General features: G+C 35.6%; 1 protein-coding gene and 1 pseudogene across 1 annotated transcript; one reads left to right on the top strand and one right to left on the bottom strand.

The window, feature by feature from the left end:
- Window positions 1-40071: 40071 nt before the first annotated feature.
- On the bottom strand, window positions 40072-52215 carry LOC133856571 (protein TONSOKU). The gene is made up of 20 exons (XM_062291629.1): window positions 51812-52215; window positions 50278-51078; window positions 49400-49576; window positions 49030-49121; window positions 47623-47721; window positions 46810-47291; window positions 46680-46723; window positions 46323-46589; window positions 46081-46225; window positions 45290-45406; window positions 44360-44466; window positions 44099-44222; window positions 43898-44007; window positions 43109-43220; window positions 42761-42865; window positions 42602-42668; window positions 42367-42487; window positions 42098-42265; window positions 40983-41100; window positions 40072-40899 (listed from the first exon to the last, which is right to left on the bottom strand). The coding sequence occupies exons 1-20, from the start codon at window positions 52082-52084 to the stop codon at window positions 40358-40360; spliced, it is 4071 nt and encodes a 1356-aa protein (XP_062147613.1). The 5' UTR covers window positions 52085-52215; the 3' UTR covers window positions 40072-40357.
- A 3124-nt stretch (window positions 52216-55339) lies between these two features.
- Window positions 55340-57773, top strand: LOC133856749 (G-type lectin S-receptor-like serine/threonine-protein kinase LECRK3; annotated as a pseudogene).
- The last annotated feature ends 14316 nt before the right edge of the window (window positions 57774-72089 follow it).

Raw genomic sequence — 72089 nt, 5'->3', positions numbered from 1 at the left:
GGAATTCATTGATCAAAGCCCAGATTTACTCCAAGTAAACTGTAAATTCAGGAAGCATTGATTTATTGCTGCTTGAAACAAATTAAGAGAAAAGTTAGTGAAGAAGTAGTGATCGATGGGATCCAAAGCAATTTGGAAAGTTATAGTGTGATAGAGTACTCCATGGATTTTTTTTTTATAATAGTAATATTGGTAGTTAATTACTAGCAATTGAAAAAGTTAATTACTGTATATTTTGATTAGTTACTAACAATTTAGACAAATAATTACCGTAACTCTTTAAAGTACTGAAAAATTGTATGAAAATGTTAGAGAGCTAGCGCTTCTAACAAGAGTGTCAGAGAGACTCTTTATAACCTTTTGTAGCAAGCTAGGATTCAAGCTCCACAAAGGTGGAAGATGCCCGAACTCGTTACATTTGGAATTTGGGAGTGAAATTGACCAAAAAAAAAAATAAAAAAAAAGGGGGGTCAAAACTAAAAAATTTAAAAAAATTAAGAATAAAATTTTATTTTTTTTTTAAGAATTTTTTTCTTTTTTAATATTTTTTTAGGAAAACCTAAGGCTTTGGGCTAGCTCCGCTCCTGCCCGTAATTGAACTAGCATGCAGCCACAAGGACCGGCAGAATATGGAATAGCTAGAAGCCCCCTTCAAGTGTCTTGATAAAATGATGATTTCAAAAATTATATCAATTTTAAAAAGACAAAAAAAAAAAAACATAAATTACTAAAAAAATATAAAAATAAAAATAAAAATAAAATCTCTTTATATCAATATCATTACTCGTTTAGACAGTTAAATGTCAAAGTACGTAAATTTGCATGAAAAAGACGAGAGGCCTTTAGGGAGCGCGTGCTTCTCACCTTGTGACTGCAAGAAATTTTCAAAGACGAAGACGTATACAGGCAATAGACCCACCTAACACTTGCAGCTTTTCCATCCTAATTCTGCCAAAAGTCCAATTTGGTGTGTATATATCATCAACTCCATACGCCAATGCTTTCCTTTTCAAAGTCAAACTTGGAAAATTTCAACCTTTAAACACTTCCAAAAATTTTGACCCGTCAGGCCATGTTTATTTTTTTTATTTTTTTTTTGTTTTTTACTAAAAATATTTTAGACAAACGAGGTTAATCAGAAGAAAAATGGGAGTCAAAATTGTCGGTGGGTGAAGAAAAATAGTCTTCAAGGGCGTCATTAAAATATATAGTCAACTTCTCCCATGCCCAATTAGTCAACTTTTAAGCTTTGAAATTTGCTGAGCTAGCTATTAATGGTGGGATAAATATCCAGAGAAAATATGGTCCGAATTTTTTTTCCAATATTTAGAATAATTTTATTACAAGGATAAGAAAAAGGATAGGAATGCAAGTAGTGTGAGTTTGAACGGAGAAAAGCATATCAAAATGTGTTTGTCGTGTTTGACCCACCAATTTTCACAAATATTGTCTTTAGTCCAATAAGATATATGGTACGCATCATTTTGTTGTTTTTACGTTCAATGGCTGAAAAGAAATCTTCAAAACCGTTAGCTACACCTTATGGTATGAGTTTGAATTCTACAATGATAGAGAATCTTCATACATGACTAGTGTAGATCAACTTGGTTCTCATTAATGCTCTATTGCGATCGGATCAGTGGTAGTTCAGTCTGACTTCAAGGAGCGTTTGCAATTCTAACCGTCTATGTCAATTATACGTAAATGTACAACAAATATACAAGATCGAGAATGATTTGTATGACTTTTCTTAGAATAATGTTTAAAACGGCCGTCATCATTTCAATTTCAAATAAAAGTTTTGGTTGTGAAAAGGGTGTTTATTAAAGGAGGTAGAGACCTTTGCTTACACGGTTCCCAGTTGTAGTTAAAAGGAATTTGAGAAGATCGAATATAATTGTAGCTTGCGAGTCACTCAGAAGAACATCAGTGAGTGCGTGCATGGCGCCACTAAATAATGCTGGGCGTTGATAATCGTTTTGGATTAATCATTTGTGTTTGAGATACAGCACAGTTCACACATGTAAAGCAATATTAAAAGGAACGATCTAGATTGGGGCAATTGCTGTCACCTCCTAGCTACTCGATCGTGTACAAATGCATCAATGTAAAATTTCAATACTATCAACATGCAAGGCAAGAATCTCAAAGCTGCTTTGAATAAAGTTAACCAAGAGTTGTTCAAAAAAACAAAAGAAAAAGGGTAAAGAAAGCAAGGAAGAAGTTGTTAGCTCGACAATCAAGGCAAATTTGACTTCATAAATTGAATAATTTCAGATTATGTTGCTCAAGTTCTTCACTTTTTTTTTTAAAAAAAAATCATCAATTTCAACAAAGTTGGTTTAGCAGTGGACCACTCAATTAGAAGTAAATTAGAGATTTTTTTTTTTTTTAGTAATATATATAACAAGATCACCAAGCTCTTATCTCAACTAAGGGTGACAATTTGTGTTCGAGTATCGGGTTTGGGTTATGTTGTGGTATGTGTGTAATACTATATAAATCAACCCTAATTCGACCTATTTAATTAAATTAGTCAGACTCTCTCAATCTTAATTCGTTAATTTCATATTGGGTTTGTGTTGGCTTTGTTAGCCGTGTAAAACATTGCCAGTCCTTAATTTTGCGTTTCAGATTCAGGTTGTGTCGAAGCATAAGTATATAAGACTATACATATCAACCTTAATTTGACCCATTTAATTAAAAGCGTCAGATCCTTCAATCCTATTCGATTAATTTCGTGTTAAATTTATTACAAATTTACGAGTCGTGTAAAAAATTAATAGCCTTTAACTTCAACTAATACAAGTTACAAATTCCCCTAACTGCTGTACCACGACAAGAAAAGAGCCAACTTGTAATTATGGAGACAAAAATAAATAAATAGTAATATCTTAAACATGTCCTATATATTAGAGGAAACAATACTTTTCTTTATAAGAAAGATAATATAGAAAATCGAATAAACAAAAATCTTTTATTTAAACCCTACTATTGTGAGTAATATTATTGATCTTGTTATAAGAGTTTTAGAAATTAAAACCCTAATAATTAAATCCATTAAAAAAAAAAAGGGGGTGTTCCCATATGGGCCAATATATTGAGTGCAACGAGGGTGGGGTGGACCAGCGGCAGAGAACATAATTGGCGTACAATGTTCCGCTGCAGCAGAGAGTACAATAAAAGGCTGAAACACTGTGTGGAGGCTCCATCCATGACCCCCTGACTCATACAAAAGTGAATCTGTGGCCAGACGACGACCCGATAATAATTGGACATGATAACGATGGGTCCTGCTTGTCTTCCTATTTTTACGCCTGGCAACGTGTGATGGACGGTCCATCACTTTTCCCACTCTCTGTTTCTTTCCGATTACTGTCGTACTGGAGTCTGTCACCAAATTGTATAGTCTTCCGAATAATGATAGTTGTACACCAAGTGTACAATAAATGTACAACACCCCTTCACAAGGGGTGACCCCCACACACTGTAGGGCCCACCCCTTGTGAAGGGGTGTGGTGCATTTGTTGTACACTTGGTGTACAACTATCACTCCCCATAGTCTTCCACAGCCAACTGTACATTACTCTCACCAAATTGAGAAGATACGATTTTTTATTTTTTTATTTTAACTTCGTTGAGCTTTCATAGCCCTTTCAATGGCCTCTAAAAATTTAAAACTCTCATATTTAACAATTATAAAAAAATAAAAAAATATAAAAAAAAAAAACAAAAAATTTCAATTTTTTTTAAAGAATTTTTAATTATTTAAAAATTAAATAATCTTTAAATACAAGGGTATAAAGGACATTTTAGTTATACTTAGTTCGATTTAACACCAAAACCTAAGGGCTAAGGGTGACATTGTAATTTCTTCCAACCCAGTTTCTAAAACAGTCATGTATGATCTCCCGGTATATGAAAAACATTTTTTTTTTAAAATAGCATTAATAAAATCATATACTCCTTACATGTTCAACAACACAAAAATTTCCCACTTTATTTTTATATTTTCCAATAACAATCAAATTAAAACATTCTAACTTTTTTCACTTTTTATATCACATCAATAATTTTTTATTACTATTCAAATAAAAAAATTAACTACAATACAAAATTTTTCAACCTTTTTATACAATTTTTTATTTTTACTTTATATCACATTTATCATTTTTTACTAACTCCAAAATTAACAACTCCCTATCCTATTCTGCATAGTACTTTACCAAGGCCATAGAGATTAGGTTAAATAATTTCCTCCAACCCGTTGAGAAGAAATTTATATAACCTTTTTAGTTTTGGATGAGGCGGCCTCCAACATATTTCTTTTCTTTTCAAAAGCTAATCAAGCACAGATCTTAGGTCCAAATCATTCCTTTGATCTTATTCAATCTCTCTCAAACATGTGGAACACTTTAAGGAGCGTTATGATTATGATTGAGTTAAATCATTTCACTATTTTTCACAAATGCTTGTTTTACTTTTTCTCTCTTTAACGTAATTACAATAAAAAAACTTGCTTCAACTTTTAGCACACAGCATCGGACCATGCATACATGAGGGGAAAACAAAAAAGGAACAGAACTACAGAAGAGAACAGATGCACGCAGATGTTAGATCCAATCTCATCGTACTATCAAATCAGAGGGACATTCTATCAAATATATATATATGAAAAGTTCAATTCCTCTCTGTCAAGGGACTGTTAAAAAAAACATCTAGGGTTGTTTGGTTTAGTACAACATTAATAGCCTATCTCTTTTCATAAACAGTGTTATTGCATGCACAGCAAGGCAGACTTCGGAAGGGGGCAAACAGACAAAATAGTGAGAGAGGTTTATTGGAGGTCCGGCAGAACGTCTCTAATTTGTCAAGTTAGAATGGATAGGAAGGAGAGAGAGTAAAAGTGTAAAAATTGACTGCGTACTTGATGAACTGTCTTACCATTCTTATAATTGATCGTTAGGGTTAGGTAATTAAGCATTGATCTTTCGATCTCATCAACGATCAATCGATTTTTTGCAGAAATTTACGAAAGTCCAAAAATTCAACTTTCTCCCACTTATAATCTTCTGACCATTATTGTGTGTGATGTGAGCCTCTTGTTTTTTGTTTTTTGTTTTTTGTTTTTTTTTTTTTTTTAATTTTTTTTTTCTCTAACTTGTGTTTACTAGAAAATGGCTTGTTTATAAAATGTTATAGCCGTTTTTCAAATCATGTAAATTAGAGAGATGTTTATATATAATAATAAAACCAAACTTATTTTCCTTTTATATTTTCTTTATTACGTATATAACTTCATATCCTATAATATGATGTGAGTAAAACAATTTATATCATATAATGTAAAGTACTATTTTAAACCTCAATCAATACATACCATATCTCATGCATATTTCATATAAATACATAAACTAACATATTTATTTATCATGCAAAATAATAATGTATGACTCCTATGTGTGTGTGTTCAATAGTGCAAAAAAAAAAAAAAAAAATTAAATGCGGAATTTAGAGAAGACAAATATTTTGTTGACGAAATGGAAACTCTTTACCAACAAAAAGAAAAACTACTCCGAGACAGTCAAACCCAAGAAATTTACTATTCTGAATGCAAAGCTAGTTACAAGGCAGTAGTGCTCACATAACCCGATGCAGTAGTCGTATCTCTCTAACTCTAACACGTACCTATACGTGAACGCTTTCCAACCAGACCTCATGTCTGAAGGGGTCTTCAATGGACTCATTTAGCTTAGGGCTCTTCCCTAAACTAGATTTCAATGGGTTGATCAAATCACACAAATAAAAACTCTAAGAGAGCTAGCTGATCTCACACCCTCTCTTAGCAATGGAGTTTATATGATACTCCTTACAAAACAATAGCCTAGAAGCCCATTTAAATAGACTTCAAAAACCCTAAATCAACATTGATACGGATTTCGCTAGACGGCTTCCGGACTAGGACAGAAGACGTTCAGACGTTAAGTAGCAACCGACTTCAAATAACACGCTTTTCTTCAGAAGTCTTCAGTAGCGCGTTCAGACAACGTAGCCCTAGCGTCCGGACGGTTGCATGTTGTCTTCATTGTTCCCAGTCACTAGTTTACTGCTCGGACACCTGTGCAAACAGGTGCTCTCGGGAGTTGGTGTTCGCTGGGTTGCTCGGACATCTGTGCGAACATGTGCTCTCTGTGATTGGTGTCTACTGAGGTGTTCGGACACTTCTTCGAACACTGGTGGCCGTCTAGACGGTCACAATAGAAACCGCCTTTGCTGAGCTGTAAGCGCGTCAGAATTTTCCTTGACTTCTGGAAATTGGCTTTTTTCTGATACTAAACTTGTCATATTAGGCCCTTTTCATATTAGAGAATATCTCTGGAAAATTCTCTGAATAATGATGTTCCTGTTTCAGCAGTATCCTAATATGGTAGTGACTTTGTCAACAAAATGTAGTTAATAAACTAACATCACATTCGCAAAATTTCACGTATGCTAAGTATATACTCTCACTTAACCCCCAAAGTGCGCTAAGTGTATAATGCCATGTAACTGCCGGGTGCACATTTATTATTTTCACAACTTTTCACAAAATCACACTTTCCACAAGCCACATTTTATTCCAAACCTCAATCCCTTTTCAAAAACCATTTTCTTTCAAACTCGTTTTTTCATTGAACATATCTAAACCATAGTTGTAATATATTACAGTGCATACGTGAACATATTTCAAATAGCAGGGCTCGATATCACAGTAAAAGTCATATATAATCCGTTTACAAAATATTTAAGTCCGAGGTTAGTAAGTTTAAACTCACAACTTTTGGTATAACTCCCGAACTATAGGTATCTCTTGGTTTGAAACCGTACCTCCTCAACATTCACACTTTGTCTATTGATTAGGTTCTAATCCTTAGTAAATTCTTAGGACTTCTAATGTGTAGTGACTCAGACTTTAAGACATAAAATATAACGTTTTAAATTAGAATTTAAGACTTAATAATAATAATAAAAATATAAGGATTATATGAATATTTATAGAATTAAATATTTACTAGTATTTGAAGTAGTAATTTATAAGATTAAATAATCACTAGTATTTGAAGTTGTAAACTTCGTTTACGATATGTTTAGAGATATATTTTATGCGTGAAAAACACGAGGTTAAAACTTAGAATTATTTGAGACTCGTTTATGATTATAAATCGATTAGAAAAGCTTATTGGACCTTAAACTTTATAATACAACATTAAAAATAACTAATCTAAAGGAGGGCAATCGATCCCCAAAGAACTGTAGAGGATAAACTTCACCGAACAGCTGTCCTCCGATTTTTATAAAAAATTATCATTGCCTATTGATGATTTTTAGTTTATGCATGAACCGATTTTGTCAGTATCTAACTCCTAAATGTTATGAAGGCTAAAGCAAACTAAATTAGTTAAACCACTTAACTTAGTTAGGAGAAAACTTTTGGTTAAATTGAAATTTAACTGATAGTTAATTCATTAGAGATAGGAGATTTTTGTTATTGCAATGACTCACCACATAGCTCATCGACACCTAGCTTGCTGCCCACGAGTAGGATCCTCAGCCATTAATCAGGTATGACTCAAACTAATCTAAGCCATCCATAGCACTATATATAGAAGTACAACCCCTCACGTTCAGCACACTTCTTCTTCTTTCTCTATTATTTTTTGCAGACACTCTCCTCTTTTCTTTCTCTGTTTGCAAAAAAAAGCAAGCTCTCATTCTCTCTATTTTACACGGCCTATACCCCTTTAACAGAAAATAGGAGACAATTCTCTCAAACTCTCTCCTTCCTCTGTTTCTTTCCACGGCCGACCCAAAAGAAAAACCAGAAAAGCCTCTAACTCTCTTTGCTTTCATCCTCTCGACCAGCACAAAGGAAGGGAAAAATTCTCTCTCTTTCTCTATTTGTCTCGGCCCAATAGTATAGAAACAATAGTGAGTTGCTTGAGTTAGTAGTTTCAGCACTCTTCTTTTTAAAACAGAGAAACAACAAACACACGACTGCTCTCTCTTCTCTTGCTTTCTCTGTTGTTTCTCTCTTTTAGCAAGCTCTCAAGACCTCTTTCCCCATTTGGCTAGAAGCTCAAAAATAGCATAAAGAGCTCTTAAACCCACTCAGCTACAACCAACTCTTAAACAGAAAAATAGGGAGCAAGCTCTCTTACTTTCTCCTTCCCTGTCCTTGCTTGCAATAGACAAAGAAAATAGAAAAAGTTCTCTCTCAAACTCTTAGTTTGTCTTGGCCAGCCTTGTTTTAGTGCTTGGAGTCTTCTTAAAAATATCTCAATATAATTTGGAGATATTTTGGGTAAGCTTCTAAAATCTATAGTTTTAGTTTTCGTGATTTTAAAGTTATTAAGTTGTTTCTTGTCTAATATTATGCTTAAAAGGATATTTTTCAAAGTAATGTATTTATTTTATAAATATGCTGTTATAATGCCCAAATAAAATTAAATATTTTATAAAAATGTTGTGACGCTGCCCAAAATTATAAAAAATATTTTTTAAGCATTAGTCATACTAATGCCATTGTTCTGCCAAATTTTATAAAAGGATAAAATAGAAATTATTTATATTTATACCGTTATGCCGCCCTTGTGTTTTAAAAATATTATACTAGTTATTTATGGGATTGATATGTCTATTTTCAAAAAAAAAGAATATTACACTATTAGCAAACTAATGCTATTATAATGTTTGCTACTTTATAGGTATTTTAGACATTAACTAATAAATACCATAATAATGCCCACATGAAAATATGTGATCATGCAATCGACCTAATTTTATATGTCGTTATAATGTCCAAACGACATTGAGAAGCTATGTTAGGTTATTTAGAAGTTAGATGTGACAAAAGTATTAAAATAGGTTTTTAGCGATTTGAACTAATTCACTATCACATGTATAAAACTGTATTGTAGTGAATACTTGTGTAAATATTTTTTGAACCAGGAAAGAACTATAAGTATACATTACTTACTGAGGGTGATACTGATTTCCATAATATGATAATTGCGGATTTGTTTAATTGTATGCGTGTGAATGAATATTTTATATTGTGATTAATGAACTTATTAATAACAAAGCTGGTGCCTTAGGCTATCAGTGGGACCTTAGGCTTCCATGAAAGATTTAATAATAAGACTGGAACCTTGGACTTTCAATTGGTTGGGACCGTAGGCTTTTAGCAACAAACAAGTAAGCCTTATTAAAAGAACGGGGGTTAAATCCCATGGCAAATGGTAAGGAGAGCTACGGCTCCTAAAAAACCATTAACCGAGCACAGGCTATAATGAGAGGAGTGCAAGAAGAAAATAAATAAGACTGTGCATATAAAACAGTTATCATATCATTGCATTATGTGCTTCTAATTAAATCAGTAAACATTATATTATCGAAACAGTTGACTCACACAATTACAGTATGTGATTGTGGTGATAACCAAAATCACATAAATGATTATGCAAGATAGGAAGAAGGTCAGGACTGTCATGATCATTATGCCGATCCGGATATTTATGAATAAGGCTATCTATTACCTCTTTTGTGTGATAGACTAACTCGCTTAGTCTATCTTTTGTATATATGCCAGACTTATCATTTAGATATATATATTTTTTTAATATGTAATATTTTACATTATGGTTTGTATTAGGTTAAAATAATGGTTACGTAGTACCAGCACCACATATGGCACATGTGTTACCGCTTTAGTGTGTATTTATTCTGTAAGAGCATGTTGTTCATATTTATTTATATTAAGGTATTTTAGACAAGTCTTGATGTGTTATAAAAAAAAACCAAAAAAAAAAAAAAAACAAAAGATATACATATTTTCCGCTGCGAGATTTATCGTCTCTAATGTAGTTATGTCCACTACAAAAAAAAAAAAAAAAAAGCAAATTCTGGACGGTTTAAAACCGTCCAGAAATGCAAAAAAAACCGTCTGGAATTTTTGTGGACGGTTTAAAACTGTCTAGAATATGGTGTCGCTAAATTAATTTCTGGACAGTTTGGACAAAACCGTCCGAAATTTCAGACAGTTTTGTCCAAACCGTCCATAACTAATTATAGACGGTTTAGGACAAAACCGTCCAAAAAATTCTAGACAGTTTTGTCCCAAACCGTCCAGATTTGCTCTTTTATTTTTTTTGTTTTTGTTTTTGTTTTTTTTTTTTTTTGTTTTTTTCCTGCTTTCAGTTCCCTTTTTCTTTATATTAATATAATTAATTAAATAATTATGTAATGAAAAAGTAAACAGGGCGTCAACAACGGATCAGCAGGAGATGTAATACGGCGTGTTTTATCCGGCAATTTCACGTCGATCGAACGGCCACAGCGGCTCGAATCCGACGCCTCGGGCTTGCTTGGGTTTGAGCGGGACCGCTCTACCTCTGGCAGGATACGCGCCGATGAAGGGAGGGTAGATCTAGTTGTTGGCGTTGTTGGGGTAGGGCCAGGAGGGGCTGTCGCCGTCAATGACGAAGACGAAGAGGTCGAACGAGCTTGGAGGGGTGTCGGAGTTGAGGAGGGTGGAGATGCGGCGGAAGGCCGGGAAGAGTGGGCTAGGGAACTGAGGCGTGGACCGCGGGCCGGGTAGCCGGTGGATCCGGATCGAGGGACAGAGCCGTCACCGTCAATCTCTCCCTCAACGCCCAATCAGGTTGATCTCTCCCTCAACGCCCAATCAGGTTGATCTCTCCCTCAACGCCCAATCAGATCGATCTCCTCCCTATGATTCCTTCCCTCTTCTCCCGATTCGCGATGCCATCACCACTCTCACCCTGAAATGTGACTGCAGATCCATGAGCATCGATGATGGCCAGTTGTGATGTTTCAGGCCAGCTGGGTTTATAATTTTTATGTACAATTTTTTTTTGGTTGTCAAATGAAATGGACGGTTGTGACTTTGGCTAGTAAAAAAATCAAATGGATGTGGTGAAATTTGGGGGCATCACACGGATTGATGACATGGCGTGGGGAAAAAAATTCTAGACGGTTTCAAATGAAACCATCTGAAATTGAAATGTTATGGATGGTTTTTAACAAACCGTCCATAAAATTCTCTAAGAATAATATTTATAGACGGTTTGGATGAAACCGTCTATAAATTTCTAGACTGTTTCATCCAAAACCGTCTGGAAATGAAATGTTATGGACGGTTTTTAACAAACCGTCCATAAAATTCTCTAAGAATAATATTTATAGATGGTTTGGATGAAACCGTATAGAAATTTCTAGACGGTTTCATCCAAAACCGTCTGGAAATGAAAATTTCCAGACGGTTTAGTTCAAACCATCTAAAATTTTATGGACGGTTTAATCAAACCGTCCATAATAAATTTTTTACAGACGGTTTCAAAAAAACCGTCTGCAAATTTTTTTTTTTAGACGGTTTTAAAAATTGTCTAGAAAAAAACCGTTCATAAATGCCTTTTTTTTTTGTAGTGGTCACGTGGTTATTCAGATATAATCACTTATGCCTTTTTGTAAAAGGAGAGAGTTACATAATGAAACCGTGGACCCTTGAAAGTCACGAAATACTTTTGCAAAAACACTAACTTTTATGTACTGACTGGGCTCGGTCGACCGAGGATCGACTTGGCATGAACCAAGGGTCACTGGAACCCATTGAAAGTTACTGCCTGAAGCTCAGTCAAACAAGCATCAACCGAGGCATTCTGGACTCATTATCTCGAACTCGATTGACCGGGACATTCTCTCGATCGACCAAGGGAGTACTGGCAGCACTCAAGACTTTCCAAAAAATATTCCAAAACCGCGTATTTTCACTACAACGAGTCTATAGAATTGTATACTAAGTGCATACATCGAAAGCTACCATTTTGAAAACATCGAAAAAAATGTCTAACTTTTAAATCTAAGAGAAAACCCTAATGTTGGTGAAATTTTAACTTGGCACTTTAGTTTTATCCTAACAAAATTTGAGCAGTATAAAGATGCATTTACGTGTGTTTCCAAAATGCCATGTAAGCCCCTTTAGGTAGTTTTATCAAAATAACTATAAACACTATTTTTTTCAAGCTCAACTCAATAATGTAATCACTCACGTTGTTATCGCAATATTGTCAATACGTTTACTATAGTATAAAAGAATTTACATCTGGCTTAACAAATATTTAGCTAAAGAACACCATTTTTTATTTTAGCTACCTGCTTTTTCAAAATATCTACATTTGGTTCAACATTGTAGCTATCCACTTTTACTATTCCATTTAAAATATTATTTCTTTATCTATTTTAACTATTCTCAAAAAGGAAAGAGAATATGATTTTCTTTTATTAATTTAACTTATGCATTGTTGAGCTACAGTGCTCAGCAAATTTGTTGAGAACTGTACAAGCTAGTCAAATCCTTAGTCAAAGTGGTTAGCCGGATGAGGAGTTTTTTTTTTTTTTTTTGGTATTTTTACTTTAGGGCTAGCCAAAATAGTATTTAAACACACATTATGATGACACTATAATGTTTATATCAAATGGAAAGCAAGAGTAGACTTTATACCTCATGAAACTCCGCTACCCAAGCACGTCGATACTTGCACATTGAGTTTTCACTTTTGCAGAGCTTCGCTACTCAAGAACCTCTCCTCCAAGCATTAGAGCATTCCCAGCATACAAGCAACGATTTTTCCTAAATTTAGAGAACCAAATTAATTTTTGCTTCCCTATCAAAATACACCCTACAATAGATTCCCTTTGTCTTTTCCTATATCATTAAAATAATTTATTTTAATATATATATATATATTAGTTCCAGAAACTCTTTTCTTTTCTTTGTCCCGTCTCTGTGTGCTTTCTCTCGTCTTTTTCTTTTTCTTTTTGTCTCATCTCCATAAACTTTTTTGTTTTTCTGCAAAATATTATGTTACTAGACTAGGGGTGTGCATAGGTCGGTTTGAGGTCGGTTTTGGGCTCTTTCCAATCCAACCTGACCTCATCCATTTGGAAAGTTATCAAATAGAACCAACCTAATCCTACTAAACTAACCAAATCAAAGCATCTGTAGCTAATTGGATTGGATCAGGTCAAGTTGTTGGTTGGGTTTGTTTTATCTTTTTTCGATATGTCATCGAGATATTATTAAAAGCGTAAGGTGCACCTAGGTACACAAAGTATAGAAGCGAAAACACCGAGTTAGAAGGAGAAAAAAGAAAAAGGAAATCATAATTAAGCACCAAAGATAAGGAGTATACAAGGCCTGTTGCATTGTCCATTTAGATTATTTATCTTCAAAGAAGTTTATATAATATAGGGCTAGTTATTTGGGCCTTCATTTAACTAATTAGGAATGTTGGTCAATAAAGCAGGTCCAGATGCAAAAGCTATAGACGTGTCTCCCAAATCTTTAATGGCGACAAATCGATTGATATTTGCAACAAGGGTTTTCAGATTTGGTTTTTGTTAGTGATTCGTCCCTTTCTTCTTCAATTTTGTCCTTTGCAGGTATATGATGAATATAATAAAATTCGTTTATGATGAAATTTCTCTCTCTCTCTTTTTTTTAATGGAAAATTTCTCTCGTTTTTGTTTGCGATTTTTTCATTTTCTTCTTCGATTTCTTCCTTTGCAAGTTTCAGATGATTATAATGAAATTGGTTTAATGATGAAATTTCTCTCATTTTCTTTTGTGATTTCGTCATTTCCTTCTTCGATTTCGTCCTTTCCAGCTAGGACGAAGCATCCATGGTAGCTTCGACAAAGAAGAAGGGGTTGTGTGCATAGAGAGTCGTGAGATGAGAAATAGTATTTTTTTTTATTATAATAAAGCATTGAGAAGCTACAGCGCACTGTTGCATTACCAAGGTTTAGGAAAAATTTAGGATATCTGCTGTGGTTGACTTTTTATGACATTCTTGAAATATTTCCTAAGTTTAGGGAAGTGAACCATTTATAGGGTGTCTACTAAGAATTAAGAGAAAAACCACTCTGGGGTAACCAAACCCAAGATATCCACTATTTAGAATACAAAGCTAGTTACAAAGTAGTAGTACTTACATACCCCTGCTGCAATGGTCGTACCTTGAACTCTAATGTATAACCCATCACGAACGTCTCATAACCAGGTCTCCTAAATGGTCGTACATTGAACTCTAACGTATAACCAAACACGAACGCCTCATAACCAGGTCTCCTACTTGAAGGGGTCTTCAATGGGATCTTTACCTTAGGGCTCCTCCCTTAGACAGACTTCACAGCTGATTAAATCACACACTAGCAACAGCTAGAAAGCTAGCAGATCTTCAATATCTCCCTAAACACCATTTTCTAAGCTATAGAGAATTCAATACCGAATTCTGTAAATAATACATACCTAGAGGCCTCTATTTATAGGCTACAAAGACCTAAATCGAGTCTAAATCAATTTTCTTTAGGTGGCATCAGGATGCAAGCAGAGGTCGTCCGGACGATAAACTGTGCAACCGACCTTCCATAAAGCCCTGATTTTCTTTTCTGAATAAGGCCGCGTCTAAGTGGTGTTGCCCTATCGTTCGGACGGTTGCACTTCAACTGCATGCAATTTCCATAATAAGGACTGGCGTCCGGACGGTTGCAATTCTTCTCCACGTCTTGCCTTATTAAGGACCTCATCCGGACGGTGTTGCACTGTCATCCGGAAGTATGCAGTTGTCTTCCTATAATCGTGTCTGCAAAGGAAAACCTAATTCTCCTCAAACTCTGACTAGCATCCAGATGATATTGCCACATAGTCCGGACGGATGCACTGGAACGCTGGAATCTTCTCGAACTTTGAAGAGCGTCCGGACGTATTGTCATGACATCCGGATGGATGCAACCGTGAACTGTTTGAAGCTTCTCGACACTGATGGGAGTCCGGACAGTATCGCCACGTCGTCCGGACGAATGTTGCTGACTGATGAGTATCCGGACTCTAGACAGGGTCGTCCAGACCGAATCTTGGGATCCGGCTTCTCTAAGTTGGAATCTGCACAGATTCTTCCTAGAACTTCTGAAATAACCTTCTTCATACTTGTGACATTGAACTTGTCATAATAAGGCTCCTTCCATCTTTGCAAAAAAGACTCTAGATAATTTGAAGATTCTGGAATATACGGCATCCCTGTAAAAATAGTTACATTATATGATAGTGATTTTGTCAACAGAATGTAGCCAATAAAAAACTAACAAACTCCCATTTTGGCCATTCTGGGACAAAAATCACTTGACTGGTTTAAAAATACATTTCCAGTCTAAAAACTAACATACTCCCCATTTTTGTCTCAAAAGGACAAATGGTAAACAGAGTATAGAAAAACCATAGTAATAAAATACCCCCCCTTGATGTCCCAACAGGACAAGGGTAAATAAAGTATATAAAATTCACAGACAAAAACATTTTAAAATCCAAAACAATAGGAAAATAGAGAATTGTTTGTAAGTGGCACAAAAGAGAGGAACAAAAATCCTCCTAGTACCAAATCCTGCTGATCCACTGAAATCAAGTAACGGAGAAAAAGCCGTACAAAAGGCTGGATTTGTACTACTTTAGCTTCTAGCTTCGGAAGCCGAGAACCATGGACTGAAAAACCTTCAGTCGCTTGATTTTGGAAAGCCTGAAACTGGTTATCCGCAGATTGACTTCCTCTAAGCAACTGGTTTGCAAGATAAATGAGAAGATTCACCACTGAACCTTTAACTGATACAGATCTGAAGAAGATGCTACGGAAGGCTATGCATGAGTTGGAGGAAAAAACTCATCTTAAATCCTGAGACATTTGGAAAAATCGAACATATGACCTCAAACAAAATTAATTTTCCAAAGGATCCATCTGTCGGACACTTTGTTAGGGGCCGCTGGATGGCATATTCCTGAAACAAAATTAAACAGAAATATCTCCAAAAATATCACTACCAAGACAAATCAGATCCGCCTGTTAGTTCCAAAAATAATGTGGTATTTATGACGATAGTCAATTGGATGCCAAAGAAAAATATAAGTAATGCAGCAATTCATAAGGCATAATTATATCAAGATCAACCCAGCCCACAGACATAATAGGATTTTCATGCACAATATTTCAAGAAAATATTTCAATATTCTAAAAAGCACAAAAACTTAAAAGAACAAAGGAAGATACAACAAATACCATAGAATGAGAATAGATGTGCAAAGAATGTTAAAATCTCGAAAAAAAATCCATGAGAAAAACATACAACATGACATGCTAAATCAATAAAAATGCAGAGATATGCCGATGGCAAAGAAAGAGATGCAAGTCTTAAAATTGTAGAGATCCCATCCGGACGTGTCACTTGACTGTCCGGACAGCTACTACTAGATCAACATATGACAAGACCACTCTCGTCTGGAAGTAAGAATAGGTCCATCCAGACGCTTCACACTGAAAATCTGAAATTGGAGAAAAATTTGTAGAAAAAATATTTTTCCTAAAGTTAGCTCCAAAACACGCATGTAAAATCAACTGATAAAGTAGTCAAATAACATTGCAAAAATATGCAAAGATATAAATGAGAGTTAAGTATTCAATAAGCACAAATTTTCCTGCAGATAGAAATTTTAAATAGATTACTTAACTCATGCAATGCGTGTGTGTGCAAAAGCATTCTCAATAAGGTATGAAGTTCACTGATATGACTTAAAGCAATCGGATTTTCTAAATAAGAGAGAAAATCAATGTTAGATCAGTCAAAAGTCAAACCTTATTTATTACTAGGGCCTAACCACCCTCGTATGATACACTCCCCCTAAGATGCAACACTTTTCTTTTACTTAGTCCTTTAGTGACTGTCTATTTTCACAATGATTTGGTCATTGATTGTTTTTATAGGGATAAGTTCAAGAACAGATTTATAGCACAAAAGCAGTGGATCTTTTTTATTTATCCATATTTTCTGAAATTTAAATGTTTTTTAATCACTTGGTGCTGTAACCTAGAGAGAATGCCAGAATTTTTAGGGTCTAGGTTCAACTAGTAAATTGGTCAATTTGACCATCTTAGCAAAAAAAGTCTCTCATTAGAATTTCAATAAGCTAAAAAGTCAGAGAGAAAAAAAAAATGTACCTTAGAGAAGCCTTGGATAGTGCACATTTTTCATCGCATGAGAAAATCATCTATCTAGCATTAAGATGCACAGGAAACTTTGCAGACATCAGGCATATGCTCTCAATCATATATAAGCATATTTAATCAATGCACAATGAACTGAGATATCAGGTAAAAATACATGTAATATTTGAAAAGCTATCAAAAGAAAACAAAATAAAATTCTGCATCTTCTCCCCCAATTTTATTTTATTATTATTATTATTTTTAATGTTGAATACGAAAAGGCAGAAAAACAACAAAAACATGCTAGATGACAATGAATGTAAAAACTCTCATAGCATGTATGGTAAGATCAAACTTGACCTCAGGGAGAGAGGTTTGGACATAGCAAGACAGAAAAGCAATAGCTTGATGTGCTTTTTCTGTCATCCCCAAATAGTACATGCAGAAGTTTCTCAAGACAACAAGAGAAAACATAATGGATAGAATAGATGGTTCCTCAAACAGAATGTAAAGCATGAATAAGAAAAAATATGATAGACCAAGCTAAGCAAACATACCTGACATGCACTAGGATTTAGGAACCAAAATATTAGGCATGGTGAAACTTCACCTTTACTAGGTGAGTCCGCTCCCCCTCAAGGGGTGAATGATCTCATCATTCTTAACCCATACCTGCTTGGCTCGTGGAGGTGGTTTGCGGCTCATGTCCATGTTGGCCATTCTCCTTAGCATACCTTGTATTATGCTCAGCAATCCTTCATAGCCATGATTGCTAATGGGCTTTTGTGGCTTTCTCGTGTAACACCTTGATTTGTTATTCTTTGGTTTGTCACTTTGATTGGTAGGAACAAACTTCTGCAGTCGCTGTTGATGCCATGGAGCCTAAAGTGATGTCGGAGGTAGAGTGCCTGATGTAGCTCTTGTTGGCAACTCCCTCTGAACCTTCGACTTTTGAGCTTGTAGCTGTGGACATTTGGGTCGGATGTGACCGGTGATGCCTCAGTGATGACAGGTGGGTAGGCTTCTTTTTTTGGAATGCTTTTTGACAGTCTTTGCAGTTTTAGGGTTAGCATTCTCACAAATAATATTGTTATTACCTTTTATATGTCTCCTATGCGGAGAGACATATTTAGATGAGGAAGAATTTTCAACTTTACCTTTCCTCGGAGCATCCTGCTTAATCCAAGGCCCATGAGATTTCAACAAATAACAATTTGGTCTAATATGACCAATTTTTCCACAATTATGACAAGTAAGAACAAGCTTACCTTGTGTTCCTGATTCCTTGGATTTTGGCATCATATGATTATTCAAGCAAGAGTTTTCTAAACAAGTTGTATCTACAATCACAAGCTTAATAACAATAGAATCTAATTCAGAATCAGAAGCATGTGAAGTAGAAGCATTCAAATCATCAATAATTAAATCAGCATTGTTAGAAATATCTATATGAATACATAGCATGCTTTTCAAATTATCGTTAAATTTTTTTTTCCAATTTATTCTCTAGTGCATCAATGATATTAAGCAACATGGTATTATCAGATTTCAAAGAGTCAATCAAAATATGTGATTCAGATAATTGAACAATCAAAGACTCTTTTTCTTACATCACCTTTTTAAGCTCTTTATGAGAAACTTTAGAATTATTTTGCATTCTTCAATTTATCAAAAACCTTAAAGAGCTTAATATCAGAATTCTCTTTAGTTAATTGAGAAGTATTTATGATAAAAGGTGTAATAAAAAAATTGAAGTCACAAAACATAAGGATCACATTCAGGAATTAAATCATTTAAATGGAATGTACCAACTCTGATACCAATTGCAAAAAAGAAAAAGAAAAAAGATGACTTCTAATTAACTCTATGTGTGTGAATAGTGTGCAACAAAATATTAAATGCGGAATTTAAAAGAGAGAAATATTTTGTTGACGAAGTGAAAATTCAATTAAGAGAAAAACCACTCCAGGGTAGCCAAACCAAGATATCCACTATTCAGAAGACAAAGCTAGTTACAAAGCAGTAGCACTCGCATACCCTTGATGTAGTGGTCGTACCTTGAACTCTGACGTGTAACCCAACATGAACGCCTCCTAATCAGGTCTCCTACATGAAAGGGTCATCAATGGAATCCTTTACGTTATGGCTCTTCCCTAAGATAGACTTCACAGCTGATCAAATCACACAATGACAACAGCTAGAGAGTTAGCAGATCTTCAATATCTCCCTAGACACCATCTCTAAGCTATAGAGAATTCAATACCGAATTTTGTAAATAATACATGTCTAGAGGCCTCTATTTATAGGCTACAGAAGACCTAAATCGAGTCTGAATCGGTTTTCTCTAGGCAGCATCCGGATGCAAGCAGAGGCCGTCTGGACGGTGAACTATGCAACCGGCCTTCCATAAAGTGCTGATTTTCTTTCCTGAATAAGGCCTCGTTCGGATGGTGTTGCCCTCACATTCGGACGGTTGCACTTCAACTACATGCAATTTTCATAATAAGGACTGGCGTCTGGACGGCGTTGCCTTGACGTCCGGCTGTTACAATTCTTCTCCACGTCTTGCCTTATTAAGGACCTCGTCTGGACAGTGTTGCACTATCGTCCGGACATATACAGCTGTCTTCCCATAATCGTGTTTGCAAAGGAAAACCTAATTCTCCTCGAACTCTGACTGGCATCCGAACGGTATTGCCATGTCGTCCGAACGGATGCACTGGAATGCTGGAATCGTCTTAAACTCTGAATAGCATTCAGACATGTTGCCATGACGTCCAGACGGATGCAACTGTGAATTGTTTGAAGCTTCTCGACATTGATGGGAGTCCGGACGGTATTACCACGTCGTCCGGACGGAATTTGCTAGCGTCCGGACGGAATCTTAGGATTTGACTTCTCTAAGTTGGAATTTGCACATAATCTTTCTGGAACTTTTGAAATAGCCTTCTTCATACTTGTGAGACTGAACTTGTCATAATGAGGCTCATTCCATCTTAGAGAATAAACTCTAGATAATTTGAAGATTCTGGAATATACAGCATCCCTGTGAAAACAACAACGTTACATGATAATGATTTTATCAATAGAATGCAGCTAATAAAAAACTAACAGATATAATATATGCTACAATAAGAGAATCATGTCATAACTCAATACCATATGGTCTACCCAGGATATTAACCCATTTCCGGTAGGGTTGGTGCTGTCCCGAAAGACTTGTAATACAACACCAATGTCTGGATATGTACGTTATCGTCCATCAGTAGCAGCCTGACCGAGTTTGAATTCGGGTAGTCCATGATGCTAATAACATCCGTAATCGTGACCCCCATTCAAATATGGTCCCCCAATCACAAAACAACCATTGGATCCAAGGCCAAACATAAACATATAAACCTTTGACCACAGGGCTAACTTGTATAGTAAGGCCATGGACATTATCCCACATGTATCGGTATACCATGACATACGATCCAATTTAATATTCATCTTCTTTTTCATGTATGCTTTTATAAACTCATCATTTTCATTATCTTATTGTTCATCGCTCATTTTCACAAAATAGAGTTCACAGTAATAACAAGTGTTTTTCATGTGAGTTGTAAATATTGAGGTTTGATACACAAAATAGTAACAAGTAAAAAATATTATAGTAAGTATCCGTGTGAATTTTTACTCATTTCATGTGTTTCCACCAAGTAAACTTCAGGACACTCTCCAACCTCCAAATCTGAGAGAAGACCTGACATCAATTCTAAGTCGAGCTAAACAAGCCATAAATCCTAAATAAGCTCAAAATAGGCTTTTTGCCAGTTGGTCGAACGTTTGGACAGAAGGGTCGAATGTTCGGCCTCAACATCGAACGTTCGTCCAATGTATGGTTGAACGTTCGGTAGTGGGGCAAAATCTCATTTCCGAACTTAAAAGTTACCAAACCACTTCTAAGTCATAAGATCTTAATATGGCCTCTAAAAGAGTCCTAAGCCCCAATAACACCTTCATGCAGAATTTGGTACGTTAAGCATCATCAAACTATTAATTGAACACTAATATAGTATTAAAACAAAAAACCAACTAGAGATACAAAACCATAAACTAGGGAATGAAAGCTAACTAAATAGCATAACAACTTAAGAAAAGATTTGGGCTAGGAATATTAGCACCTGAGAAGAACAAGAACCAAGAGAGTTCATTCTTTCTCTCCAAAAGACTTTCACTCTCACTCTAGGATCACACTGAAAGAAGGGATGAAAATGAGGGGAAAGGGGCGAAGGGTGGGGTATTTATAGGCTTGGGGCGTCTGAAGATATGGATGAATTGTTTTTACACATTTCTGCCAAATGCCGAACGCTTGGTGTACTATTTTATCCAACGGTTTAGGCTTTGTCTAACGTTCAGTGGTCCCTGGTCAAATGTTTGGTGTACCTTTAGACATACATACTAAACGTATGGGCTGTACTTTCTGATATACGGTCGACTATAGCATACGACAAACACTCGAACATTCGACATTAGGGTTACAGACGAATGTTCGACATTAGGGCTACAGACTGAAAAATAAAGAGACTTCTATTTTACGGTGTGTGTGTGTGTGTGTGAACAATGCGTAACAAAATATCAAAGTGCTAAATTTAAATGAGAAAGATATTTTGTTAAGGAAGTAGAAACTCAATTAAGAGAAAAATCACTACGGGGCAACCAAACCTAAGAATTCCATTATTCAGAAGACAAAGCTAGTAACAAAGTAGTAACACTCACATACCCCGATGCAACGATTGTACCTTGCACTCGAACATGTAATCCAACGTGAACGCTTCCCAACTAGGTCTCCTACCTGAAGGGGTCTTCAATGGATTTCTTTAGCTTATGGCTGCACTCTAAGCTAGATTTCACACGAACAAGAACCACACACCGGGCATCACTCAGTGAGCTAGCAAATCTTCACAATTTCTATCTACACACCATTTCTAAGCTCTAGAGAATTCAATACCGAATTATGTAAATAATACATGCCTAGAGGCCTCTATTTATAGGCTTAGAAGACCTAAATTGCCACTGATTCGGATTTCTCTAGGCGGCATCTGGACGGAGGCAAAGAGCGTTCGGACGGTGCATTGTGCAACCGCATTTCCATAACGTGGTAGCATTCCAACCAATAATTAAAAATAAAGAATTTTGGTTTTGAAACTCTATCGGTTTTCACAACTACGTAGATTTTAATATTTGTAACCACTTGCAATAGTACGAGACTTTGCAGAATAGGACTAAGGAGGGCATCGAACCACAAGGATTGGGGATTGTTTGGTTATGAAATATCTAAGAAGTTATCCAATTTAATTGAAAAATATATTTTGTTTTAATTTTTATCACTGAGCTAACATGAACTAAAAAGAATTAAATATGGAGAGATTTAAGGAAATGATAAGTATAGGGCATTGATTTCACTCAATCCTCATACACATGGCATATTATGTCTATCTCGAATTTCATTAATACAGATAATACGAGAGCATAATGATTGTCAATCACATGATGACCTCAACATGATAATCCATCTAATTACACAATAGTCTTGAATCGAATAATTCAAGACTTATCATGACACGCTTTACGCATTTCCATATTAAGGCTGCGTCTGGACGGTATTGCCCTAGTGTCTGGACCGTTGTAAGTTGTCTTTCCCGATTCGTGTCTACAATGGAAATTTGGATTCTTCTCGAACACTAAGGAGCGTCCGGACGTGTTGCCCTGACGTCCGAACAGATGCACGCTGAGCTTGTCAGAATCTTCTCGATACAGGAGGGCATTTGGACGCTTCACTGGACCGTCCGGACAGGAACAAGGGATCCGACTTTTGCTGAGTTGGAAACTTCGCAGAATCTTCTTGAAACTCTGAAAATGCCTTCTTGAAGCTTGTGACACTGAAACTTGTCATTAGAAGGCTTTTCCATGTTAGAGAAATAAACTCTGAATATTTGAAGACTCTGAAATAAACTGTATTCCTGCTAAGACAGCATCATTACATGATAGTGATTTTGTCAACAGAATGAAGCCAATAAAACTAACACAGACGAACATTCGGCATTAGGGTTTGGATCAAATGTTCGGCTATCCCACTTTAGGGTATTACAATGGGTTTGTTTTAAATGATGCTTCTCGACTCTTAAGCCTCATTTTGTTATTCCCAGCCTCTAGAAACGTTAGAGTGAGAGAAAAGAGGGGAGAGAAAGTAGATCTTGGGGTTTTTACTCAATAATAAGTAATCATCTCATCTAATCTCATTCTAGTTATGGTTTCTAGAATGATTCTATGTGTATTAGTCTATTGATTATAGATTTGCGTAGGGTTGAGTAGATTGTGGTATCAAGTTAATTTTGATTGAGTTATTGATGAGTTGATGGTTAGATAATCATGTATTATGATTATCATGTGATATTTGGGGTTCTTGGAAGTAATTGTGTTATGTTTTAAAGTATGAAAGTGAATTTACATGCTTGGACATGAATTTATGGTTTATGTAGTGTTGGATTGAAGTTTTGTATATAGGGTATGCATGGATAATTTTGGATGATTTGTTCTCGATTAGGACAATGTTATAATGTATGATAGGACCTTAGATTGTGTTTAGAATGGGTTAGATTGGTATGTGTCGGCAGTGAAAGATTTTTGGTTGATAACCGAACGTTCGATGGTCTTGTCAAATGACCAGTAACGATCAATCATCACTATAAATGAACGTTCGTCTATTTAACAGAAAGACTATTATGTTCTCAAATTAAGGTTTATGACGTTTTAGCTTAGATTAAGTCTAATTAATGATTCTTTCTTAGATTACGAGGGTGATGAGTCTTTAGAAGTTTGCTTGGAGGAGCCTTAGAAACCCGATGAGTAAACTCACACAGATACAACTTATTTCATATTGCATCATAATATGACTATTTTATATGACAAAAACGTGCATATTTACAATTCACATGAAATATCTTTTTTGAACTATGTGAGCTCTAATTCATTAATGAAAAACATGAGTTATAAATGGTATGATGTAAATGAGAATTTGTATTGTATGACATAGCGCCTTATGTATGGATGAAGCCTTTAGGCTACAATTATACGGGTTAATCTCTATGATCAAGAGATTTACTTTTGTATTTGGCCTTGGATCCAATGATTTTATACTTATTGCAACATGTACGATATTTATACTACATTCATATTCATCTTGTGAAATGAGAAACTATAACTTTACATTGCTGTATGTGATTTATATCTTAAACATCTCAGTTCACCATATGATAACATCTACATCATGCGTATTTATAATCACTAATCTTGCGCTTATGCTTTTATCTTTTCTACCTATGAAACATCTGTGATTTTATAGATATTTTTGAATATGATAGATCCCACGAACTGTTATGTCCACCTGGAGGACATAATTCGTATTATTTTTTAGGAACTAGATCCTATGTGGTTGAATACCATGTGGGATGGTGATGAGGACACCCGTCAAGATATGATTGAGATTGTTCTTTTGCTTTATCTTCTTAAAACTAGGCCTTGATACTTGATGCTTTTATGATTCTTAGATTTGACTTGTAATATTTATGTTGTATTGATTGTCTTTGACCGTAACAATTTGGAGAATTATCTATGTTATGATGTTTTAGTTTGGCTCTAGTTGTTTTTGAGATTGTAGTTTTAAATTGAAAAAATTATAGTTTAGCCCACCAAACTGCCAGTCGTTTTGCAACTATCCCCACAAACTACCAACACTCCGACTTTGGCCCTCCAAACTATCAAAACCTTTGAAAATGCCCAATTTGATGAAATATTCCCATATTACCCCTGCCACGTGTCATTTTTCAATTAAAAAAAAAATAAAAATTAACCCTAAAAGTAAAAATAAAAAAACAAAATAATAATAAGAAAAAAATATATGGTGGCCGGCCACCTTATTTTGGCCAATAGGGGCTACCGGCCACCCCCATTTCGTCAAATTTGGCATTTTTCAAAGGTTTTGGTAGTTTGAGGGGCTAGAGTCGGAGTGTTGGCAGCTTGTGGGGGGTAGTTGCAAAACGGCTGACAGTTTGCAGGGCTAAACTGTAATTTTTCGTTTTAAATTAGTAGCTATATTTGTATGTAAGTGAAAAGGTCTTCTGATGTAGGCTTTCTTCAAAGAGTGTGAGATCCCTAAGTCTTATTCCTTGTGCAATCCGGCTGGGAGGTGAACCATGAAGTTAATTATCGGTTAATTAATTTCATTGGGGCGTTACATTGACTTTGGACTGTTTTGCTAGGTTGATCATCTAGGAGTTGGACCCACTCCTAAGTGGAAAGATGTGGCTTGATTTCGATAACCAACTTTACAATACTTTTTTGGGTTTTTTTTGGGATTATTATCAGTTTTACCGTAACCCTTTGATGATTTGATAGACTTGTTTATTTTAGATTGTGGTTACCTATTTGAGACTTGGTATGTAATAATTTATTTTGGACTTGTTGGTTTGATACTAGCGTGAATGTTTATCCCTATCTTTTGAAGCTTTCTTAGTTGCTCTGGTATTAATTCTACGATAAGTATTAATATGATTTTCTTGATGAATTAGAAAAGTCTTCCGTTGTAGATTCTCTAATGAGGGTTCTAGATCCATTGGTCTTATTCTTTGGAAGAATTCGATGGGGAGGCGTACTGAGAGATAATTACCAATTAATTATTTCTTTTTTCTCTATCTCTCTCTCTCTCTCTCTCTCTCTTCTCTTTGAAAGATGCTAGAGGTACCAAATCTTTTACCAAGAGATGGGTACTAAGATGATGTTGAACTTATTCGTTGGTACTCTTAGCATTTCTTTTTATTAATTGTTTTTATCATTTCTAATGAATAAGTTCCACATCATCTTAGTACCCATCTCTTGGTAAAAAATTTGGTACCCCTAGCATTTTTCCTTCTCTTTCTCTAGGGTTGTTGGTGGCGAGCCAAAATGGATAAGTTTGGGTTTCTTAGGATTTATTTGGACGTATTATAACGCACACTATTACTAAGTGTATACAAGCAATTGCGATTACGATTATTTCCACTTAACCGCATCAGTCTTAGACAGTTATTACTTTTAAATAACCGCAACCCGCTAGTCTAATCAGCAGTTATGCGATTATTGAAGGACAAATAGCAACCGCTAACCGCTTTTCAAGTAATGAAAATTTTGGGCCTCTTTTTAAGGCCTATTTTAGAGTGTTTAGGGTCATGTTTTAGTGTTTTCAAACATTAAAATCCATGGACTTAGAGTGCCTCAAATCTGATTGACCACATGCAATCACTACAAAAAATCACTTCCTTTTTTATCTTTTTTCTTTCCGGCCAGTATATATGCATATGGCAGTATTAATAATCATAAATGTTTTAATGCTAGTATATATGCATATGACACTATTAACAATCACAAATGTTTTAATGCCGGTATATATGCATTTTGCTTGATTAGTAATCAAACATAAAATCGAAAACAACATACAAATAATACTACCACAAATGTCTTACTGCCAGTGTATATGCATCTGGCTTCATTAAAAATCAAACGTAAAATCCAAAAAAAAAAAAACAACTAATACTGCCACAAATGTTTTGCTATATTTTTATTTATTATTTTTACTATATTATTATTATTTACAGTATTAACATCAAAACGTCGTCGTTGTGATTATTATTATTATTTTAAATTATATATTATATAAGGGTAGATGATTAGTGGTTATTGACCGCTTCTACTTACCTCTAAAACTGCTAACAACAATAAGTATAGGCGGTTGCGGTTAATAGTGATTAGTAATTAATAACCGAACTACTTGTACACTCCTACCTACTACTTAGCATCGTTCAAACGTTCTAACATAGCACAATTGGGAGGATGCACCGACCATTCGGATGGTGCTCCTAAATTTTAAAATCCTAAGTGTTTTGAGAACTCTAAAATTTTCTATGCCCTTAACTGAGGATTTTTACCTCCTTAAAATTTCTTTGGGTGTTTTTGTAAAATAACAACATTATCTTTTTTGCTTTTGTATATATATAAAATTTTGTGTGTGTGTGTGGTTGGGGTTACATGCTTTGGCTGGGGTGTTACATGCTTGAGGTTGTATGTGGGAGTTTCTACCCTAGATGTAATGCCCTAGGATTTAAATAATTGTCTTTATTTAACTTGGAAAGTTACTAGCGATTCTTCCAGATCAATTAACTGGTAACTAATTGATGGAATTACCCATAAACTTATAAGAGTAAAAAGCATGCGGAAAACGGAAGTGATGATGTGAGACTTTTAGCAATTAACCTATAAGATGTAATCATGTATCATCAATCATAGACTAAGAGCCTCCAAACAGGCATTAATATAGTAATTAATTACGAATTACCCAACCTGATAATATGAGTCATTCGCTTGGCATCTTCATCACAACGAATTTTTACTCTTACGCCTCACAACCTGCTTAGCCGTAAACACCGAGGTGTTCAACGGGTAGTAGAAAAGTAACTGCGTAAGTCCACAACTTAGTAAATAAATTATTACAATCTGGTTATACAATGAACCTTAAGTAACAATTTATGACCCTGGAATTATAGACATGGGTTTTCACAAAAATGATGTGTGTTGCAACCGTTATTATGCCAAATAAAAATGTAGTTTATTATAAATAATGATGAGTCATTATTCCAGTAACAAGTACTAGTATTTTAATGACAAGAAAACATGCTATACATATATATAAATAAGGTCATAACTATTACCCATATAGTCTACACAGGATATTCACCATTCACGGCATGGTTGACGCTCTCTCGAGGGACCTGTAATATAACATTGGTACCCCAGATATTGTACGCATACCATCGTATACTAGCAACCCGACCGAGACACGATAGTGGACACAAAGTTTTTGCCAAGTTCGTCCGGACACCAGAATAGGTCCACCCGGACACAGTTTAGAAAATCAATTCTAAACGTTTTATTAATGTTTTCTTGCACATTTTACCTAATTATTCACTTAATTAGCCTAATTAATGTTTTTTTTAACACTAAATTAATATCTTGGACGTTACATCTCCTCACTTCCAGCCACCTTAAGCTAGAGCGTGGGACCAAAGACAGCTGCCTTATGCAAGTCTCTTATGCTGGGCTTGCTGTATTACTTTTTTTTTTTTTTTTTGGTGTAATTCTGTAATTCCGTTGTTTTTAAATTTCTGTCTTTTCTGCATGTTTGTTGTTTTTGTGCTTATTCAAGTGTTTGAGTTGGGTTAAAGGGTATCATGAGGGTCATGCCCTTATCTGAGTCTTTTGCACTGGTGGTTTAGGTAAGATTGAAGAGTTTCGCGACAGTCACGTTCCTATCCGCGTCCTGTTACATTGTCTTTATTAGCGATCATGTTTCTTAGTGTCCGTGCCAAGAATAATAAGGCAGCGTCATTTATTAGCATTCCCTTTTACTTTCTGTTTTCTTTAATTATTTTGGTGCTTTTTGTTAGGTTGTCTGTTAGAACAGTTTTCTGCCTGGTGACATGTGAATCTTTGATTTGCCTTATTCTTCGTAATCTGTAAGGAAGAACAAACGATGCGACAGAGGGGGGGTCTCCCAACGTCCCCTCTCCGATGCCTAAGTCAGTGGGCCATTTTGAAAGAATTGTTAGAGTCGAGAGTTTTTGTATATTTTCAATATAAATTCAGAGTATATTTTGTACCTGAGATAGCAGCCTATTTATAGGCACATATTATCAACCGCATTGTTCCGCATTGTTCCACTTTCATGTCATGGCTGAGTGGGACTCTTAGTGGGATGAGATAGAGGTTGAGTGGGAGAGTGGGACACTTACTTTTCATAGGATATTTTAATTATGTATCTTATCTCATGTGTTCCAAATATAGCCTTCAAGGTATTGTAGGATTCTGTTAAATCTTAGTGACTGAGCGGGTCAAGTTGGGCCAGCAAGATCAACTGAGCCCAGGTTCGGATATAAGCCCATTTGTCTAGGGTATGATAATTTTTCCAACATTGTGAAACCCTAATTTATTTTTCTTTGGTTGTAATTCTTTTTTATGTGTGTGTATATATATATATAAACTCAAAAAAGGATTGATTTGAAATTGATGTGGTTGGGAGTCTTGGGACAATCAGGTATTCGAGTCCCCTGATTTGAAATTAAGCAGGCTCACGGTAAGTGGCATATAAAAATAGTCATGTTTATCTTATTCAAAAAAAAAAAAAAAAAAAACAAAAACAAAAACAAAAAAAAAGACAATAATAATAGCTATTTGAATTGATCCGTGGTCTGTGATCTGTAATCGGTGATATCTGTGAATCAGTAGAGATCCCGAGTCAATAGGCTTACGATCAGAAAGGACAATAGGGTGGGGGGCATGTTGATTAACACACGTCAAGACTTGGATATGGAGAAACTGTGGCCCCACCAGGAGACCCCTGACACTGCATTTAATCTTCCTCTTTTTGCAGTCAAGTAAAACCTAGTATGTAATCACATCCTTTTCCCCCTAAAAGTATAAAAATATGTAGAAATCAGACAAACCAAATCTTGTGAGAGATTTTGATCAAACTGGCGGCAAAAAGAAGAAAAAAACAGCTGATCTTGTTCACATATCATATTAAGTAGAAGAATAGATTCAGTTTTTTAATAAGGTTTCTTTTTTAATGAAGTGCAACATTTAAAATAAGACTAGAGTTATTTAGTGTACTGATATACAATTGTCACATTAAACTTTAAGTTAGTCTTTGTAAAAAAATAAGAAAAAAAATTAAAAAAAAATTATGATATAATTTTTACTGCAACGTCATTTTAATTGTATTGCAGTCGTACAATGTGTTTTTATTTTCACAAAAATCTGCTCACAAATCTCTTATATTGACTTCTGATATTTACCTATATTTTGAAATTTGGCTATCAATAAAATATGCATGATGTGATATTTAGAGCAGTAAATAAAATGCTGTGATAAGGGTCTCTTCCAATTTCCTAACACCCAAAATCTTACATCATTTTGTATACAATGTTGGGGTCAGTGGACATTGGACATGACCAAAGAGATAGAGGTCTCCCCAATCAACGGAGACAGGTTGAGGTCACTGTATCTTCTGAGACTTGTTTACTGACTGTTCTTTGTACACTCACACTGTGTATTGCAGTCCCTTCAATGGAGGAAGTATTTAACACAAAAGAGAGAGAGAGAGAGAGAACCCTGAAGAAGGCTTACAAAAGGTGGTACTGTGGCAAAGGGACAAGATTTCCTGTTATGGGGGTCTAAAATAACAGTCCAAGCTCCCTAGTCGGCCATTAATACACAGTGGGACCAAACACTCACCTAACCTCAAAAGATGTCACAAACTCTCCCTTACTTTCCTCCCTCTCCTTTTCTTACCATTTGACAAAATATAAACCATATATTTTTTTCTTCTCTCTTGTTTTTTATTTGTTTGTTTGAGTTATCATAACAATCACTCTAACCCAGAAAGACCCATTCAAAAGAGGCTCCTGCCAAGCTTTTTCCACTTTCTGCTTCCAAAATCAATTCTACGCAGAAGAAGCATCTGAGTTCTTAAAAGCTATCTTCCTTTCGATCTCTTTCCACCAGATTACACCACACACACACCCCCCCCATTGCCCATGTTTCCTGCCCTCACCACCTTTCTTCATCAAAACCCTCAAGAAAACTCTCTTTTCTTCTAGTTTTTCAACATGGGTGTATGTAGACGACCAGTAGTTCGACTCATTTGGCTGTTCTTGCTGTTCATCTTCATCCTTGGCAGCTGTCATGGCTCAAGAACAACTGCCGTCTTCAAATTCAAGCCAAATTCTCACTACTCCGGCCACTTCTTCGGATTCTTGCCTAGAAGAATACCAATACCGGCTTCTGGTCCGTCGAGGAAACACAACGACATTGGCTTAAAGAGCTGGAGGTCACCCTGAAGATATCTCAGAGTTTTTGGACAAAAGGTGACCAGTTTTTTTTTTTTTCTTCCTCTTTTTCTTTTTTTGGTTCGTTTTGGGATTTTCTTCATAAGCCAAGGGAAGAGTCGGTGGGTAATGTACATGGGGATCGATCAACGTACATGGCTAATTCTTTTTTTGGAGGTTTGATGAAAATGTATTTTTTTTTCTTTGTTTCAGGAGATGTAATGGGTCTGTATTGTTTCTCCTTTATATATACACAAGGAGAAGCACCGTTGGCTTAATCTAAACTTTTTTTTTGGTGTGCATCAAGTGTAGAGAAAGAACAGCTTGACAGAAGTTCTAAGTAATTTATGAATTATTTTAATTTATTTTATTTAATTTTGTCTATATTCTGATATTTTCTCTGTCTGTGGGTGTAGAAACTTTTGCAAAGGAAAGAGATAATAATACATGCAAGATTTCAGTTGTATAGAACCTCTCTTCTTTTATCAAATTAACACAAAAAAAAAAACAATAGAACTTGCATATGCATAAATTGTGTGGAGTGGTATTTTTCCTTTTTTTTATTTATTTTTTATTCATTACTAATCTTTCCTTTTCCCCTTTGTTTGTGTATTCTCTTTCAATAACGTAGTATCAACAACATTAACCATGTTCCTGCTCGAAGGTTACTGTTGAGTGTTGACCATCTCGATAATAATTCTTCTTTTCTTTTTACTATAATTTATTGTATTATATATATCTGTATTTTTATAACATATATAACATATTGTATTTACCGTATATTTGTCCTTATAAGATGTGGCCATCAAATTATGAGAGCTTCTACACATCCTCCCCTTATCACCCTTTTATAACAAAAAAATTGATTTTTATTAAAAAGTTGTCTCTGATGTGACATCAGAGACAACTTTTTAATAAAAACCAATTTTTTTAAAGAAAAGAGGGTGACAAGAGGGGATGAAAGTCTCATCTTTAGCATTTCTCGTCAAGTTATGATAACAACTGCAGAAACTTGAAAGCCTCCATCAACCCTAGCATCTCCTTTTAGGGTCACCATGGGTTGTCTTGATGGACCGAAAGTTTTGCTATAATTTGAATCTCCCTTGGATTCGATCAAAATCGAAATAATGGAAAAAAGAACAAATTAAAGCATTCATATATATACTATCAAATGGGCTACCATATATTAAGATTTTGATCCGGATCACATATTATCTTATGTGGATGTAGTTTCATAATTGTTCTCCCCGATTCAAATTATGTGGCATTTTTTTTTATTTTTTTTTGAGCATGTGGACATCCTTTCATTTCAAGATGAAAACATCACAAATGGGTGGTAATTAATCATCAGGGTGCGAAGTATTGTGTGTACGTAGGCTGGGCTGCCTCATGAACTCGACTACTTCGGAATTAGTGAGTTAGAGTTGAGAAATTTGATTCGTTTAATTAAATAGGTTGAGTTAAGATTCACTTATATATTGTACATGTGCCTTGAACCTGATGGCTGACGCACAACATAAAGACTGGTAATTTTTAACAAGAATGCATTATGAAATTAATGAGTTAAGGTTGATGGGTCCGACCTATTAATTAAATTGGTTAAATGGGTTGACTTCTATAATGTTATACTCATGTTTTGACATAACCTAAACTAGAGATGCGAACACGTACAAGTTGTCACTCCTAATTGCGTAGTAGTTCTTTTCCCTAGTGCCAAAACCTAGCCACAAACCCCCCCCCCCCCAAAAAAAAAAAAAAAAAAGAGAAAACAAAAAGGTATTTGGTACGACCGAAAATCTTAATTAAACCAAAAATATTTTAGATTAACCATAAAAACCTCATTTAAGTTATGTAAAATGGTTTCTCTTTTTATTTCGATAATTCTTTTTTCGAGTTTGAGCTTCTCTTTGAGTCACAGTATCCAACTTCCGTCTCGCACACAACACAATTTGTCGTAGTTTTTTTTTTCACTGCCGACCGCCGTTGTCGTTGCTGATTGTTGCCGGTGTTAATTAATTTTTAGTACGAGTCAAAAACCAAAAGACATTTTGAAATTTTTTTTTTTTTTTTTTTCGTTGAAAACATTTTACGTCAAAACAAACAGAGTAGAAAACATGCAATAAATATCACTTTCCATGGTTAAGGGCTACCTAATTATTTAGAAAGATGCAATTTTTCAATAAATTGCTCAATCTGTAGCTTTCTATATATATATAATTTTATTTTAATTTATTAAGTTTAAAAACAGGTTATGATGAATCCAATATAAATTTCCTATTTTTATGTGAGATGAAGTATCCACAATTCCACATAAAACAAAACCATTTTTGTTTTGTAGAATAAATAATTAATGAACATGCATTCATGTTCATTCTCGATCACTTTATATTCACTTCAATGTTTTCGATCTACACGAAAGGTGTTTTATATTTCTTTCTTAAATAGTTTAAAGGTCTTGAAAGATATTTATATTTTAATAAACTAAATGAGTTTAGATCTTTTTTAGGTGTCAAAACATATGATATTTGAAATTGCAAGGTTAGAATCATCCTTTGAAATACGAGGCTTTCTGTGTTGAATTTTGCTAGTTTGACATTAAGGGTTAAGGGTCTGTTTGGTGGCCGCTCAGTTGAAAAACATATTTTGTTGTTCTTTTCATATTTAAAGATGGACCCCTTTTTTTGTTCCTGATTTATTTTATTTTATTTTTTAAATTGGTTTTAAATTCAGAAGAAGGGACCCTTTTGTGAAATTTTCCTTTGACCAAGACTAAAGTGGTACTCTATGAATCCCTGTTTCAGGGAAAAAAGTAAAATTAAAAACCAAAAGTTTCCAAATGAGGGTGTTTTTTTTTTTGTTTTTTTTTTTTTTTTTTAAAAAAAAAAAACATTTATTTCCTACTGAAAAAGCTTGTGATGAGTTAAAAGGCTATAAAAACAATGATGAACGTTGCCACCAGAATGTGGGGGCCAACATTTTTCCCATCAACAATTTTTAGAAGAATCGATAATGCTAATCATGAACTCCCAAACCTAAGACGTACACTTTATTTTACCACCTTTGTCGTTTAAATTAATAATTCACACTTTATTTTACCACCTTTCTCGTTTAAATTAATAATTCACCATTTTAATTCTTAATTAGATTAATATTTAAAATGGCTTTTTTTTTTCTTCATGTAAACAGTAACTTTATAGCAGTATATTGTGCTAGTCAAAATAGTTTAAAAGAATATTTTTACTGATTTTAATAGTGAAAAATACAAAATTCAAAAGAGAAAAACCCTCATTTTGTTGAGCACTGTAGCTGAATAATGCATAAATTAAATTAATAAAAAAAAAATCTTAAATTGGATAGCTAACATGCTAAAATAGAAAAAAATCTTAAATTGGATAGCTAACATGCTAATGTAGGTGCATTAAAAAAAAAAAAAAAGTAGCTAAAATAGAAAAAATGTATTTTTTTAGCTAAATTTTATCTAAATATTTGCTAAACGGTAAACCCCATGCGAATGCTCTTAAAAGATGGTTCTTTTTGTGTGTTAATGTGTGTTTTTTTTTTTTTTTTTTTTAATTATTGTTTAAAAAGTATTTTTATGTAATATAAAAGTACAAATTTATTTTTATATTTTGAGGACTATTTTGTGTCTTTTCGCTGTTTATTAATATATTTGTTTTGAAGACAAAAAACAAAAAAAAAAACAAAAAACAAAAAGACCTCATATGTAATTTTTCATCCATTATGGAGAATTAGGCCCCTTGCTTTTTCTTTTTAACCTCCTTTGTGCTTATTCATTGCACAAAGTGATCTAGCACGCTCGGTAAATGACACAGATGGAAAATGATTTGACAGAACTGCATTGATCTGATGAACATGATTACTAATTAGATGGTGCATCTGAGGCCCCGCGCCTATTGATCTCCATCATATTCATCATATCTTTCCTGTTTTTTCTTCTCTAAGATCATAATACAGATTGCTCAAAAACAAAATTTGTAATATATATATTGTTGATGCAATAGTGATTTCAAGTCGCCTTTTAGGGGAGAATTCCACCGTCACCCACAAAAAAGAAAGGAAGGATTGTTAGAAAACTTAATAGACTGAAGACCGGAGGCACTCTAACGCTCAAGTCAATAAAAATCTATTGAGAGGAAAGAAAATTAAAGCTAGTAAAAAGAGGTTTGAGAGTCCCTATAAGCATGATAGTGAGACAAATATATGGGAGATTGTCTATAGTGTACCCCATAAGGGTAGTGGCGTGTCCTTTCTGGCTTTGTTGGACATTTTAGCAATTGGGTCTTATAGGCTTATTGATGTAATATCTAGGTCCTCTAATGGTCTATCGATTTCTTTAGTTGATTAGTGTGCTACAGACACACTAAGGAGCCTTCTGTATGAATTTAAATTTGTCTTATGAGCTTGTAAGTATTTGAGCCTTCCAGTAGCATCCCAATACTGATGGTTTGATTAGTTAATATACGTAGTTTGATATTATTATTGGATAAAAAAAATCAATTACATTTAAAAATGTAATTAGGGGACATATTTTCAGTGTGGCTAAAGGATAATACATTTGAGTAGAAATGATTGTTTTCACATACTTTTTACATATGGAAAGAAGGGTAATTAGAGCCATAAAATACTCGGTGATTACAGCATTTGGAATCGAAAGTAAAAAATGATTATATTTATGGTTGGTTGACAGCCAGGATATTCGAATTTCGATTTGATATAAAAATTATTGAAAGCATGTATAACTACAAATCTACCTAGGTTGTAATCATGCATGATTGAATATATATATATATATATATATATATATATATATTGCAAGGAAAAATAAACCCCCAAATTAATACTTCCCCATATATAAACACAACAAACAGATAAAACATTGTAGAATGATGGTGAAATTAAAATCGAAGAAATTCAAAATAATAATAAAGCTAAACAAAATTCTGAAGATAATAATTTATTCATTAATCTTATAGATAAAATAATTTTTCAAAAATAGTGTGTTAAAGTAACATTAATAATTAATGATGAATTCCAAATAACCTTTTATGTTAGTGCATTTATTTTCTTACTTTTTTTTTTTTTTCTTATAATCATGCTTTTATATATGATTACATTAAAGGAATTCAACCTGTCTCCTACAAATTGCAGCAATGTATGGAAGCTCTTTTGTTAAAATATGTTTATAGTATACAACCTTATCTTCTTAATTTAACGAAATAAAAAATACACATCTTAATGTTATTTAGTAGATTGTTATACAACTGTCATATATATGTGATGACGTTGCAATAAAAATCAGCATTTGGATTAGCAAAAGCTTGTAAAAATAAAAAATTGTTATGTCATTCAAGTATGACTTGTATATTAGTCTACTAAATAGCATTAATTTCTCAAAAAATAAAAAATTATTCATTTATCACATCACATTCAAAAGAGTAACGCTAATTTCACACTCATCTCACATCAGCTAACATAACGTGATGTATTTTAAATAACTGAAATCAAAAGTCACTTAAAATACGTGACATTAACCGGCGTAAAATATATGATATTTGGGAGCATAATTAGGCACAATTTCCCAAAAATTGTGGTGATTATATTTCCTTGATTAAAGGTTTGGATAATATATCACTAAAATATGAAAAGTTATCCTTTTGCTTGCTAACCATTCAATTATAGTAGAAGATGATGACTCATTAATACATACACCGAAAGAATGTTGAAGGGTATGATTTAGAACACAGTGCAAACGTGTAGCCTAGAAATAAGGCCACGGATGGCGTAATTTTAGCCCAAAAATGGAGTACAAAATTATGCAGCGGAAATTATGAATAGATATATACGATCAATTGGCCATGATACCACAAAAATGATTCCATGCGTGGCGTACCACGATACACAATAATGATTCCTAGCCTACTCGAGCTCTGAATTATTCATACGTATAGCCACCCACTATATATTGTAATAATTATATATCATTGTAATTATATTCCCGTTGTATGTTTTAAATCATTCAACTTGCCTCTACGAAATTTCTTTTCTTATTATATATATTCATGATTGTATTGGTTGTTAATTAAGGGTATGTTTGGGTATCAGATTTTAAAATATCGATTTTAAACATAAGATTTAAAAACGTGATTTTTAAAATAGAAATACTATTAAGTAGACCGCTATACGACTGTCATACAATTAGGATAACGTAACAGTGAGAACAAGACCCTATATATCTATTTACATGCCTTTGTTTATCCAAATGCTGGTTTTCAATGCTGCGTCGCTCTAGTTATATGAAAGTCGTATAGCAGTCTAACTAAATAGCATAACTCTTTTTAAAAAAACTCAGCTAAACGTTTGGTAAAATCGCAGTTTAACTTTTAAAATTGTGAATTTTTAAAAAACGCACACCTTTGCATGGGATTTGAAAACACAGATTTTTTTACGTTTTCGAATCGCATTTTTTTGAAACTGTAATCTCAAACGATACATTTTATACGACTTAATTGGTTTAAAATCACACTTTCGATCTGAAAAATCGCAGCACTAAAAACGCACTTTAAGTTCACTGAAATTGAATATATTATATTCCTAAACCCATTAGAAGGTCAATTATACATTTTTTTTTCCCCTTGTTAGACAAAATTATATTTATTAATTATATATGCACCATATATATATATATATAGACTGTCTAGACGCAACATGTTCCCTGATCAATGGGAGATGTTGAATTAAGGTTTTAGAACAAGCTAGCATTCGTGTCCCAGATTGGTTGAATTCTTAAGCAAATGATGGAAATTATTGCAAATAAAATTGGGCCCAACAGTATCTCATTATATAAGACATAATACGGCTCGTATGGTCACACATTAAATTATTTTATGCCTATGTTTCAGGACCTAAGGCCCTCTATTTGACCAAGAATCTCAACCCAAAAAAAAAAAAAATTAATACTGATTCCTGTAATATTCAAAGAAGATTGAAAAAGCATCTTTAGCAATAAATATACAAATTGGTCTGCCTGCATTTTCCAAGTCAAAAGGGTAGGGAAAATTGGAAGGGTTTATTTATTGTAAAAAAGTTGTGCATGTTGCTTCCATGATACTTGAACTTAAAGCATATAAAATGGAAAAAAATAAAAAATAAAAAAGGGAAGTGCAAATAAATATATTATTCTTAGCGTGGGACAATCTGCTTTCACAAACAAAAGAACAGATACATGCATGTTTTAAGTGTATGTGTTTAAGATAATTTGGGACTCAATCATGGCATCAATTTCATTGTTTGACCATCCAAATTCCAATATAAATGTTCTCTTATTAATTAGAATAACGGTTTGTGGTCCGTGTGGCCACAACATATATATATATATATAAGCCATATAGTTAATGTCATACTTGTCACGTTGCCACTAAAATGTGGTTTAGTCTACACAGCATACTAACTGACGTGATAATAGAATTGGCTTGATAAATTTTGAGGTATAAAGTAAAAAGTTTAAGTAGGCATTTTTTTTATATTTAAATATTAATTAAATAATATTACCTTTTAAGTTTTATATTATATATATTTTAATTAAAACTCATTTCTTTTTGCTTTTTGGAATGCAAATTATTAAACAAGTTTTATATTCAAAATTTTCAATGGATAATATGGCTTATCAACTTAATCTTTCTTAGGACATCAATTTTTTGTTATTTATTTATTTATTTTACAGAATGACATCATTCTCTTAGGTAGGATTTTTAACAATTTTAATTTAAAAAACTTCTTTCAGCATAATCAATTGTAACAAATATTGTCAATAAAATTTTGTACTCAATACTACTTTCTTCTATTGGTAAAACTTATTTTAAAACTTTCGGTTATAAAAATAAATCCAATCCACCAAAATAAATATCATATTTGAGAAAACTTTCAATATTAGGAGATTTTTTTTTTGGTTTTTTTTTTTTTTTTTTTTGCAAACTATCATCGACAAATGATTTTTAATTTCTTAAAAGTAGATAATTTTACCAATTGGGTTATTAATCAGAGAGCATTGACTAACATTTTTACTATAATTAGGGTATTACTCTATCTATGTAATTTTTATTTTATTTTTTTTATTTCTCTCTCTCTTTCAAGTCCCAATATATATATTGAATTCTTTTCATCTTTCAACCTAAGAATTATTTTTTAACATAATTGGAGCCTTAATTAGAGACCATTGACTAACCCTCCATTTCTCTCTCTAAAGTCTCTATATCTTGCACATTGAATTCTTTCCACATTTCAATTGGTAGTATTTTTATTTTTATTTTTTTTTATATAAAGGGGCCTTAAATGTACCCGTATCTTATTCCATCACCCACAAGGCAAGGCAAGGTCACATCTCATTAAGACATAAAACATCGTTTTCATGCCTAATTCGGCGAACATATCGGACCTACGATTTAATTCTTGCTTGGGAAATTTCCCACTCCAACTGAATCGTCAACGTTTATTGAGCTGAAGCCACATTTGGTCACTTCTTTTTTATTACAATGCCCCCCTTGCTTTGCCTTTTCTGTTTCTTTTTGTGCACTTTTTTATTGTTTTAATTTTAAATTCTATTTCCGTTTCTTTAAGGCCATAAACAATAAACATGTTTTGAAAAAGGGATTAAGCGATTAAGCATTCGAACACCGTGATAATCAGAGGTAGTTCCACCGTCACCACTAGCTCTCCACTCTGACCTTTAGTTTTCTTACAAAGCTCCAGCACCAAGAACTCGACGTGCGTAGTCATTGTACCAACATTAAAAAAAAAAAAAAAAACTCTTGTGATAGACCTTACCCCCAAACGGTTTAACTAATCATGCTAAGAAAAAAAAAAAAAGGCCAATCCCGTAAAAAATTTACAAGGCAGAATATAACATAGCCTCTGAAACACCATGTACATACAACACAGTCTTATGCAGCAGCTAATATCTATAATGTGTCAATACTCGGTATATAATTGACAGAAAAAGGGTCAGATCCTGCTTCAATTCATTCAAATTCATTTGCATTTGATTTTAAATGCCATGCACCTGTACATTTTTTCAATTCTAATGTCTGACTATCAAATAGAAACAACAATAGCCAAATGTTAAGTTATTTATGGCTCAAAAATGGCTAGTTACTATCCACAAATGAACCCATGTGACATTTATCAGCAAAGCAGCCCATGGTAGTCAGTAGTATACAGTATAGAATTCTCAGTTATTTCCGGAAGAACTGCTTCTGTGGATTCCCTCAAAGAAGAAACTCTGGCAGCAATGAAAACCTAATTCTTGCAGCAGGATTTCACACTACAGCACTTATTTCCCTTCAAACATAAATGGATTGTCTTGTCCTCAATATGCCTCTCAGCTGAACCACCTCTTAAACTCGACCATGCCGTGTACAACACTTCGGCAGCTTGTGTCGAGAAACCGTTATTGCTAAGATCCAGTAAGCACAACTTCTTTGCCATATGAACAGCAGTTGAAAGCTCTTGAATAAACTGGCACTCTGGAGATAATTTTTTTTTTTGACATGAACTTTCACAACTGTCATCAATTCCAGATGCAGCAGCTTCTACTCTAATTGGATCATCTTCACTATCAGCAACTTCAAGCTGATTGTAGTCAGTGTTCAAAGCACATAAACCTTGTGGAACAGTGTCAACTTCTTTGGTTGCATGCCCCTTCAAAGAATATTCAGATATGTTGAGTTCTTGCTTTAAGAACTCTGAGCTCCCCTTTCCTGTTAAGTCATATTGTAGACTATAATGTTTGTCCAGATAGGCATTATCAGCAAGGCTGAGCTCTTGAAGAGAGTCGTTTCCTGCTACAAATCAAAATTCAATGATTAATATTTTAGTTTCTAGAGATTAAGACTGAAAACAAAAGTGGGCTTATGTATTTCACCTGCTAGAGCCTGAATTATATGAAGAACTCCAGCAAGTCCAAGCTGACACTTCTTAAGGATCAAAACTTTTAGGCAACACCGAGGGTTCATAAGCATTGACGATAATACATCGGTACCCTGCATTCATGCTTCTTGTTAGCTTCCATAGAACACAAAGCTTATAAGCAAAATATCACTTGGAAGTTACTAAAAACAAAATCACTTAGAAGTACAACATCATGGAAGCACTCATGGAAAATATTTTCATATTACCAAAGAGACTTTAAAAACATTTAATTCAAACAAACAAAAGTATAAATTGTTTATTATGTTATCTAAACAGTGGTAGAGCCAGAAATTTATCTTTGGAGAGGCCAAACTAAAACGTAATGACAATAAATTTTTTTGTTCTCTTTTTATACAATATACAAAAAATATGATAAACACAATTCAAAATAAAAATGACGTATTTTATAACACAATATTTGGCTAATGTAATAAAGATACCAATTGTGTGTATCACAAAAAGTATATCTATTGAACTTCATAAATGTGCCAAGATTGATATATCAATAAGGTAACATGTAAATACTAATACAAAAAGAAACAAAAGTACAAAAACAAAGTGTCTAAAATTCTAGCTCACTGGAAAAAAACAATAAATTTTATACTCCGCTTTTTTCTTTTCTTTTCCTCTTAAATTCTGCATGATCATAATCATCTTCAAACTGGTTCTGATATAATTACACAGCCAGCAAGTTCAGTCAAACAAAGAGAATATTAGGGTTACATAATGTGATTTCATGTTGACACCAACTTAAATGCATAGGTAAGAAAAGTTAAATTACAGAGAATGTTTCTTCTAGAAGAAAACAAAAACTTGAAGAGAAATTTGAACTATTAAACCGACAAAGTAAACTTATACTATCCATCAATCATACAGGACATAATTAATCGTAATAAGTTTTGGAAAAGTGAATATAATATCTAAAAAAACATGTGAGAAAATGGTGATAGATCAAGAAGGATAACATATCAAGAATATTCTACGCTGCACTCCAGCAATACATATCAATCTCTTGCAAAACAAAACCAACTGTAGGAACACGCATATATGTATAACTGTGCAAAATACCTCAAGCATAATAGGATTCCCTTCAAGGTTCAGCTCAAGAATGCCATAAACCAGATCGCTATTAAGTCCGAGAATGTATTTAGATGTCAGTCCACAATATGATAGGTCAAGTTTTACAAAGTCTTGAACTCCATTGAACAATGATTCAGTTAATTGTAATGCCCCATCCTGCAAATAGATCAATCCAGTCACAAGAAGCAGGAGATATATACCTAAAGGTGCACTCAAACTGCAATAATAACAAGACATAGAACAACATAAAAACTCACTGTTCCAATACCAGTGCCCCCAAGCATTAGTCCTGACAAACATGAGGTTTTAGCAAGCTGGCATAGGCTATCAACAACGGGCTTGCTTAGCTTTAAACCATTCAGACTCAGTTCTGAAAATCTACAGAAATCTGATCTTAATTTTATGTTAACATCAACTAGTGCATATACATGGCCCAGGTAAAAAAAATAAAAATAAAAAAATAAAAAAACAAAAAGAATAAGATGACAACACCTTTTCAAAGTGGCAAGCTTGACCAGTAGATTGATAATCGCATTTCCTGATACAGGGTCATTATATCCTACAAAAGAAGAGAGTTGGACAACCTAGTAAGCTACAAATAATAATACATTAAAGATTTTGTTAATGACCTGCTTGATAAGTCAAGCCTACCTATGCAAAGTTGTTCAAGTACAGATCCAGCATTAAGTGCATCAGCAACCTTCTGAATTGTTCTAGATGTGATAGAACAGCGTTCTATATTCAAGCTACACAGGCCTAAGAAACAGAGAGCACTAGTGAGCTGAAGCTACAGATCATCTCTACAACAAGAATCTACATGCAAGTATATTTGAAACAGATTACAAGTTGATATTAGATAGACGAACTCCACAGAGCGTTACCTCCAACAACATGGTTTGAAACCACATAAATCCACAAAAGAGTAGCACAAAGTTATTGATGATTGAGAAGAAACTGAAACAATATTCAAAGTAAATGGCTACAGGAAAAACGTTTTACCCTTGCATTTTTCCAAAATAGCTGAAAGGTAAGATCCACAAGCATCAGTGAGACGGTTTCCAGATAAGTTAAGCACTTCCAGTCGAGCAAATAGCACAGGGCATTCACAAATCTGAAGATTACAAACCAGATAAAGAAGTAATGAGTTTACTCTTAAGAGAAAATTATAAATAAAAGGCATTGCCCACTTTACTCGTGCTACTAATGAATTAGAATATAATTCAATAAGTAGAATTTCAATGTTCATAGAACTTTGAACTATAGAATATATGTATCACATATGCCAGAGAGTTGAAAAACCTAATCATCAAGATTTTGTCACAAAGAAGGTATGACATAGATGGTCACCCAACTCCTCCACTTCCATGTTTGAACTTAATACTTCTTGTAAAAGGAGTGAGAGGTAGTACATTTGGCAACAAAGGCCATTGGGCACAACATTGTGCCCTTTTTTTCAAAATACTCTAATAAGTTCATATCTTCACAAGACCAGCCCTCTACTCCAGGAACCTTGCTGTGTCCCCATGAAAGATCAGGTTCAACCTGAGACCCGTATACCTGGTAATGCACTCTAGCAGCAAACAAAGGGAAAAGAAAGAGAGAGAAAATTTGGGGGGGGGGGGGGGGGGGGGGGGGAGAGGTTGAGTTCAAGGTTCTATCCTGTATGAGAAATCAATACTGGACCATAAAAAATATGAGTAAGCTGCATACCCTAAAAGACCTCACAGACCTCACTACCTAAAGCTTTAAACATGCAGAAGTGTAATGGTTGCAAAAAGAGTTACAAACCTGAAACAAAGCAGTTGGACCAAATCGATTGCAATGCAGATCCAAAGTCAAGCCACCATAATTTTGGCCTGATGCAAATACTTGTTGAAGTTTTTCCATTGTTCCATTTCCTGGGGGGATAGCAAGCCAATGTACAGCTATTACTAATTAAAAAGTCACATTCTAATATTAATAGATGAGCTAGAAACCAGATATCATTACCTAACAAATTGTGAGAAAGGTCTAGCATGGAAAATGTTTTGTGGGCAAGTAGCGCATTCAACAATGGAGTTATTGATAAATCTTGCAACTCACATTCAGATACAACCACTTCATCGTCTGAAACCTGTTAAATGAAAAGTATTCATCCCAAATAAACAAATTGATTCCTACCCCAAGCAAGAAAAGCAATGACTTTCATGCAAAAATTTTAACACATAAGTAACAAGAGAATAAGGTTTGCCCTTGTTAAGTACCACCCACCTCCATTCTTTTATTGTATAGTTTCTTTAGCAACTTCATGCTAGGTGCCTCAGATAACTCCTTGCAACTGTCAATGTACAGTTTGATCAAAGGCTTTTGAACCCATCCTAGAAAGGTAATAGACGAATTAAATGCATTTCTCACTAACAAAAGAACACTTACGTGAGAAAAAGGTTAAAATGGAAATAATATGGAGCGATTCCTATTTACAAGATTAGCAGATGCATTCCTACTTCAGAGACTGACTAAAAAAGTGCAGCCAACGTGCAATATAGGCAATATAAGTTAACAGGCTACCAAGATTTCAGAACTCTAGTTCAGCTATATAATACTGTTTTCCATGAATTTCATTCGAAATCAGTATCTTGAAACATTTTCAGAAACAAATCATTCCCAGGAACAAGGATGTCATTTTATGAGCCATTATCATGTAAGTGCTTGTGATGTGGTATTGTTCAACTGTATGAACTCTCATAGGCAGAGTAACAAAGAGAAGAAAGGGGAAAGCAGTAAAAGAATTTTAGAAAAAGAAAAAAAAAAAAAGAAAGAGATGGCGCCCATCTCTTGGAGTAGCATTCTACACAGCTTTTTAACTATATTCACGATAGACCTACCCAGTAGCTTCCATTGGTAGGATTTTCCTTTTCAAACCACCATGAATTATATCATTTTCCAACATGTAATATATAATTACAAAATAAAAATAAGGCCACTGCCCAATGTTGTTCCCACTTAAGCAAAGCGGTATGAGAGATATAGCTATGTTCTTAACATTCAATATTTTGCATAAAAGTGGCATTCTCAAGAATCAAACACACTTATTCTTGACCAGTGATAATATGTCCAAATCATCAAGCATAATCACAATAAATAATAACAAAGAAAGAATTGCAACATCAAGAAATGTAATAGAGCAGGTATAATGCATACCATCAATGAAAGCTTCAAGCAAGACTTTTCCCAGATGATCCTTAAGAGTTTCAATTGTTTCGAAGGACTCTACAACTCTTCCACTACATTTTATTTGTTGAATTATTGGCAGCAGACCTAATGAGAAACAATCCACCAAATTAGTAAACTCATAAATGATATGAAAATGCTGATGAAGCATGCTTAATAGTGACTTGCTTGCTACAACCACCAAGTTTTCATTCTTTCTAGTGATTTATATTACAAGAAAAAAAGGAAGTCGGTGAGCAAATAAAAAACTTGTGTCTCTCCATTAGGCATATGCATGAACAGAAAAGCTAGCCAAAACTTAATGTGTACAAGCTCGGCTTTGTGCTTTCACTTGGCATGTACTTAGGTCCACCAGAAAAGCCAAGGTAATTCACCCTTTAGTGATCCCAACATTAAAGTCATCACAGTTTTGAGAAACAATACCATAAGTAAAAGCATTGCTTTTTTCTCAATTCATTATAGCAACATCAAATGAGCTGCAATGTCTAATATACTGTATCTCAAACACAAAAATGCTAGTATCTGCAACCTAATTCTCATATTGGGGGACACTCAAGATTTTACAGATCCACTTGAATGCATTCCTCTTCCTAACTACAACAGAAGCTTTTCTGCCACTTTCGTATGCAGCAGATATCATTTAACAGCGACTTTCTTTTTGGTATAAGTCAGACAGTTTCACAGCTGGATAATCATCTTATAGGCCAAGAATTCGAGTAATGGCAATCAGTAGCATGTAATATTCCATCGCAAGTGCCTACCCTCTGATCTCTTTTCACTGGGAAGTTGCAAATAGTATAGGCATGCCAGTTCAACCTTCACAGACTCAATGCTCAACTTGTCACCATCCCTACTAGAGCCTGCTTCTACATTTATCAGGTCCTTGTCAATCTTGCAAACAATACACTGTCGTGAACAGCATGAAACATCATATATTAGCAAAATATGACATATTGCAGTCATATACAATTACTTGGATACAAATCATTTGAGCAACACTCACATCACGTTTGTCACCAGAAGTATGCAACTTGGGATCAACAGCATTATGTTCATGCGAGAGGTTCCCAGAAACATCAATATCATATTTAGAACCACTAGCAGCAAAATCAGACGCAATAATAGGCTCATCATTGCTTGAAGATCTGAATAGTTTGCTATTCTGAGTGCCTATATTGGGACTCCTTGATTTGTATGAACTTGTGCTTTCTTCAATATCAATGGGATTGCAGGACCCGGTGGCACATTTGGAGGCAGCCGCTGAGATCTCCTGCAAAACTAAATGATTAAGCACAAGACACCAAGAGACCAACTTGAACAAGGGATAACGCTCATCAAGGAATACAAGAGGTTTGTTTACCTGAAACTTACAATCACGACTGGCTGAATTATTTTTACTCTTAACTGCAATTAGGTAAGGAATACAACTCAGCACTTTGCTTGTATATCAAAAAGTCTAAAACACAAACTAGTAAATAACTTAAACCCACATTCATCAGATGTAGCAACAGCCTCTACTGGCCATCTGTCAGACCATACTTTCGAGCAAACCACCTCATTTGGCATTTCATTTTCATCATCAGAAAGGATGAGACGAACACGTTTACGACCAACAACTGTCTGCTGATTACTGGTTGATTTAGACACACTTTTTGGTGAAACTTTGGTTGGCCGAGTAAAAATATTGTGCTTTCCTAACTGAGCTGCTTCCGTTTTGGGTGAATCTTTACTGGACCGAAGGAGTGAAATCAGAGGTACATCATCGTTCAACTCTTCTACACCGGCTACAGACTTTAATCTACTAGAATTCGATTTACTCATGTCTTGTGAGCAGCGTGCATTAGACCTACTTTCTGAAAAATGGTCATTCCCTTCTGTGTCAGTTTCAGAGCAGCAATCCTCTGCCAGATTATGTCTTTCAAGCTCTTTATCTTTTGACTGCTTCAATTGGTCAATTAAAAGCTGCAATCTCCTACACAGTGGCATCTTCCTTTAAGCAATATTATAAGTTGCGTGGCATAAAGTCCATTAAAAAATTCATAACACTCAATTATTGTTTCTGATGATAACTAAATAAAACTATTGACAAGCCCCTCTGGAGGGAGGGAGGGAGGGCTGTGATAGTACTTAAGTTTGCTTATGGAATTAGCAAGCTTTGACCCTTCAAGTTAAAAATTATTGTGTAATTTGAATCAACGTTTTGGTATTTAATTTCCATTCCATAACTTGCAAAGTTCCACCTCCAGAGGCACTGAAATTTAACAGCCTGTAAGGTCAAGGAGGACTGCCTGAACCAAATTTACCTGGCCTCTTCGACATTGTCAAATCTTATCATGTGGCTATAATGCATATTCTCCAGTGCAGAAAGCTGTACAGAAGGAAGGTTAGCTTCAATGGCAATCCTGCAATACAGGATAAACTGGATGAGCACAAATCAATATAAATCCAGTAAGTAAACAAAGGTGCATTTGGTATGCAAATTTAAGGAATAAGGATTGATATTGCTGCTAGAACTTCTCCCAACACTAAGGGAATGCACTTTCTTAGGGAACCTCTCCTCACACTGCTGCTAGAACATCTCAAACAACCTGCTGTCCTATTCAGTATTCTTAATTTCAGTAAGGGTATTTTAGGAATTCTACAAACTCTGAGACTAGCCAGATATATGGGTTTTAGTATTTGGGATTTCATGTTTTGTAGTAAGGCTGGCTTCCTTGCAGAATACAAATGTGTGTATTGGTATAGTTCTGCCCATCTCTGTAAAATATGTCCACAATCAACAAATGGCTTGTCCAGTTTGTAGATTTAATTAGAGGCCAAGATAACTTGTGGCTTGTAATAGGCATTAGGGCTTCTTTTTTTTGGCTTTTTTTTAATCCTTGGCTTGTGAATTTCTTAGCATTTCTGTTGGCTGTAGTTTTGGTTCTCAAGCAAGCCCGTGTGGATTAGGAATACTTTTCTTTCTCTTTCTTGCTTGACAAACTGGTCCTATGTCACATAACACTCCCTGCCATAGTACAAGAACTACTAGATACTTGTAATTTGTTTGCTATAGCAAGTAACCTTTGCATATGTAGCAATAAAACAGCTGTGCCCCAAGACATGCATGGCATATTGAATAGGCCGCATTTTGGCCAAGTGTACAAGATCAAAATAGTGAATTTTATAATTACATAAATGGAAAAGGCATCTAGGACTGCTAATGTGACATCCCCAGAAACTTCGTTCCACATTAGATAGGTAAATTGTGAAGGTGTTGCACAGGTGCTAAGTCCCATATCGATTCCTTAATAGGTAAGATTGGGCTTTATTAATGATTTCAATGATCTATCCTACGTGACATGAGCTTTGACGAGGACGCTAGAGATTTGAGTGGGGGAAATTGCGACACTCCAAAAAATTAGTCTCACATTTGATAGATGGATTGTGAAGGTGTTGCATGGATACTAAGTCTTTGGTTCTTTACTGAGTGAGATTAGACTCTATAAGTGATTTCAAAGAATTCAAATTGTAACATTGATTAGTTCTTTTAGAGTGATAGTGTAGATGTGATTAGTTCTTCCTTAGATTGTGACAGATATGCCCAACATGAAATGAGCTTCTCTCTCCAAAATTAAAACCAATTAGGAATCCATCAATACAATTGCTTCATAATTTTTCTATTCCATAAAATAAATGTCCACCAGAAAAACCAAAGAATAGATAACTACCTGTAGCTCTCTTCAAATGCATCTAGTGCTCCTGTCCAATTACCATCACTGTCCAAAACATCACCAATGTTGATTTTTGCTAATGCTTGCCCCTGAAATAACATCATCCAAGTGAAAATACACCACAAACACTATACAGCACATCCATGGATAGAACAACCCCATAGAGTTCAAGTATGATGCCATAAACTATCCTACAGGATCATCACCATTGCTGAATTCTAAGCAACCTAAACATACAACTTGTTTAACAAGTCACACTAATAAATTGTAAGAAGCGTCCAGTTATAGTTCCATGCTATATCTTTATCTAAAACAAGATGTTATGTGCATCATACATTAGTAGATCATTAAACAAACACCAATTTACCTCCAAGTTACTGATTGACTTGTATATTTCCCAACTCCTCATGTACCATTTAATGCTTCTGTCTAATTTTCTGAGCTTCTGATATGATTCCCCAATAGCCAGAAATGAATCACTCAGCTTTTCCTTGTCACAAAGTTCAGTTGCAACTCTCTTCTTCCTTTTGGCAAATTCACGCAGCTGAATATAAAATTTCAAATAAGAAATGGGACAACATTAAATTTCATAAGAACAACATTAGGGAGTTTCCAGGAGTACTCAAGCCTTAACTTAATGATAAATATTTTCTAACTAAAACAACAATTAATGGGTATTTAATTGGTGTGATGCTCAATGTGAAATAGTCCCCTCTTCATAATTATCTAGAAGAACTGCCTATTGGCATCACACACACTTCCACACACAGAACAAGAGCCACCATCTTACGTGATTAATTTACAAAGCAAATCTTCTTTCAATTATGTTAACAATCCATTCCAACTAAAAATAATGACCATGTAAAATGACTATTATAATTATTTCAAAAACAAAAACTGAAAGATTGTGCAAAACAGATAGCAAGACGGAACCCAACCATGATGGTTTTGAGCATTCATCTGGTTAATGAAACCAATAATATGGTGAAACATACTCTCGACACCTGAATACAAACCCATCTAGTCAAAAGGGAACAAGCTTTGGAAACTTGATGAAAAATTGCACGTTGAAAGATCATGTCTAGCTAAACATGGATTTGCAAGCCTAATGGTGCTCTATCTCAAATAAGAAACAAATGTGACTCCATCCAAAATATTTACAAGATATCTTCCATGCTGAAATGCCACCTGGCAGTTAAGAAAAGCACAAAGGAAGAGAAAATGTGTAGGAAGCATAATATATACCTTCACCCACGCAAAAATCATTCTTGATTTCTCTATGAGGGAATCAAGACATGCATCCTGCTGCAACAGACACTTCCTCTCACGTGGTGTTCCTTTTGCAATGGCCATGTCTCTTGTCAGCTTCTTCAGCTTCTGCTCTTCTTTTTTCAAGTCATTCATGACTTTAATAGCTTCTTTTACAGTTTCAATATTTTGATCAATTTGCTTAGCCAAAGCATCCTCATCTTCCATGGATTTTGCCAGATCAAGCGCCTTCTGGTAGCAACGAAGTGCCTCCTCATACTTTTGAACCTTATAATGCAATTCACCAAGATTGATATACCCCTTTGCCTCCCCTTGACAATGCCCAATTCTCTTGCAAATTATAATGTCCTTCTCAATGTGCTCCCGAGCATTATCCCACATCCTGAGCTCCATGTAAACATTTCCTAGGTTGTGATGGAGCCTGCTGCGTGCATCATTGTCTTCCTCTACTTCTTCGTCACCACAAATCTGTAATCCTATAGTTAGGATTTTCTGGGCCTCTTCCAAATTATCAAGATCCATTTCAAGCATTCCTATGTTATTATGTGCATCAATATATTCCTTGAGGAAGAATTTGCAATCCTTAAATGGTGGGTTCTCCTTTAGAGTCTCTGCAAGCTTCATGGCACACTTAAAATATTTCTTGGCATTCCGAACTGAGAGGTGGTCATTGTCAGATGTCAAAAACATTTCATGGTAAGTACGACCAAGTTGGGTACTGGCCCTTTGCTGCTCAACAAGGTCATTGGCATCCTTGGCCAGCTCTAAATGCTTTTTCTGAAAGCAAAATTAAACAGAGAAAAGTTTAATTCTATTAATAAAAAGTACTACTTACCGTAACAACTCATGATTGGTAATTTTCTTAAACTTCCATTTTTCCCATTTTCTCACCTAAATCAAACGAAGATACAACATTTTTCTGTCATAGTTAACAATTGATGAGCAAGAAACATAAACCCCATGTTCAATTTCTTCTCACACAACCGCCCAAGTTCCTTGAGCATAGATTCTCATATGTTAAACCCCAAAAGACCAAAAACCATGCAACTTAAAACCTCATTTTCTATCATTCTCACAGTTTCTCAAAAACCAAACAGACACTAGAGTCTTGGATTTTTTTTTTTTTTTTTTTATCGTTTGGGGCCCATAGTACAACAAACCTCCCCTCAACCGTGCTCGATGCAACCAATCGGCTTAACCAAGCTGAGTTTTTATCATCTTCAAACCAAAGAACAAGGATACCCAGATTATTTCTTATCACCAAAACAACAGGTATAGTTTGAGCCTTAACAAATCACTTTTTCCTGAGGAGGAACCACCAAAAAGGGGAAAAACAAAAACCAAAAAGAAAGACCCCTCACTCAACTGGGTTTGGTAATTCAAACATCGTTTTCTTCCCGTTCCCCTACTTTCTCAGCAACCAAACAGTAGCTAAACCTTTTTTTTTCCTCATATACTTTTCCCTCACATTCCCACCCCACAAACAAAACCCAAAACGCAAAAAGAATACCTGATAAATGAGGGCTTGCTCGAACTCCTGGAGGCGAAGATAGACCTCCCCGAGAGACTGACAGGTGGGCAAGAGCTGCTTCTCCGGCAAGTACTTGATCGACACGTCGTAGTCGATGCGAAGCCACTTGAGCGCCTCCACGTACTCCCCTCTGTTCTTGAGGATGTCGCCGATCACGTTGGCCCATCGGGCCTCCTCCTGCCTGTTCCCCTCCTCCTTCGCGCTCCGGAACGACCTCTTCGCCGCGCTGAGGTTGGCGTCGTCCCGACCCATTTGTTTTAATCTGTTTTTTGGGTGATAAAGGGTTCCGAGAGGAATTGAATGAGTGAAAGAGAGAGACGTGGGTCAGTGAGATCTATCAGGATTTGAAGGGTTTCTGTGAGATTTGGGGGGGTTTCTATTGGATTTCGATTTCGATTTTTATTTGCTTTTCTTTTTTCGTTTGAGAAACATTTGAGTGCGAAATGAAACTCCCGCCAAAACCTTTTTTTTTTTTTTTTTTTTTTTTTTTTTTTTTTTTTTTTTTTTCTGATTGATAACTTGGTCTACAAATAAAACGAGTTGTAAGTGTATGATCACTCCCAATTAACTCTTCATATTTTCCTTTTCTCCACATTTTTAATAAAATCCACAAAAATGTCCATTTAACAAATTCTTTATCAAATGTTAAACTTAACCTATATACAAAAAAATAAAAAAAAAATGTTGAACTTAACCTCTTTTTTACATTTAAAGAGCCAAAAAGATAATATTATAATTTTTTTAATATTACTTTTTATAAACCGCGCTAGACGCTCGCCCTCTTCGCTAGGGTTGAGCATGGGGCGGGGGCAAAGATGCCCCTTTTTTAGCCCCGCCTCGCAGGGGTACAGGTTCACAAATTCACACCCGTAAACTTCATAAAATCAGTGACCTCCTTGCGGGGTGGGGGATATGGGATTTGCGGGTTGTGCGGATATCCTCGATTCAGGCCAAAACATGAGAAAAATCAAACCAAAGCCAAATTCAATACCTAGAAAGCTAGCAAAGATTCAATACCCATATTGAATGCCTAGATTCAAGCCATATTCATAAAAAGAAATGATAGCAACTGATGTGGTCTTTTGTTTACCAAAATATATCGATAATAAAATTAACCACTCGCAATAGAACGAATCCTTGTAGGATAAGGCTATAGAGAGGATGTCGAACCTCAAGGACTGCAGGGGTAATGCTATCAAGTTTATAAAAATTAAAAATAACTAAATTTAAAAGATTGTTGAATTTGAAATTAAGCAAAGTGTATAAAATAAACGTAAAATAGAATTGAAATATAAGATAGAGAAATAGTAGAATATTGACTTCACCGCTATCCATACATCAGTGGATAATCATATTTAATTAGAGAAATTCATTCTATGCATGCTATAAATAAACAAGAAATTACCATATTAAAACATAAGTATAATCCATCTTCGGTTGGTACAGACCGTCCACCTAACCACTAAAATGCAGTACGACCCGTCTTCCCTAGGCATGGATTAGCTACGTCTTTAATAGGATAATACAATTAATGGAAAAAGTATAACCCATCTTCGGTTGGCACGGATCGTCTACCTAAATTATATTAAACTAGGGTGTAGTACGATTCGTCTTCTCTAGGCATGGCCTATCTAATCCTCTTGATCATATGTCAATTAAACCCATTGTATAATCATCATTTTCATAATCACAGAAAAAAAAAAAAGAATGATTTGAGTTCAATAAAGGTAAAAAGTTTTCTAAGACAAGAGAAGAATTCTACCAATATTGATTATGAATTGAAGAACAATTGCATTACAAGATGAAAAACAATATCAAATTATTGTAGCAATTCTCATAACTATACAACCAACATGCATAAACTAAAATTCTCTAAATTAAAATACAATCAAACCATTGTGCTTGGATAGGGCTACATCAATACCCTACAAAGGTTTTTAGCCGCTCATGACACTGCTGCAATGGCCTCCTGCCATGATTACTTCTCTTCAACTCTTCAAGCCTTTAAGAAGTTTTTCTCTGAATTTGCTCTAGGTAGCAGTGTGTCTTTCTTTAATGTTTAGAGTCCTATTTGTAGAGATTAGGAGAGGCCTAAAAGCTCTTGTAATTCCAGAAAAATCGTTTCTTGAGTCTTCTTGTCCAAGTAGGAGATTGAAACTTCAATCCAAGTAGAAAAAGGATTCCAAATTTGTCCAGAATTGCGGTCTTTTATTGCGAGGCAATGTTAGAATAGTAAACGTCAGAATTTAGGAAAAGCTATTTCTGACATATTTGTTAGACTTTTTATTAGATTTCCAACGCTACTAATTTTATTGCAATCCGATATCTGAACTAAAAGTTATGATCAAAACACTGAGACATATGCAGAATCCAAATTTGAACCCAATCCTATTTTGACTCTTAGTGGAGAAATTTCAATTTAATCATTCAGTTGATTTGATTAAACTTAACTACATCATATAGATATTCTATTATGATTGGTTAAGCTTAAACATATCTTCTAGGTCTTCTCAAAGTGTGCTTTAAGCCCAAAATCAATGGAATTAATTGCATCTTTATTTAAAACCTGAAAACATTAAAACAATACAAAATCAAACAAATAACAATGCTAAGGAATTAACATATGCAAGTTAAAGGGCTGGTGAACTCATTCTTTCACCTATGCGAATGTGGATACCACCACAACTGTGTAGATGATATTCCAGTGATTGCAGGTATTCTTGAGACGGACGATGACCCGGTAGCTTTCTATTTGGGTTACTACGATTGAAGCCCGTAGCGACAGTTGTAGTTGGATAAGACTATGGTGTCCTTATTTTGAGTACTTTTGTATATGGCTTATGACGTATGCGTCACTTATTATTTTGTATAAGCCATTTTTTTGTAATTGTTATATGTAGTTGAGCCTTAAACAGATGGACTTGTGTTATGGCTCACTTTTGTAAAGATAACAAGTTTATTTATAGTTATGCTTTTCTGCTATGTTTGATGGTATCATGATTTATTCCGCTGTAGATGTAACTCTGTATATCAGGTGCATGTTATGGGGCATGTGCCTATGTTAGCTTTGCGACATATCGTCGTGTCACTGTAAAGACTCGTTTTACGTTTTGTATGAAAATAGAGAAATGATCTATACACTCATTTCTCACAAACAGCCCCACAACAAGCTAGCTGACGTGGCTGGTAATATTTTATTATTTTTTTTTGTTTTCTTTTTGTAAAAAAATAATAAAATATTATCAGTCACGTCAGCTTGTTGTGAGACTATTGTAAGAAATGAGTGTAAGGATCATTTCTCATAAAAATAATAAAATAAAATAAAAACGGGTCTTCACATGAAAACAGAAGTTACAAAGATATCATTATCTTGTTATGGTAAATAATATGCAAGACCTAAGCGTGGTTATATTCTAAGCCGGCCGGTTGATGGGTTTTTTTTTTTTGTTTTTTTGTCCTGATTAAATAATATGCAAGGCCAATTCCATTTCTTAACTTTGTAAGTCAATGACGGTAGGAAAGAGACTGAAGACTCAGTCCTTTGGGAATTTCATGCTAAAACCAATTGTTCGGAAAGGAAATGAAAAGTGGAGAAAAGAGAAGTTACAAGAGAGATATCATTATCTTGTAATGGATTTCATCACTCTGTTTTTTGTTGTCTCTGTATTCTTTACTGCTTCAGCTCAACGAATGGAGTCTAATGTGAGCCGAGGCTCTTCTCTAACACCCACCACAAACTCTACGTGGTTGTCAAATTCTAGTCTCTATGCCTTTGGATTTTACAAGCAAGGCAATGGCTACTCTGTTGATATTTTTATTGCTACCGCTGGAATTCCCGACAAGACTGTAGTCTAGACTGCAAACCGTGATGACCCACCAGTCTAGCAATGCTATCTTGCGTTTCGCAAGCGATGGCAGGCTTGTCCTTGAATTGGCACAAGACCAGGTTGCCGTCGTAGCTGATTCTTCTGGGTCTGCTTCGGCTTCCATGCTTAACTCGGGCAATTTTGTCATCTACAATTCCGATCAAAAAATAATATGGCAGAGTTTTGAGTACCCGACTGATACAATTTTACCCAGTCAACTTCTCTTAGCAGGTCATGAGCTGATTTCTAGTATTTCAGACACTCAACACTCAACACTCAACGGGTATCTTCCGTCTGAAGATGCAAACTGATGGAAACCTTGTTCAGTACCCGGTGAATACTCCAGACATAGCAACATATGCTTACTTTGCTACTGGGATAGGTGGCTTTGCAGATAACGTGACGCTAAACATGGATGCTGATGGCCATCTCTACTTGCTAAACGCTACTAGTTTCAACATTGGGAATCTAACGAATGGAGGATATCCTACAGCAGAAACTGTTTACCTCGCGAGACTTGATGCTGATGGGATATTCAGGCTGTACTCACATGATCTGATACTGAACGAAAACTGGTCAATTGCATGGTCATCTTCAAATGATCTGTGCAATGCTAAGGGTGTTAGCGGATTAAATGGTCTTTGCACTTTAAATGATCTAAAGGCTGAATGTTTATGTCTTACGGGATTCGAAATGGTACAACAGGGCAACTGGACTGCCGGCTGCCAGAGGAATTTCACTGCAGAAAGTTGCAAAATCAAACTCATGCAAGAAGTGCCTCACACCATATGGGAAGATGTTTCATATTCTGCCTTGACAGTGCCATTCAAAGATTCTTGCAAACAAGCCTGTTTGGAGGACTGTAACTGTGAAGCTGCGCTATTCAAAGACAGGACGTGCCCAAAAAAAAGGCTTCCGTTGAGATACGGGAGAAGGCAACCGAGTGACTCGGACATAGCTTTCATCAAGGTAAGAATGTCTACACCCACCACTCCAAACGGAAATATGCGGAAAGAAAACAAGCAAGAGGAGTGGACATCCTAATTATTTGTGCTTCATTTGTTGCTTTCGGATGCATGATGTTGACAATTTCCGGAATTGGGTTTTATAAAAGTCATTTCCGGTATAGAAAACTCTCTTGTGATGGAATTGTTGAACTTAGTGATGATTTTGCCCCACGATCGTTCACTTATTCAGAACTTGAGAAAGTGACGGATGGTTTTAGGGAAGAGGTTGGTAGAGGATCATTTGGGGCAGTTTATAAAGGGGCAATATTGAATGGCCAGAAGTTTGTAGCTATCAAAAGACTGGAGAAAGTGTTGGCAGAAGGGGAAAGAGAGTTTCAGACAGAGACGAAAGTTATTGGGAGAACGCATCACAGAAACCTTGTTCGTCTGATTGGGTATTGCCATGACGGAATTCATAGGCTTTTGGTTTATGAGTACATGAGCAACGGGTCACTTGCAGATGCACCATTCACACCAGAAAAACGACCTTGTTGAGATGAAAGAATGGGGATTGCTCGCAACATAGCAAGGGGAATTCTTTATCTCTATGAAGAGTGTGACCAACAGATCATTCACTGTGATATAAAACCTCAAAACATCCTTATAGATGAGCACAAATGTGCAAAAATCTCAGACTTTGGATTAGCAAAGCTCCTGAGGCAAGACCAGACCAAAACCTTTACCGGCATTAGAGGGACAAGGGGGTATGCTGCTCCAGAGTGGCCCCAAAAACTGCCCATCACAGTGAAAGCAGATGTTTACAGTTACGGTATTGTGCTATTGGAGATCATATGTTGTCGAAAGTGTGTGGACTGAAATCTACCAGAGAAAGAAGCTGTTATTGAAGAATGGGCCTACCATTGTTTTGAAGCTGGCGACCTTGCTAAATTACTTGGGGATGAAGAGGTTGACCAAAAACAAGTGGAGAGAATGGTTAAACTGGGACTTTGGTGCGTTCAGTATGAACCATCACTCCGGCTGTCAATGAAGAATGTTCTACTTATGTTGGAAGAGATTGTTGATATTCCAATCCCTCCTAGGTCTGACTCTTTCCTAAATGCAATATAGGCTCTCAAGTGATTGGGCCTCGTAATTTGTATAACAAGGGTTGTTAAGTTCCTGTAAGCTTTTTTCTTTTGGATGAATAAGTGTCTCTATGATTTACATTCAAATGATGCGTGTGTACGTATCTCGTCAATGCTCTATTTTTTTGATAACTCCCTTGGTCCTATAATAAGATTGTTGTTTTGTTTGGTTAACTTTGATACAAACCTTAAGTAGAATTTACCATTGAAAATCGGTTTGTAAGGGTTGGGTGCCCACGAGTTTAAATATACATAGTTAAAACTATACTTAACCCACGTGAGACACTTAAAATTATAACAAACTTTTACTAAGTTGCTGGAGAATTGTATTATTTGTTAGTGTAATGACCTAGAGAAAAGAACAACCCACATCTACGCTATCACCCCAAATGGACTAGTCAATTTATAACTTCCCTAGAATTATTTATAAAGCCCAATTTCATCAATTAAATAAGTAATGTAAGATTCAGTACCAATGAGTGGCTTTATAAACCGCTCACTCTATGCAGACTACTCATTTTTCCAATATAGACCAAGATGTTACAATTGGTATAGGAGAGTTGAAGTTGATACTGTAGAGAGATTGTTGTTTTGTTTCGTTAACTTCTACTAAGTTACTGGAGAGTAAACCTTGTGCATGAATTGAAATTCTTTTTAAGTTGTCAAATATTTGTTTTACTCGTTCTACAAATTTAAATGCCACTACCAAAAAAAAAAAAAGGGATTTTTTAACGTGTCTACAGTAATCCACCTTTTACCACGTCACTAATTAGTAATGTGCCACATTCCACACGTCAATAAATTGCAATGTGTCAAAGATTGCCACATTGCTAAATTTAACGTCAATTTCATTTAAAAAAAATATATTGAAATTAAATTCATTAGTAACGTGGCAAATTTTCACACGTCAATACTTATTGACATGTTATTATTTCACACATCAAAAACTAATTAATTAATAATATTCATTATGTGTTTAAAAAAAAATATTAATGACATGTCATATGTGGCACGTCAAGAAATTCTTGATATGTCACTATTGGCATGTCAAGACACAACTTTTGATCACCTTGCTCACGTGACAAGTTATATATATTTATATATTTTTATATATATATATATATATATATATATATTTAAAAAAAAAAAACAAAAACAAAAACCAAAAACCCTAAAGTCGTTCCCCCAAATATTTCCCCTCCCTCTCTCTCTCTCGCTCAAATATTCCCCCCTAAAATCGCCGCCCCCTCTCTCTCTCTCTTTCCCACTCGCTCGCTTGCCAGTGGCAGCCCTTCCCTCTCCCCCAAATATTCCCCCCCCCCCCCCCCCCATCTGAAATTGCCGCCCCCTCTCTCTCTCCCTCTCACTTTCTCGTCAATCGTCCCTGTCCCTCTCGTCGTTGAACCGGCAAAGTTGGTTCTTTCTCAACGGTCAACCACCCTCTATCGGGCCATCCTTCACCGACGTTTTGTCTCCAGCCTCTATTTGTACTCTCTCTCTCTCTCTCTCTTTCTGCATCAGCCTGAGAAATCTCTCGTTCTTTTCATGCCTTACTATTTCTCAGGTTTTGCTTAATTTGGCTGATGTTAATTTTGAGTATTTGGAAACATTTGAACTTAAATCAACATATACATGGGTTCTTGCATTCTGATATTTTCCTCTTCATAGTCTTTATTTGTGATGGACAGCATGATGGTGATACTTTACCCATTTTTGTTTTCCTAGTTGATGCCTCTAAATCAATTTTATTTTGAGTTTCGACATTATGTGGAATCAAGATGGGGGAAGATAGACCAAAGGTCAGGGGAAGGGGGGTTGTTGAAGGAATAAGAGCAGACAGAGAAAGTACAAACAGACCTCGCTGGAGATGGATTCTGCCACTGGAGACAAAGAACACCCAAAAGAGGTTGCTGTCAAAAAATTTGGGGAGAGTTTTAGCACGGGGGAAAAAGAGGGGAGAGTTTCAACTAACTTTGGGGATTTTTTATCACGTCAAAAATGCAAATTTTGCCATGTCAAAAATTTCTAACGTGTTAAAAATACACATCAAAAAATCATTTTTGACATGCTAGTGTTTGCCACATCACACATTTCTAACGTGTTAAACATTAGCACGTAAAAAAATCCCCAATTTTGACACCCTTTTTCTTAATGTTGGACACACGTCAATAATGACATGTCACTAAACTTTAATGACGTGTCAGGCCTCCTGACATGTCAAAAACGGTTGGTCATGAAATTTGTGACAACCCTTTTTTTATTTTTTTTATTTTTTTATTTTTTATTTATTTTTATTTTTTTATGTTTAGACAAACATAAAACAAGTCGTCACAATGGCACAACTATTTGTCGCTCAGCCAACATATGACACATGTCCCATAACGTGTACATGATAATCAAAGTTATATCTAACAGCGAAAAACATAATGACACCATTATAATTTCAGCGGAATAGCACATCTAAAACATAACCTATTAATTATACAAAAGAGCCATACACATATCTTTTAAGGCTTAATATCATTACATCATATAACAAAAGAATGGCTTATACAAAAGAATACATGACACCCACGTCACAAGCTATATACAAAATATACCAAAATGAGAGGACACCATAGGCCATCCCATTACAACTGTCGCTGCGGGCCTCAGTCGTAATATTCCAGATAATACGCTATTAGATCGTCATCTAATTCTGGAGTACCTACAGCCAAATGAGCAGCATCTATATGGTTGTAGGAGTAGTCACATCCGTATAGGTGGAATTATGAACCCACCGTATTAGCATAAATAAATACACTAAGACCTCAAATGTATACTATTCACTGAGTTTTCACAAAGATTCAACTTTTCATTTTTAGTCATGTGTACACTATAATTTTATAAACTTTTGTTTGGAAACCCCCATAACTGATATAACAAACATCGACTAATATAAAAAATTTAAACATACTAGGCAGCTAAGATTATACATAGAAGTTTCATTGTTGGAAACTACATACATCATCACCTATTATATTACTTTTGATTCAATGAGACTTAGAAAACAATGGCATTTAAATCATGCAACCATCTGATAGAAATATACATAATATCTTTCCCATTGAGACCTTATGCATACTAGTACGTCTATCAAAACTACTCATAGTATAAAAACATCACTCATAAAAACAATGCTATATATGCTCATGCTCATTGTTTTATGCCTTGAGAATTTAACTCAAGTATAGTGCTTCAAGGGAATCTAACCCAAGTAGGCATCTCATGGGAATCTAACCCCTGGTCGAGGACCTCAAGGGAATCTAATTCAAGTAGGCACTTCATGGGAATCTAACCCATGGTCGAGGACCTCAAGGGAATCTAACCTAAGTAAGTACCTTGTGAATACCTCAAGAGAATTTAACCCAAGTAGGCACCTCATGGGAATCTAACCCATATATAATTTCCTGTGGGCTATGAACTTCACTTCGATGCACATTCAGCGTTCATATGCTTATACCTCATGCCTTAAATCAATACATTTTATTTCATGAATCATGCTTTTAACACATGCTTTCTTTATAAAATATAAACAGTTCAATATGTCATTTCTTAAACAATTTGCATAACTTAAATCTCCAACCGCATCAAGCATCAAATACATACATTTAATTCCCAACCACAGTAGGCAGTCAAACATTTAAATCATAATTCAAATCACACTTTTCATTCATGCAACAATTCTCATAAACATCATTGCGATATTTTAACATAATTGAAATTACTCAAATCATCTAAAACATGTATTTCAACATACAGTCGCTTCGGATTTATAAAATACATATATTTTGCAATACTATAATACACGAAAATAGTAGTTTCTCAGTGAGTAGAATACTCACCTTGGCTACACGAATTTGGCTCAACTAGGTTTCTTATATTATCCCTTGCAATGTGCTACTGTAAAATTACATGTTGCACATTATTAACATTTTTCTAATATTGGACTCATTTTTAGCTCTTAAATTGTCCCAAAAACTAACCCATGAAAACCCATAGAATTTTTTAGGGTTCCAAACACACACACACACACACCCATAAACTTTATTTACTAATTTAACCACAACCCTACTAACCCAAAACACTAGTTTAGGGTTAGACACTATCTAAACCAAAATAATACTAATCCAAATTATTTGTTTAGGGTTAGGTATTAAAAATCATGAAAATTATATTGGACTTCTAATTAACAGTGAGTGTGAGCAGTGTGCAACAAAATATTAAATGCGGAATTAAAGGAGACAAATATTTTGTTGGCGAAATGGAAACTCAATTAAGAGAAAAACCACTCCGGGGCAGCTAAACCCAGGATATCCATTATTCAGAAGACAAAGCTAGTTACAAGATAGTAGCACTCACATACCCCTGATGCAGTAGTCGTACCTTAAACTTTGACGTGTAATCCAACACGAACGCCTCCCAACCAGGTCTCCTACCTGAAGGGGTCTTCAATGGAATCCTTTACCTTAGATTATGGTAACAGATAAAGTTTGTGTTACATGATAATTCGGCCTCTCCTAGGCATTGAGGCCTAGGACTAAGTAATGTTGGATGAACATCAATCTCATGCCCGTAGTAAGATTCGAAGCTCAGCTCTAGTTCTCTGCGTTATTCATGTTCTTCAAGAACTAGATGTTCTTGAAGATCTTGATGTTCTTGAAGAACTAGAAGGTCTTGAAGAATTGATTCCTCCATTAGATCTTCTCTTAGATGACTAAACATGACTATGAGTGTGATCTCACACAATTTTTCTGAAGAACTAGAGAAAATACTAGAAGCAAAACCCAGATAGAAATTTTCTCTCTCGGCTGTGTATTACTCTTGTGAGGAGTGAAGTTGTTATTTGCTTTTCAATGACACCTCTATTTATAGATTTGGGGATTCTTGGAGAGGAAGGAAATGAGAGCATAAGAATACAAGTGGGCCTAAGATTACAAATCCTAGTTCTACACTAAAACCGGCCAAGGGAGTAAAAAGACCTCCCTTGCCCTTCTAGATACACGGTCATGGAGAGAAATTTTCCCCATGTGCCTCTAGGTCTAGGGTTTTATCCCTAGACCATATCCTTTAGCCTATATATGCATGGGCTTGGGTTTTATCCTTTAAGCCCACTGCTCCTCAATTTCTACTTAAGCTAGTAGGATTAAGGGTCTATTTGAGAATGCATTTGAAGAGCCGAAAAGTGCATTTACACGCGAAAAGTCCATTGGAAGGAAAAAGTGAGCATTTGAAAAAAAAAAAAAAAAAAAAAAACAGAAGAAGAAGAAGAAAAAAAGTGCTTCTGAGTGTCAAAAAGCCCAAAATGACATTTTGCCAAAAGCTTGAAAATTTAGCTTTATGTCAACTGCATTTTTAAATGAAAATGCGTGACGCAGTTTTGGTTAATGAAAATCTCACAGTGCCTAAAATATCCATATAAATTTAACATAAATACAACAATACTAGTGTATATACATATTTTCCTACGCGCTTTCTCCGCTTCTATGAATTTGAGAGCTATGAATTGGGAGTTGTAGAGAGTCTCACTGTTTATCATAGCCGTGAATTTGAGAACTAGAGTGACAATCACTGTGGTAACTCCAACTTCTCTTTCAACATTGTTTGGGGATTTTGTTCTTTTGCTGGGTTTTGGGGTTTAGATAGAGAGAGATTAATCGAATTAAACATTGAAAGTGTAATCAAATCTTGAAGAAGAAGGAAGAAGGGAGATTTGAGATAAACAAAATGACATGTTTATAGAGAAGTGAACAAGGTTGAGAGAGGGAGAGAGAGAGAGAGTGAGAGGAGGGGGGTTTTGTAAAGGCTTAAGAGCACCCTTCTTAAAAATGGTCTTTTATGGCGAATTGGAGACGGTTCCCAAGTTAAAATTCTGAGGGACAAATGGATTCCAAATACACATTCTCATAAAATCCAAGTTCATTTACAGAGTATACAGCCAGCAGCAAAAGTAAGTGAATTGATCAACTAGGACATTAACTGGTTGAACGTACCTCTCACAAAGCAACTATTTCCAGCCGACCTTGTTGAGCACATTTACAATATTGCTATTAGCCCCAGGATGATACATGACAAGTTGATTTGGGCGAGTACTACAACTAGATAGTTTACTGTACGGAGTGTCTACCATCTTGGGATTGATCGTCGAGCTAGTAGTCATGGCAGCAGTTCGGATTTGGCTTCAAATACACCCTTGTGGAGCTCCCTTTGGCAGCTTCAAATACCACGCATGGTCATCCTTTTTCTCTGGAGGGCTTGCAATGAGATACTGCATACAAAGAGAACCTATGTCGACGTCGCATAGTTGATGATCCTCTCCACCCTATGTGTGGGATGGAGGCCGAATCAACTGTCCATGCCATTTGGAATTGTCCAGCAGCCCAGGTTTTGAATGAATGTCCCGCTCATATTGAAAAATGTATTGTAATGGAGGGAGGTTTTTTGGCTTTATTTGGAAGTTTGAGTTCCCGGTTGGAGAAGGAGGAAGTCGAATTGTTAGTAATGGTAGCCCAAAGAATTTGGTTTCGACGGAATAGAAAGGTTTTTGAAGGTGAGCTTGTACCCCCCAACTGTTTGGTGAAATGTGCAATGGAAGCTCTTGATGATTTCAGGAAAGCTAACACTTAAATTCTTCCAAATCCCAACATTCTATTTCTTCCCCTGCTCTGTGGTTACATTTGTCTCTAGGTACCATCAAATTAAACTGGGACTCATATTTAGATAGTGGAAAGAAACTAATGGGTGTGGGCGTAATTTCCTGAGACTCAGAAGGCAAAGTTTTGGCTTCTATGTTCTCTGTTCAACAATATATTTCTGATCCAGCAGTTGCAGAAGCATATGGGGCTCAGCAAGCTGTGGAGTTTGGTCAATTTCTAGGCTTACAATCGGTGATTTTGGAAGGGGATGCACTTGAGATCATTACAGCTTTGGGTCGTCTTGAGGATGAAGCTGGTAAGTATGGCAATTTGATTATGGACGCTAGAAGACTGTTTAGGGCGTTTTTGTCATGGGATATTAGCCATGTTAGGCGTGACGACAATATGGTGGCCCACACTCTTGTTAAGTTTGCTGTTTCTTATGAGCAAACCAAAGTGTGGTTTGAGTCTTACCGACATGTTTCTTGTTTCTTGGGACTTGTAAATTCTTAGCCGACACCATATGGTTACCCACAGAGGCGAGTCGGTGAAAGATTGGAAGAGCTACAAACCACAAAGACTCAGATGGTTACCCACAGGGGCGAGTTGCTCTCAGTTCCTTGACGCCTCCACCAGAGGTTACCCAATCGATTATTTTTACCAAAACCTCCAAAATCCACAGCATATAGAGAGGAAAATTCAAAGAGAGCTATAAGAGGATCAGAAATCAAAGGGAGAGTGAGATTCTTACCTTCAAATATAGCCCACAATTTCTTGTTTTTGCCTTCAATTTCTCACAACCACAAATTCTCTCTCCTATTTTCTAGTCTGTAACTCTCGTTTTTTCTTGGTGCTCCCTCTCAATTGACAGAGAAATGGGTTTCTTCAATTTCTCATAGCCTAGAAGGAAAAACCCAAAATCATATAAAAAATAGAAGGCATTTACCTCTAGAAATGTTCCACTGCATTGAAGAGAGAGTGAGAGCCAGAGAGGGAGGTGGCGCGAAAGAGAGAAAAGTGAAAACTAGAGGGAGAGAAATAAGCATAAAAAATGAGTAGCGAAAGCTTTTGGTTCACAATATTTGGAGAAGAAATCTGACAGAAACTAGAATAGTGAAGGAAAAGAGAGCTTGATAGACTGCAGTTTTTGTGAAATTTCTACAAATTTTGGTGAAAGTTGTGTTTTGTCGAGCTTGATGTGAACGCTGTGTGTAAGGAAGAGGAAAACAAATAAAAATAGTCAAGAGTAGAAAGAACAAAAAAAAAAAAAAAATCAAATAAAAAGTAAAGATGTGGACGAAGATTTCTGGACATAGAGGCGTAAAGGCGTAAAGGCGTAAAGAGAGTGTTTGGAAAACATTTCCAACTCTCTCTATTTTTTTTCACTTCTTTAAAAAAAGTCAAATTCAAAACATTCTCTACTTTTTTACTTTTTAAATAACATTAATAATTTTTTATTACTATTTAAATAAAAAAACTCATTACAAAACAAAACTTTTTTACTTTTCTATAAAACAATTTCAAACTTTTATATACTTTATATCACATCAATCACTTTTTATTAGTAGTCAAACTTTTTACTACAAAAATTCTACAATCACAAATGTTTGCCAAACACAACCAATAATTGTGGTTCCATTGAGTTGTGTATAGGAATAAAGAAGTACAAAAATTAATGAACAAATAAAAAGTAAAGATTTGACAGAAAGCTTCGTATATTGCTATCTACTAAAAATACTGTTGACTGACCTGTGACCTACCATTGTTGATATTGCTATCTACTAAACAATTAAATTTTAAATACTTGTTTGTCTTTTATATCAAAAATTAATTATGTGTAATACCCAAGAAAATCACATGCCTTGTTATTAATTCATTAATACGAACTTACACATATGCATGCCTAGATATATATATACAAGCATCCGATAGAAGAGAAGAACTTGAAGTATGAAACCTGTCAAGATCGGTCGATCACTATATTAATCGATTGAGCCTGCATCTGTCCGGACGACTCAATAGCATGTCCGGACGCCGTCCAGTGTTTGATTAGCTATGGGATTTCTTTCCACAACACAGATATGGGAAGACAGCTGCAACTGTTCGGACGATGTGTGTTCCCGTCCGGACGCACTCATTCATAAGGCAACTCGTGTATTCAAAATCCAAACATCCGGACATTAGTCTTCATGGTCCGAATGCTCAAGCTTCATATATGGAAATTGCGTGGAGCTAAAGTGAGACCGTCCGGACGTGGCTCAATTCAAGAAAGAATTTCAGCGAAATTTGAAAAGTTGATCGCACAGTTGTCCGTCCGGACGCCTTATGTCTACTGTCCGGACGGCGCCTAGGTATTTCAAGCCATACACTCATTTGAACCTATAGCCTATAAATAAAGGCCCCTAGGCTTGAGAATTGTAAGAATTCGGTATTGAACTTCGTAGTTCTTAGAGAGTTATATTTTAGAGTTATTGTACTGAGTTAGTCTCTCTCAAGCCATTGCCAAGTGCTGTTGCTGTGCTGAACTGAAGTCTATCTTAGGGGTTGACCCTAAGGTAAAAGATTCCATTGAAGACCCCTTCAAGTAGGTGACTTGGTTGAGAGGTGTTCGGGTTGGGGTACACGTCAGAGTTCAAGGTACAACCATTGCATAAGGTTATGTGAGTGCTACTGTTTTGTAACTAGCTTTGTCTTCTGAATAGTAGATGTCCTGGGTTTGGTTGCCCAGAGTGGTTTTTCTCTTAACTGAGTTTCCACTTCGTCAACAAAATATCTGTCTCTTTTAATTCTGTATTTTGATATTTTGTTACACACTATTGCACACACTTGTTAAAATTAGAAGTCTATTTAATTTTCAATTGGTATCAGTTCTTGGTACATTATGTTTAAGATTCAATTCTTGAGTGTTATCTTTTCTATTGACTTCTAGTTTTTATTTCAAATGTCTCTGAATCTTAATAATATTCCTGCCTTTGATGGTACGAACTATGGCTACTGGAAAGCTCGTACGCGATTCTTTTTAAAATCTATTGATTGTTTGAAAATTGTTGAAACTGGTTGAACTAAGCCAGCAGATGCAACTCCCGAAGCATTCACTAAGAAAAATGGATGACTTACCAATGACAAAGCCCTCCATGCTCTATGTCAGGTACTTTCACCATTTGAATTTGCAAGAATCTCATACTATGACTCTGCTAAAAAAGCACGACAAATCTTAGAAACAACATATGAAGGCACCAAACTTGTTAAATCTGCCAAACATCAATTGTTGTTTATAGATTTGAAGAAATTAAGATGTTAGAAGATGAGACATTCAGAGAGTTTTACTCCAAAATGAGCGACCTAAGAAACTCAATGGAGAGTCTTGGGAAACCTATCTCGAATGTAAAACTCATTTGTGAAATTCTAAGATCTTTGCCTGAGCGTTTCAAGATCAAGGTGACCGCCATAGAAGAAAGCAAAGACTTGGAAGAAATGAAGATTGAAGAGTTGGTGGGATCTTTCCAAACTTATAAGCTATCCCTGCCCCGGGTCAAAAAGGTGAATACTATTGCCCTGAAAGCTTCCAAAAAGAAGGTCAAAGTCTCATCTGGAGACGACTCTAAGGATGAAGAAAAAGCTGTGGCTATGCTGGCCAAGAATTTCGGAAGATTGATGAGAAATGATCGGTTCAAGAAGAAGTTTTCTGAAAGAATGAAGAAGGCCCCCAGAGAGTCTGAACCTGAGGAAGCTGAGAAGAAAGATCCCAAAGGCCCAAGATGTTTTGAATGCTCAGGGTTTGGGCATAGATGGGCTGACTGTGGAAACCTCAAACAGGGCAAGGGGAAGGCTTACAATGTGACTCTCAGTGATGAGTTTGAAGAAGAAGAAGCTCCTGAGCAAGAGAAGTTTCTAGCCTTTGTGGCTCCACTTGTAGAAGAGGAGGATTCTTACTACTCAGAGCACAATGATGAAGATGGAGAAGAACTCAAGGAGGCTTATAAAATCCTCCATGTAGAGTTTGAGAAACAGAGGGAGGCTCACAAGTAGCACATTCATGAGCTGAACAGTTTACAAACAGAGAAAAGCTCACTACTGCTCAAGATACAGGGGCTAGAGGAGAAGCTTCTGGAGACACAACTACAGTTGGAGAGGGTCATCGATGAGAAGATGACTCATATGCTGTCAATCCAGAAAAAAGCCCAACAGACAAGACTTGACTCGGGTATGTAGCTTCTTCCTCTAACACTCCTACTTCTAGGACTGTCTTTGTTATGCCCACAGTCCCCAAGCCTCCAACCACTATCAAGGATAAAGGGAAGGACAAAATCAATGGAGATGTTTTAGTCACTCAGAAACCTTCCTACCATCAGAAAATCTCCTATATGCCATCACTGTGGGTTAAGCGGGCATGTTCGACCTCAGTGTTCCCTCCTCAAGGCTTAGAGGGCAAAGGTTAAGAAAGAGGTGCCTAGACAAGCAAATTTCGGCACAAGTCCTCTGGCCCAGTACCAAACCCCATAGTATCATGCCCCACGGTGCCCGGCTCCACAGCATCAACTGCCTCAGCAGAGATTTGTTCCTGCCAATCATAGTGGCAAATCCAAGGCCAACAAATCCAGGTACTTTAAAAAGCCGCATAAGGTGGAGCATGATCAATACTGCATGGAGCTACCTATTTGGATGCAAAGCATGATGCAGTGGATGGATCAACAGATGAAATCTTACCAATAACTACCCACAGGAAAGCAGGCTTAGGTCAGGAAGAAGGAAGACATTCACCTCTTGAAAGGGAATAGACTCACCTAGTCAGTGAAGGTATTCATGCCTAGGATTTGGTTCCTAATCCTAAGGCATCAGGTTTAATTGCATTGCTTATTCTTCCACTGTTATATCTTATGTTGCTTTGCAATTAGGAACCACAGTTATTTGCCCCCTATTTCTCATGAGAGAATCTTGCAGGTACTCTGGGGAAGACAGAAAAAGCATGTAGGGCGACTTTTTTTTGTATTGGCAATTTTGATCCTTCATAGGTTTGATCTTACATTGTATGCTTATGATGTTGTTTCCATATAACATGTTGTTTTTATAATAATAATAAAAAAATGGGGGGAGAAAATGCAAGGGAATTTTAATTTTTTCTTTTCTTTTCTTGGCATGTCAGATGTTGCTTGTATTTTTGTTTGATATCTCAATTCTTTATGCATTAATTGACTATGCTTAGATATAATTGAGAGATTATGTCTATATATCTGCCAAGTTTTTCCTGTACATGTAAAATGTTGGATAGTCACTTTCCTCATGCGATAAAAATGTGCACTATCTGAGGCTCCCCTAAGGTACATCTTTTCTTTTTTGACTTTTTGCTTCTGAAAATTCTGAATAAGAGAGATGTTTTTGATAAGATGGTCAAATTGACCAACATGCTAGTTGAACTTAAAGGCTAAAAATTCTAGCATTCTCTCTAGATTGTAGCACCAAAAAGAATCAAGCAGTTATTCTTATGAATTTCTTGTTGTATGCTTATATTCACTGCTTTTGTATTGAATTAACGTTATATCTTGTCCTTCATGAAGCAAGTAAAATTTTACCTTGTCCTTCGAGGTACAAGTAAAATAATTAGGTGCTGCATCTTAAGGGGAGTGTATCAAATAAAGGTTGCTAGGCTCTAGTAAATGATTAGGTTTGACTTTTGACTGATCTTTCATTAATTTTCTCTTTTGTCGAGAAAATCTGGTTGCTTTTTGTCATGTCAGTGAAATTCATACTTTATTGAGAAAGCCTTCACACACATGCTCATTGCATGAGTTGAGTAATCTAAAATTTCTGTCTGCAGGAAATTTTTGTGCTAATTGAACTCTGAACTCTCCTTTATATCTCTGCATATTTTTTAGATGCTTTTTGATTGCTTTATCCGTTGATTATACATGCGAATTTTGAAGCTGACATTAGGAAAAATATTTTTTCTGCAATTTTTTCCTTCGGTTTCTGTTTTTCAATGTAGAGCATTCGGACGGTCTCTCCTTGAGTCCAGACGGGTGTGGCTCAGGTGTCCGGACAGTAGTGTTACACGTCCGGACATGTGCGGCCTATCACATGCTTATGTGGCAACGCGTGTCCTAACAAGTTAGTGATTCGTTCGGACGAGGACCCCACAAGTTATATCTCGATGCCCATACACTAGCCGCCACATTACCCCCTACCCCACTCAATTTTCTGTGCACTTTGGTCCTTTTGAGTACTTTTTGTCGCGGGTTTTTGCATTATCTCATCTTATTTTGTCCTCTTGTGCATACTTCTCTCCATTTCAGGTACCTTTTTCAATTCTTTTTAGTGTTTTGCTAACTGTTAGAATATTGAATCTTTTGGGAATACGTTTTGAGATTATATGTTGCATGTTTGTGATATCTGTTGTGTTGAGAACATATGTTTTGGCATTATTTTGGACTGTATTATGATATTTGCTGGTTGTGTTTTTCTTGGAAAGTCCATTTTACTGTCGTTATAATGCCGAATTTTCTTTTGGAACTAACAAGAATCTAACCCTTTTAAGATTATTTTTGGAAAATCATGTTGGTTATTTTTGCAGAAACATGTCTGCTGGCAGTCCACAACGCAGAGTCCGACAAAGGACAAAAGGAGATTTGGCAGCCCTAAGAGCCAAAATTATGGACAGAACTGTCATTGCCGAGTGGAACATTGTTCGTGCAGACATTATGGTGGCTCCTCTGGACAGTATCCACGAGATTATCCAGACTTACTACTGGGGATATCTTCACAACTGTGCTTGTGTTGTATTCACCAGGCTGGTCAGATTGTGTTATGTTAATCTCGAGGTTGTTCAGGATGATGACTGCAGGATGGTTCTTTAGTCCTCCGTGGAATGTATCACTATTGATCCTTAGATCATCAATCAGTTCATCAGGGTGCCTATGCTCCAACTTCCTGCTAGCCCATACAATAAGGTAGTCTTGCCTCCTTCTTTGGATGATCTCAAAGAATTTTTCCAGGCTATCCCTCAAGGTGAGGAACGTCCCACTACCATCAGGATTGGTGCCATGTCTGCCCCACACCACATGCTTTCCAAGATCATCCTGCACAATCTCTGGCCTGTTACTAGGTGCAGTGACCTCATTTTGAAGAAGGCACAATTTGTCTATGCCATTTGCTTGCGCTTGGCCTTTTGCCTATGCAAGCATATTTTAGGAGTTATCCTGGAGGCCCATGATGAGGGTAATACCGGTCTCCCCTTTGGTTGCTTGCTCACTTAGATCATTTTGCAGTCAGGCATCGGTGTAGCTGGCGAACCCAAGATGAAGATCCAAAACCCCATCAACAAGCAAATGCTGATGAAGTCTACTGCCCAACTGAGGTGAGACAATCAGGATGATGATCCGCAACCCCCTCATACTCATGTAGTAGTACCTGATATGGCATCCTCTTCTCAGAATGCTCCGCCACCTCCACAGCAGGATGCAGGTTATGCTCAGATATTGGAGGCTTTAGCTGCACTTTAGAGAGGCATGAGTTCCATGCAGCTGACTATGTCATTTATGCAGCAATCCATTTCTATCATGCAGCAGAAGGTTCACTCTGTCAACCTCTGCATGGAGCAGAGCCAGTTGGACATCCAGGAGTGTCTCAGG

The sequence above is a fragment of the Alnus glutinosa genome, chromosome 14 (assembly GCF_958979055.1).
Source record: "Alnus glutinosa chromosome 14, dhAlnGlut1.1, whole genome shotgun sequence".
Classification (NCBI taxonomy): domain Eukaryota; kingdom Viridiplantae; phylum Streptophyta; class Magnoliopsida; order Fagales; family Betulaceae; genus Alnus; species Alnus glutinosa.
This window is presented reverse-complemented; position numbering and strand designations above follow the sequence as displayed.

Bases quoted from the DNA above. Each gene is read 5' to 3' on its own strand.
- LOC133856571 (XM_062291629.1), bottom strand. From the start codon at position 52,084: ATGGGTCGGGACGACGCCAACCTCAGCGCGGCGAAGAGGTCGTTCCGG. The intron at 43,221-43,897 runs GTTTGTAACTCT...TGTAATCTTCAG, and splicing joins GTCCAACTGCTTTGTTTCAG to ATTTGTGAATGCCCTGTGCT. The intron at 41,101-42,097 runs GTATTTTGCACA...GCATGAATGCAG, and splicing joins GGAATCCTATTATGCTTGAG to GGTACCGATGTATTATCGTC.